The 69127-nt window shown below is 42.0% G+C and overlaps 2 protein-coding genes across 4 annotated transcripts; one reads left to right on the forward strand and one right to left on the reverse strand.

The window, feature by feature from the left end:
* The first annotated feature begins 19805 nt into the window (after positions 1 to 19805).
* On the forward strand, positions 19806 to 27725 carry RFXAP (regulatory factor X associated protein). Its single transcript, XM_054393003.1, has 3 exons — positions 19806 to 20441; positions 22941 to 23048; positions 26156 to 27725. Exons 1-3 carry the CDS (start codon positions 19806 to 19808, stop codon positions 26264 to 26266), a joined length of 855 nt encoding a protein of 284 aa, XP_054248978.1. The 3' UTR covers positions 26267 to 27725.
* An 8270-nt stretch (positions 27726 to 35995) lies between these two features.
* On the reverse strand, positions 35996 to 57944 carry SMAD9 (SMAD family member 9). Of its 3 annotated transcripts, none has more exons than XM_054391628.1 (6): positions 57533 to 57944; positions 50993 to 51250; positions 47154 to 47264; positions 45193 to 45414; positions 40338 to 40594; positions 35996 to 36139 (listed from the first exon to the last, which is right to left on the reverse strand). In XM_054391628.1, exons 1-6 carry the CDS (start codon positions 57942 to 57944, stop codon positions 35996 to 35998), a joined length of 1404 nt encoding a protein of 467 aa, XP_054247603.1. The 3 variants fall into 3 exon arrangements, with proteins under 3 accessions (XP_054247603.1, XP_054247594.1, XP_054247611.1); XM_054391619.1 differs by having other exon boundaries at positions 47127 to 47264; XM_054391636.1 differs by lacking the exon at positions 47154 to 47264.
* Between the last annotated feature and the right edge of the window lie 11183 nt (positions 57945 to 69127).

A 69127-nucleotide genomic window follows, 5' to 3' on the forward strand; every position in this document is an offset into this window, starting at 1 on the left:
TTATTTGCCATGTGGTTTGCTTTAAGTTGTTCAGGTGACACAGCACTGACCATATTGGAAAATCTTTTGCATACTGCGGACACAGCTGGACTTGACTTCACATAAATTCCTCAGGTCTTAAGGTAACCCATGTGGAATTTGACATTTGTGTCTGAGTACTGCCTATGTGTCGGCTGTGCAGTTCTCTGTAGACTTTCCTGTAACACTAAGAACCTGTCCTTCAAACTGTTTCAATAAAGGAAACTCTTCCCATACTATAGTTGACAACCACAGCAGACTTCGAGCCCAGAAGACAACGGAGGGCACATTTTCCATTTCTAAAATCTTTCATCTTAGATATGGCATCCAAACAATAGTGACCCCACCAGGTAGTTACTTGTCCATTTTATATTACAAGGAATTTCACAGACTGGTAGACAGAGATCACATTTGTTCCTGATCGAGCAAGCAACCATCTACAAAAAGGGATGGCCAAGTATTAAAATGCTGTGACAATGTGTCCAGCATCTGCTATGGTATGGTGTCATGCATTTCTTATTGAGTATAGAAATAAGTGTGACCTACTGTTTCAGTATTTTGTTGGTATGTTTACTTCCTGGAGATATTTGCCTGAGAAATCTGCATTAAACAGTTCCATAGGGTCTTTCACATAACTGAATGAGAAAAAGTGGACACATACTGCTATTTCCTTTGTTACCTTGTTTTTCCACTGAATCTTTCAAAATCATTTCTTCAGGGAAGGCCAAGTGGAAGACTTCTGTGGTCTTATCCTAGCAGAGAATTTGGCCCCAGTTTTTTATTTTATATGTGATGAAATGACAGCCTTGTACCTGTAGCCAAAGGGAGCAGAAGGAAGACGTTCTAGTGACAATTTTCTTAGAGTTGTATGCTTCATCAAAACACAAAGTATGGCAAGGAAGTATTTTTTCCTGTATTTTTATATATCAAATGAGAGATGAGGAAGCCAGAAGTGCTTATCTCTGCAAGCCACCACAGCACAATTTCTCAGTACCACTTTCATAAGATATACAATAAGATATTAGCTTCTGACATTCTGCCACGTTTTTGTTAGAGCTACAGTGACTAATGTGATTGTGGCTAGTGTAAGACCCTGGGGTTCATTCAAGACTCCTGTGGTGTACCTGAAGCTGTGCACTCAAGCCTAGTTTTCAGACAGAAGTCTGGAGCCTATTCCTTGTTGATTCAATTGTAAACGGATATGGACTCATGGCCAGATAGGCTGCAAGCTGCTGCCTACAGAATTACAATGCAACTATCTTTTTCAAGATACTTGTCTCATAAACCTCATATTCACTAGGATATTAGCTATTAGTCTCAATGAAGTCTCCTACAACAGCTACTGTGAAAGACCTTAAGAAGGAACTGTAGTATGATCAGGAATAATCTTCCTCATGCTCATAAGAATATGAAATTGGCTTGACAGGGTCAGAGGAACGATCCATCTAGCCCAGAATTTGGCTTTCACAGGATCTCAGAAACACAGATATTAGGGATTGGAAGAGACCTCTGGAGATCTTTTGAGGCCAACCCCCCCTGCCAGAGCAGGACCATATAACCTAGCACAGCTCACACAAGAACATATCCAGATGGGTCTTGAAAGTCTCCAGAAAAGGAAACTCCACAACCTCTCTTGGGAGCCTCTTCCAGTGCTCTGTGACTCTTACAGTAAAGAAGTTCCTCATCATATTGAGATGAAACTTCCTGTGCTGTAGTTTACATCCCTTGCCCCTTGTCCTACCACAGGGTGCAAGTGAGAAAAGGCTGTCCCCTCCTTCTTGACACCCAACCCTCATATATTTTATATATATTTATTAGATCCCCTCTCAGTCTTCTCCTCTCCAGACTAAAAAGCCCCAGGTCTCTCAGAAGGACCTACTGTGTGGTTTGTCAGAGATAGTACTTTATGTGTGGCATATTTGGCCTCAGATGATGCAGTTTAGCTATGCTCCCCTTGGCAACGACCTTTCATTTCCTTGAAGCATGGATCATCAGTAATTGCCAGTCTCTTACATCTAATACAAGGACTGATGCTTCTGGAAATCACAGGATCAAAATACAAGGGCAACGATAGATGAGAGCCTACGAAACATCAGCACCTCTCAGGTTGTTCACTTTTCTCCCACTCATTGACAAAGGTCCCATCTAGTGGAGTGGAGTGAGGCTTTGGCCAATCCTGTGCCCATCGCAGCAGTCAAACTTCACAGCTGGATGGTAACACCTTTCTAGTTAAGGGAAAGATGTTGAAATAGTCTAGAGAGCAGTTTCTATTTGACATCTTTATGACCTCAACGAGGGGATTGAGTGCATCCTCCGTAAGTTTGCAGATGACACCAAACTGGGCAGGAGTGTTGATCTACTGGAGAAGAGGAAGGCATCCAGAGGGACCTTGACAGGCTGGAGAGGTGGGCCCATGACAACCTCATGAGGTGCAACAAGACCAAGTGCAAAGTCCTGCATCTGGGTTGAGGCAATCCCAAGTACCGATATAGGTTGGGCAGTGAGTGGCTTGAGAGCAGCCCTGAAGAAAACAACTTGGGAGTGCTGGTGGATGAGAAGCTCAACATGAGCCAGCAGTGTGCACTTGCAGCCCAGAAAGCCAATCACATCCTGGGCTGCATCAAGAGAAGCATAGCCAGCAGGTCGAGGGAGGTGATTCTCCCCCTCCACTCCACCCTGGTGAGACCCCACCTGGAGTACTGCATCCAGTTCCAGAGCCCCGTTTACAGGAAAGATAAGGATGTGCTGGAATGTTTCCAGAGAAGGGCCATGAGAATGACCAGATGACAGGCTAAGAGAACTGGGGTTGTTCAGTTTGGAGCAGAGAAGGCTCTGAGGAAACCTTATTGTGGCCTTCCAGTATCTAAAGGGGGCCTACAAGAAAGCTGGTGAAGGAGTTTTTAGGATATTGGGTAGTGATAGGACTAGAGGGAATGGATCCAAGATAGAGGAGGGTAAATTTAGATAAGATGTCAGGAAGAAGTTCTTCACCATACGGGTGGTGAGACACTAGAAGAGGTTGCCCAGGGAAGTGGTGGGAGCCCCACCCTTGGATGTTTTTAAGGCCAGGCTGGATGTGGCTTTGGGCAACCTGATGTAGTGAAGGGTGTCCCTGGCCAGGGCAGGGGGGTTGGAATTAGATGATACTTGGGGTCCCTTCCAACCCTGACAGCTCTGTGATTTTACCCCCATGCTTGGCACCATTAAGGCTGCACCCCAATTACTGCGTTCAGTTTTGGCCTACTCACTACCAGAAGGACATTGAGGTGCTGGAGCATGTCCAGAGTAGGGCAGTTAGGCTGGTGAGGGGTTTTGAACAAATGTTATATGAAGAGAGGCTGAGGGAGCTGGGGTTGTTCATCCTGGAAAAGAGGAGGTGGAGGGGAGACCTTATTGCTCTCTGAAATTACCTGAAAGGAGGTTGTAGCCTCTTTTCCCAGGTAACTAGTTATAGGACAAGAGGAAAGTTGCACCAGGGAAGGTTTAGATTAGATATCAGGAAAACTTTCTTCACCAAAAGGGCCATTGGACATTGGAACAGGCTGCCCAGGGAAGTGATGGAGTCACCAGCCTCAAGGTGTTTAAAAGGTATTTGGATGAGGAGCTTAGAGACATGGTCTAACAGTTGTGTACAGGGATGTGTTATAGCTGGACTCAATGATCTTAAGGTCATTTCTAACCAGGCAATTCTGGCACTCAATTCAGTAAGACCAGTTTCAACTGAAGAGGAAAAAAAACCAAACCAACCCAAAACCAACCAACCAACCAACCAAAAAAAAAAAAAAACAAGAAAAAAAAAAACCACCAACCCTTTAAAAAAAAGGAAGAAAACAACAATCCCTAGGAAAACAGCAGTTTGCATGCTTGATAAAGACAAGAACAGCACACTCACAGTAATGCTTCCTCATGGCAGCCATCCAACATATAATCATTTGAGAACTTCCTGAGTCAGAGATATTCTCAGTATATTGCAACTGTATTACACAATTATTTGATACAATTGTGGTATACACAATGGATATTTGAAATATATGTTGAAATATATGCATAATGCACTATGTGGTACTATTGCACATAACACATTGCCCTCCTCCCACATCTGTGCTCTTCTGTGGCACAGCTGGAGAAGTCACGGTGCAAAGTGCTGCCATTTACAGTAGGTCTCTCTCCAACCCTGATGGAGCAGCAGTATTAAACACGAGCCAGGCAGGCTGGCAGCAAAGTCTTCTGGCTTTTTTTATTGTTATTTGTTTTTAAATCAGTTGGATGCAGAAGTGCTGAGGTAGGGACACTGCCTCAGAGTGGTTCCAAAGAATGTTTATTGATATAAATGTGGATGTATTCGTCTGCATTTTACTTTGGTTAAAGTATTCTTTCACGAATTTGTCCTGTCACTTTTTGAATTATGTAACCTTGTAGCATCCATAACTTTCTGCAGTGGAAATTTCCACAGCTTGACTGAATATTGTATGAAAACTGACCTTTTTTGTTTGCTTTTATCTAGTCATCTGCTGGTTTCATTTGAAGTTCTCTTGCTTTTGTACTGGATGAGACAGCTTATAATAACAACTCTAACTGTCCTTTCTAGCCACTGAATTTCATAGACTTTTCTACCCTCTCAGTTATCTCTCTGCCACTCTTACTCACTTGTCTATTTAACAGTTCCATACCTTTGATCATATTTATCACTCATCTCTGTACATCTAGATTTTCTATTACCCTTGAGATGGAAGAGTCAGAATCGCACAGAGCACGTCCAAGAGGCACGTTGAGCATATTATATTTCTGTTTAGTTTGCTATTGCTTTCCTCATAATTTTTAATATACTTGTTGGATATTTGAGGGTTTTTTTGCTTAAAACCAGAACAATTAAAATAGAGAAATAATAAGGAACTAACCTAGGTTATTCCTTAGCACCAATGAGTTATGAAAATGGTTCATACCTCATTGGCATACCAAATGCAAGAGCAGCAAAGATGTCAAAGATGCAAAGAAGTCACACATATGTTCATAGCTCATAGAAAGACCACTGCCTCCTATTGAACCCTAAGGAACTGTCTTAAATGAGAGCATTGGTGAAAAATAATGCTTTGATTAACTTCATGCTTTTCTTGCCAGCATGTACTGCTCTATGGAAGGGCTATGACCTTTCCAAGGGGCCAGCATTTGAACAGTATTCCTTAACTTACTGGGCCAGAAGGAGATCTAGATTAAGACCTTATGGTTCTCATATGGGGACAGCCTCCTAAGGAGTTTTAATTACCTGGCATCAAAGCTGGGGCATATGAGGGGATTGCTTCCTGCCACTGCTAGCTACCAGCCCAGAAAAGGGCTCCTCCAGTAATTCCAGGCTTTTCATTTGGGAGAAACTACTTCTATGTTTTATAAGGTCAAGAGTGATTTAATTTTGATTCAGTAGAAGGCTTTTACATAATAAAGTCATTCTCTTAGCTCAGAGTTTTTTAAACACTCGACTGGAGTCAACATGAAGACATGGCACCATTTGGAGGACAGGCACTGTGAGAAAGCTTCTTCTCAGGGTTTTCATGGCTTTGGCAAGTAATTAGTATCTGAATTTTGAGTCATGGCAGGCAGAATTTTAACCAGGAAAACAAGAAAATTAATATGTAAATAAAAGAACAAAGACAGATTAGTATGAACTGAATAAGAATAAAACCAGAACTGACATGGTCGCATTATCAGAGCTTTGGAGAGAAATACTGAGATTTTTATGGCATAGAGAAGAAACCTTGGAAAAGAGAAGTTTGGGGAAAATATGTCTTTTGAAAATGACAATAAAGGAAAAAGAAGGCAAAGGAGTGAGGGCTAATTTTTAGAACTAGGTATGGGCGATATATAACATTTCCAGTACCAGGTTCAACATGATTCAGAGTCACTGGTGCTGAAAGAAACACTTGCCATCTACAAAACAGATTTGTAGTGTAGAAAATGGGGGGGGAGGGAAATGAAGTTTTGAAAGTATATAACTTATTTACATGTTGTTCTATATTTAGGCTCATTAAACTAACCTGTCACAGCTCCACCAGGGTCCTCCAGTGCTAACAGTTTCAGGCATCCTTTTCTGAGGAAATCTGGAACATTTCCATATAAATACTGGAGAATCCCATGGAATTGTTTGAAGACAAATCTAACTCCCTTATCTTTGAATCAAGAAGATAAGTTCATTTCAAACCATGACTACAGTTTGCTATTTCAGTAAAGGCAATTATTTGCAAGAATAAGATGGGAAAGAAAGGAAATTAATCCTCCTGAATGAAATCAGCATTAGTGGAGTTTGTGGTCTTCCTTTCTCACTGCACTGTGGTTTACTTCCTGACCCCACAATTTCTGGGAGAAGCATACACAGTAGGAGCAGGACAGCAATGGTCCCTCGTTATTCTCACATTTCCATATTTTCATTATTCTAATTGAGTATTTTATTATTGTGTTTTGAGAAGGGTGTGATGGATTGATTTATTTAGCCTGTTTAACACCTTTTAGCTTATTTAGATAATTTTGTTTTCTTATGACGATTCCTGGCAATGTCAGTTGATGATTTTGGAACTCTTGTTAGGTGTAGTATTGCAAATGAGAGAGGCAATCTCTGTGCCACAAGAATTTCTGGGTAAGTATGAGACAGAAAACAAGTGAGTAAAACACACCTCACCCACAAGAGAATAAGTGAGAATTTCACACATTTTCTTTTCAAGAAAATTTTCATGATGGCTCATACTTCGTTGCTCTCCTCCTCTCCCCGTTCTACAAATAACCTCTAATATTCACTGATAGAGCTGTAGAAATACTTTTTCTCAAGCTAGGAGCTTTTCTGAAAAACAATTTTGTCTAATTTCTTTCTTCTGGATGAGAAGTCAGGGGATGGCTTTGAAAGCTAGAAATGACAGGGGGCAGGGGACACAGAATTGCACTAATCTATGTTACGGCTTCCTGTTTCCCACCAGCTATAAACTCCTCATCCAAGCTTTTCTGTTGGGAAGCCTTTCTGTTGGCATACACATGGAATGAGCAAGATGAAATGCTGCTTTTAAGAAGAAATGGAACTTGAAGTATAAAAAGCTTCAGAAAGTGACCTTTGCTCTGAGATTGCTTTGTCTCTCCATGGCTAGGGCTGCCATAACTAGCAGGGTCATGGGGCTGCCCTGCTTGCAATGCTGAAACTTTTAGGAAAGGTAGAAACCGAAAATGTTTCCTGATTTTTCTGTTCTCCCCACATGATCTGCAAAACATGTCCCTTACTCTAACTGTACAGCTGTGGTCTCAGTCTCCTGGACAGTCACTGCAGTGGCAACCTGTCCACAAGAAAGCCCTCCTCTTTGTAAGACTGTTCACGTTGTAGCATTGCTGGCACTGTTTCAAATATATAACTGCTTGTATATGAAGCTACCAGGCCTTTCTTTTCTGAGCCTCTCTTTTGCAGCATAAAGTGCAACTTTGCTGGACCTCTGCTTTGCTCCAGTTGATACAACCACAGGTACAAATTCCCAAACTGCTGTTCCTTGCAAACCATAGAATGGTTTGGGTTGGAAGGTCATCTATTCCAACCCCCTGCAGTGAGCAGACATCCTTCACTAGATCAAGTTACCAAGACCCTTTTTGAGCCTGACCTTGAATATCTCCAGGGACGGGGCCTCAACTATCTCCTTGTGCATCCTGTTCCAGTGTTCACCACCCTCATGGTAAAGAACTTTTTCCTAACATCCAGTCTAAATCTACTCTGCTCTAATTTCAAACCATTGCCCCTTGTCCTATCACTACAGGCCTTTGTAAACAGTCTCTCTCCAGCCTTCTTGTAGGCCCCCTTCAGGTACTGGAAGGTCACTATTAGGTCTCCATGGAGCCTTTTCTTCTCCAGGCCAAATAACCCCAGCTCCCTCAGCCTGTCCTCATAGGATAGGTTCTTCATGGCCCTCCTCTGCTCTACTAGGTCCATCTCTGTTGAGGGCTCCAGAGCTGGATGCAATATTCCAGGTGAGGTCTTAACAGAGCACAGCAAAGTGTCAGAATCACCTCTCTGGATCTGCTGGCAACACATCTTTCGATGCAGCCCAGGATGCAATTTGCCTTCCGGGCTGCAAGCGTACCCTGCCTGTTCTTGTCCAGCTTCTCATCCACCAGAACTCCCAAGTCTTTTTCTGCAGGGCTGCTTTCTATCACCTCATTCCCCAGTTTGTATTGATAATAAGGACTGTTCTGGCCCAGGTGCAAGACCCTGCACTTGCTCTTGTTGAACATCATGAGGCTGACCAGGGCCCACCTCTTCAGCTTGTCCAGGCCTTTCTGGAAGACATCTAATCCTTCTAGCACATTCTAACACTCACCTTGGTATCATCTGCAAACCTGCTCATGGTGGACTTGATCCCACTGTCGAAATCTTTGATAAAAATATTGAACAGTACTGGTCCTGGTACGGACCCCTGAGGGACACCACTTGTCAACATCTGACCACTACTCTTTGGATGCCACCATCCAGCCAACTCCTTATCCAGCGAAGAGTCCACCCATCAAATCCATGTATATCTAGCTTGGCGAGTAGGATGTCGTGGGGGACCTACATCCCTTGTCCAGGGATGTAGTTACTCCATCACAGAAGGCTACTAGCTTGGTCAGGTAGGATTTGCCCTTAGTGAAGCCATGTGAGCTGTCTTCAATCACCCCCCTGGCCTCCATGTGCCTTATGAGAGCTTCTAGGAGAATCTGATCCATGATCTTCCCAGGCATAGAGGTGAAGCTGACAGGTTGATAGTCCCCAGGGTCCTCCTCCTTTCTGCCCTTTTTAAAACTGGGTGTAATGAGTCCCTACTTCCAATCACCAGGAACTTCGCCTGACTGACAGGACTTTACAAATACAACAGAGAGTGGCCTGGCAACTACATCAGGCAATTCTCTCAGAACTCTGGGATGCGCCTCATCAGGTCCCACAGACTTATGTATGTTTGGGCTCCTCAGGTGGTGATGAACCTGATCTTCACATACAGTGGGAGGAACTTTGATGCCCTTATCCCCACTTTGTGTTTTTTTAACTTGGGAAGTGAAGAAAACCCTGTGGAAAGTCCCAGTAACTGCACAGAAGAGCATGACTGCTACAACAGCTTTGAGCCTGTCTCCACAAATAAGGAGACACTAGATTATCAGTAATTCAGCTCTGAGATAAAAGCAACACCATGGATAGCAGTGATGACCATCATCTGGCTGAAGGAAACTCAAGTGTGTCAGAAGTTTTAAGCGAATAATGGAAAAGAAGATGAGCTTTTCCATTGCCACAGTGAGGAAAATGTGACCCTGCATTACCGAGGAGTGATCCTTCCCCAGAATACAGGGAAAGGGCAAAAATACCTGCAGAACATCTTCCCATTAGATTTGGTTTGCCCAGAATATTTAAGCAATAAACAGTTATGCAAACTACTCTAGCTGAGATGACTGAGCTCTATGTTTGTTGATATTCATAACCTGACTACTATCAAAAATAAGATTTATGGTACAGATAGGTGGCTTACAGAGTTAAAAATGAGGAGTTATTAAATAATCTGATTTAAATCTCTAGTATTTCACAGACCATTTCACAGATGTTTCACCCAGCTCACCTGTTATTGTGCTATCTTGTGTTTGGCTAAACACATTTTCCAGCAATTTAGCTAGGCATAAATCCAAGAAACAGAAAGATGGAGAATCCACCACAGCTTTATTACCTTAATCCAATGGTTAACTAGCTTCACTGTTAAAAATTTTTGCCTAATGTCCCATTCAAATCCACATGACTTTAAGTTTCCAGAAACTGTTTGGGATTTTTGATGTTTTTGTTGGGCTTTTTTTTTGTGGTTTGGGGTTTTGGGCTTTTTTTTTTTTTTTTGGCAGCTGGGGGGGTGGTGTTTGGGGTTTGTTTTTTTTATTTTTTTTTTTATTTGGTTTGGTTTTTACCTGTGGTTTTCTGTATTTAAATCAATGTAACTTAAGTCTTTTACTATTATTTTATCTTCAAAAGGTACTTATAATGATGTCATGTCTCAGGTCTTTTTTGTGAGCGAACTCATGTTTCAGTCTAAAGCCATTCCTGCTCTTTTCTTAAAGCTCTGTTGTGAAGGGTTTCTTTTTCCATATACTCAATTTTCTATATGTCTGTTTAAAAATAGAAAAGCTAGAATTGCTAATAGTGTTTCAGAATCAGGTTTCACCAGTGTTCTTTAGAAAAATGAACTTATCTCCCTGACTGTGAGTACTGAAAGTGACATTTTTACCTGAACACCACAGTGGGAGTTTTTGGTGAGATGCGTGCACATTGTAACCTTTAAATCATTTTCAGAATCATGTTATTGCAGTAAAAGTTCACCATTTTGTAAGCTTGGCTTGAATTTCACATTCTTAGCTTTGCATTGTGGTAAACCATATTTTTTGAGGGTGCCAGGGACACAGACAGAGCCTCACTGTAATTTACCATACCATGTATCTTCATATAGTCTGTAAATTTCATCAGCTCTTTGCATTTACTTCCACATCATTAATTCAACTATCAGGAAAAAATATCAGGATTAGTACAACTGCACATAAAATTCTACCACAGACATTCATATTCAATTACGACTCTGTGGACAATTCATCACTGGCGTCTGTTTAAAAAATCACTTCCCAGACTCTTTTCTTACTGTGCCTTTACTATTCATATACAGTACTAGTCTTTATCAGAATGCACTTGCAAACTGCAATATTTCATAACAAAACCTAAATAAATTACATTATGTACTTTCCTCAGACATATACTATCTTAAAAATATAATTCAAAAACCCCAAACCAAACCTAAAATCAGACTCACTTTAAAAGGCCTATTTCCTATTAAAATGAATCTTCATTGGCACTTACTCCATATTTGTTATCCAACTCTTTAATAGTTATAATTTGTGTCTAGCCTTTACTGCTGAAGATTTATATACCTGTGACTTACATCAGGATAATCAGTGCATATTACTTTGAGTTATTATCCCCTGTCTCTGGAATATTGCTACAGCATTAAGAGTCTTCCTGTCTCTTGGAACAGCTGTGGTGTTCTAAGATTTATTAAAATTAAATTTCAACAGACAAGAGGTCTACCTAGCCAGCTCTCAGGTCTCTGGGTAAAAACTATATAAGCCTGTAGGCTTAACAAGATTTTTCTTTTGCAGATGTTTAATATCCTCCTTAGTTGCTATAGAAATAGAAAATACTTTTAATTTCCTCTTATGATGGGAAAAAAGCATGGCACACTTTCTAATGAACTAACAGAAATATTTATTAAACTTCTATTTTTTTCCCTTAATAATAACTTTATCATCTCCATTCAGTAGCAGACCTAAAAAGAATTTCTTTTCCAATACCCTTCAGCTTCTCATTTTTCTTATGTGATCATAACACTCTTTAGCAATTTTTCTACACTTCATGATTGTATATGGCTTCTTAACTATTTTTCATTTGCCACTTTCTATTCACAAATCTTCTGTCTTCATTACCGCACTAACACTGGTTGTAAGCCAAAGCGGTCCCTTCTGATAGCTTAGAACTGTTTTTTCCAACCGTCTAACAAATTCTTCTTTCAAAGCAATTATTTAATTTTTTTCTACACAATTTTGCTCACAATTTTTTCTGTTTTACAAATTTACCCTTATACACACACTGTGAATGTTTATGTGTAGTACATAGTCTTATATATTTAGTGTAATCTTTTTTTTCCACAGTAGCAGCAATTGGTCTTGGTTACCGGTCCACCAATCTTCCACTCTGTGATTAATTCTTCTTTATCACAATCTGGCACTAAGCAGTGCAGCATCTCTCATGTAAAGAAAATTGCTGTCTCAAATGTTTAGAAATCTTAACAGTCTTAGCACTGGCAGTGTGAGACCTCCGTCCTTGGAAGGAAGGGAAGATGTATTTGTTACAAATTGTTAAAAGTTCAAAAGTTTTGTTGACCTGTCTGGCTAGGACATGCTTGAAAGACCATTACTTTAAGTACAGTCACTGTATTATGTGGGAGTAAAGAAGCAGATAAGACTAACAAGGCTAAACATGAGTTAAAGAACAACTCTCATAGATTATGTTAATACACTAAGTAGTGCTGGCTGTCATGCCTGTCAGCAAGGTATCAAGAATTTACGAATATTCTAGGCAAGCTCCCCATCTGATGCCAGTGGAATTAGGCCAAACACAGCTGCATGTCATTCCAAACATATGACACCCTTGTAACAAGAGATGCAGGTCATGGGCAAACTAGGAGGACTAAACACAGGAAAACGAATTATTAATCTTCAGTGATATCAATGCAGTCAGTAGTGCTGAATGATTTTTGTGTTAATGTTTCTTTTTCATTTTTTTTTCTACAAGCAAAATAGATCTTCCAGACTCTGACTGAATAAATAAAGGCATTGTGATTTCCTGGACAGTTACTGAAGAAGCTGTAAATAAATTAATGGCTCACAGGTCTAAATTCTGCTGAGTGGTGTTTGCACAGATAGCTATGTGGAAGGATTGACTTTATTCTTAGCTATTTCATTGTAGCCACTCAGGCTTTAAATAAAAGCTGAATTTGGCAATTAGCAGTCCTTCATACTATATAGTAAAGAGATATATATATATATATGTATAAAACCATAAGTTCACATTATTAATATTGTTTTAAAAACAAGCACACCAGTAGTGCCTATTTAAAATAGATGAGAGGAAAGAATGCAACATCTAGATTCTCTGCACCTAACATTCTTTTGTAATATAGGCAGTTTCAGAGGAGCACAACGATTTAAGTGTCCAGCTTGTGTTTATTATCCAAAAAAAATACCATTTGCATTTTTATCATCACTAATTAAGTTCGAAATCTGCACCTGTGTACTCCTTACACTGCAGACTGCCAATGAGCTTATCCTTAAAGCACTGGCCTGGAGCTACTGGCCCTCCTACTTTCAGGATAAAGAGGAGTGGAGAAACCTCTTGGTGGATTGGCAGTGTCAAAGAGAAACAAAGAGGAATGGATTTATATTTTTTTGGAGTTTTACATGATTCTAAACACAAGTTATAATTCTTTATTGAGAAAAAGTAGCCAAGCAAGGATTACTTGGTCCCTAGTCAACTTTCACACATTACTTGGAATAAAATTATCTTCACTAATCCCCTTTATGTGAAAAATAATTTATAATAAGAAAATAACACCTTGGGAACCACTTTCTTTGTTTTATAGCATTGTATAACAGCTGCAATATGAGAAGGAACATTTAGAAGTAGTGAGAATTTTTATTTATACAAACTATTCTGTTGAAGAGAGGATAAGTCAAAGTTATCCTTATGTTAATACACGGGGAGCTAAACAAAATTCCTCAATGGTTTGAGCACATTAAAAAGTATTTTAAGCTCCTTCCAAAGAATGGCCAGCTCTTTTTAGGATGAACACAATGGTCAAGAAAACAAAGTAGAGGGCCCAAAAGTCTAGGTTGCACATTTTTCCCACCTCTTCCAAACACAACCCAACGGATGATCAGGAGAGTCTGACCGTGTGGTGCAGACTGCTTAAAAAACAGCACAAAAAAAAAGGATGCTGCTAACAATTCACTGTCATGGTAGGGCCAAACAGGCCCAGCACAAAACCCAGACAGGCCCTAAGGTGTCCAGACATGGTCCCCCTCTCCTCCTCCTTCCTGCAGAAAGTCAGGGCAACGTGGGAAGAGGAACAAAGGGGACAGGACCATGCATGTCTGGTAAACAAGTTTGTTACTGGGGAAAGAGCACATCATAGAATCACAGAATCAGTCAGGGTTGGAAGGGACCACAAGGATCATCTAGTTCCAACCCCCCTGCCATGGGCAGGGACACCTCACACTACATCAGGCTGGCCAGAGCCTCATCCAGCCTGGCCTTAGACACCTCCAGGGATGGGGCCCCAACCACCTCCTGGACAACCCATTCCAGGCTCTTACCACTCTTATGGGGAAGAACTTCTTCCTCATGTCCAGCCTGAATCTCCCCCCTTCCAGCTTCATTCCATTCCCCCTAGTCCTATCACTACCTGATATCCTAAAAAGTCCCTCCCCAGCCTTCTTGTAGGGCCCTTTCAGATACTGGAAGGCCACAATAAGGTCACCTCAGAGCCTTCTCTTCTCCAGACTGAACAGCCCCAACTCTTTCAGTCTGTCCTCATAGGAGAGGAGCTCCAGCCCTCTGATCATCCTGGTGGCCCTTCTCTGGACACGTTCTAGCATGTCCATATCCCTCTTGTAATAGGGGCTCCAGAACTGGATGCAGTACTCCAGGTGGGGTCTCACCAGAGCTGAGTAGAGGGGGAGAATCACCTCCCTTGACCTGCAGGCCACACTTCTCTTGATGCAGCCCAGGATCTGGTTGGCTTTCTGGGCTGCAAGTCCACACTGACAGCTCATGTTGAGCTTCTCGTCCACCAGCACCCCCAAGTCCCTCTCCTCAGGGCTGCTTTCCAGCCAGTCACTGCCCAGCCTGTATTTGTGCTTGGGATTGCCTCGACCCAGACGCAGGACCCTGCACTTGGTCTTGTTGAACCTCATGAGGTTGGCTTCTGCCCACCTCTCCAGCCTGTCAAGGTCTCTCTGGACATGTACTGGCCACTGCTCCCCCAGACCAAGCTTTTGTTTCTGCCTCATATGGCTATAGCCTGGCTGAACCATTTTTAATGGGTAACTGTGTGCTGCCTTCAGTTGCCCTATTGGCCCAATTAGATCTCAGGCAAGATATATATACAGGCTGACTTGTAGTTGCCTTTTCCTTGCTTTTTAGACTCGCCCTTAAACCTTGTTTTAAGCCTTGCTCAAATCTTGCTTGAATTACCTTGAAGCTATTGTGCTTGAACTTGCCCATGAGTTGCCCTGCCCTGCCTCGAGTTGCATGGTCCAGAGCCTGGGATAGAGCCATGAAACTACACACACCACAAGCTGGAGAAGCCATGAGCTTAGGATCCGGAGCCAAGCCTGCTTCCCCTTGCAACTGGAATTGTGCCGTGCCTCAGTTTACCCAGGACGAAGCAAGTGCCGTCACAAGAAGCGTCATAAACTGCCCACCGTCCGCTGAACCCAGACCAGCCCTGGAACTGCATGGCACCTTCTTGCCAGCAATCTGGCATGCCAGTGCCGTAGGAGAGTGCCCCAAAGCCTAAACAGCTCATACACAGCAGCAGCACTCCCCGTGTGGGTAGAATCAGCTGTGAGTAATTAATTCATTGCCTCTTTGGCTTAACAGTTCTTATAAATTCTACCCCCCCCCCCCCCCCCGCTGTGGTCGAGTGCCATTTTCGCTCCCAGGGTTCCTCTCTTTCCATGTTACTTCCTCCCAGTTTGCATTGAATTATTGTTGCATTTGCCTGAAGACTGTACATTCCCATTGTAAATATATATTCCATCCATACAAAGAACCTATTTAATGAGTTTTTGGCAATTTTCCATATTAATAAAAAGTTATTAATATTTTTATTAATATCCATTTGCCAATACCGTTTATTAGATACAATTCCTTAGCATGCACCAAGCCTACAGAATGCTGTCTGTGTCAAACACAAGAGAAACTTCATCATTACATATACAAAGTCCTTAGGAGGGCCTTGTCCTCACTTCTCTCAGCATTTAATATACCAAGATCCCTCAGCACTTTTCCCATGTTTCCCATATAGCTATCTATGAATCCCTCTACCTTGTAAGATAGACCTGCAGACTTAACATCCCACCTTCTCCTCTAGGACAGCATCTACAGCCTTTGGGAATGAGGAATCCTACTTGTTTTTGCAAACAACTTACTCTGTACCATTCATAACGTTTATTACCTATCGTCAGCTCATAAAGAACATTACACAGCACTCCATCACTACAGTCCAAACTGCTTGATATTTCTGTACTGAACAGAGTTACTGAAAATCTGCAGTATTTACGGTGGCATTGTACTTTGCTTCTTTAAGTCCCTCTGTTGCTGTATTTGCCAAGCATTTCAAAGAGGAGTAAGTTGTTGAACCAATACAACAAAAGAATTAAAAAGCCAAGAATTCTGTAAGAACAAACAAACAAACAAAAACACCCATGATTTGAAATGACTTGCAAAACTTATTTATGAGAACTACACAGGAAATATTTCACTGCATGGTTAAAGTGGAAAAGATCACTCAGAACACAACCTATGTGAGTAACTCTATGGTAGGAAGTAACCCCAGGACCCCTTACACCCCTAATGTCAGCACAAAGGTTGAAAAACATAAGCAATGTAACCAATTGCTATAAAAAGGAAGGAGGAAGTGCTGACATTCAGACACAGGCATGGGTTGCTTATATTGGCAGTCACAGATGTTAGCAGCTCGTTTGACATCTTTCCCTGCCAACAGAGGATTGCTTCCCTTATCTAGAGCTTTGCTTCCACCTAGTTTTAACTCTCTTAATAAGCGAGGCTCTCCCTATTTCTACTGGAAGAGAGTATTTCATAGTCTAAAACTGAGCTCATTACATTTTTTTTAAATGTTTGCAAATATATCCCATTATTTATGTCTACTGCTTCATTAAGCAGAGTGAGTATGCCTACTTTGCTATGGTAAGCTACAGTAAGCCTACTTTTGCTATGGTACCTTTTCTACAGTAAGTTATTCACACTTTCTTTGCTATAAAGAGAGAGATGTTATTTTAAAGTAGGCCTGAACTGAGTGATTTAGATTGACAAGGAATCAATCTGTGAAAGAGTGATAACTAGAATTAGTAGATACTAACGTCTGCCAAAGTGACAACTGTTCCATACCACAGACATATATCATGACTCACACAGAATAGACATCTCAGGACATGTTCAAGGATTCTGGCTCTGCACAGAAGGGGGTGGGGGGCAGGGTGCAGCGGAGACAACATCCACAATGACACTGCTCCTGCTCAGGAGCTAAAAGCAACCATCCATTTATTCACTGTGATTGAAAATCACCAAACAAACAAAATGAGTTCCAGATAAGGTCTACTTCAGCAACTGAAAAGCACATGGAAGAAACTCTATTCTGAGATTTAGAAGTTCTAGTAATTAAAAGTATTGGGAGCTCAGGGGCTAGCATGTCTAGTGTGAGGTTCAAGGCAAATGCTAACTCCTGTCCTACACACTTTTATTCAGCTTTATTTTTGATTGCTTTTATTACATCATGGATGCTATTTTTATTTATAAGCTGATTTATTTATGTCTAATTAAATGTAAATAGATGAAAGGGAAGACTTACTTTCAGCAGCCTTATTTAATTTATCTGTTGTCATGGGACTAAAGTAATGATGTGAAATATGAAGGGCTTGGGGAGAGAAACCCATTTCTGATGGCCATTTTATCTCCTATATGCAAAACCAGAACATATCCATAATACAAACCAAAGTTCTGCTTATTTAAAGGTTGTTTCCCATGATTTAAAAAAAATAAACTTGTCTGAAATTCATGAAGCCTAATAAATTTTTGACTTCCTAGTATTGTTGGGGGAAAGAAATGAATAATGTAAAAAAGGAATGTTTATAGGATTTGATAAAATTGGCATAAAATTTTTGCACACTTATTTGAAAAGCAGGTTTAACAAACTGACTACAGTAGTTTAAAGACATTTGATATGATACTCATGGTAAGACTTCAGCACTCACTGTCACCTGGACATTTGTATCAGTAAGCACACTGATCACCCTTTGTTTCACCTTCATGTCTGTTTTGAGGCCACTGAGCTTCTGAACCTTTCCATGACTGTATCACTGTGCCATTTGACTTGAACCCCAAGAGCAGGTAGGAGAAATAAATGGGGAGATTGCTAAGCAGCAAGGGGTACAATAAAATAGGAAAATCTCACTTGACTATATACTTGTATTTTGATTCCCTCATCAGATTATGTGTTTCTAAAGAGACGTGCTTCAAAAATTAGTTCTCAGCTTCTTCCAGCAGTCTTCATTCTCTTTCAAGCACCTTTGGGGTTTTAAAACCACAAATGCTCTCCTTGTCTTGACTTTTTAATTTTATAACACAGCAACAAGATTAGAAGATAATTTCCATTTAGATTGTATTTTCTTTGTAGGGTTATCACAACACTAGATGTATGCATTTCATAGTCTCACTTCTCAAAGTTCTTTGTATGTGCTCTTAAAACACATGATACAGGCAAATGCACTTCTGCATAAATGACAGACAGACGGATGTATTGAATGAATTCATATCATCACTCATAGGAAAATGCTGAAATAATTTCTACAATTTGAAAATATGACTGCAGCTATAATCATTAGTACCATCTTGGTCTTTAAGTAGACAGTTCAGCCTCTCCAATAATAATCTTCCTGAATCTTATCCTGTATCTGGTTTTATTAATATATGTTCTTTCCCAAGACAATTAAGAACTGGATATTAAGAATCAGCATAGAAATCTTGAACATTAAAATGAACTATTCTGCAAACACAAATTAAAGAGACAGCAGAAAATTACAGAATCTATTTAAACAGTCAGCCTAAAGACAAATGAACTTATTAGATTTCAAAAATCAGGCTTGGCATCTCCTCTTAACTGCACCTGGGAAGGCAAACTGTAATGTAGCTGCTGCTGGTTGGATGGCAATGATGTACAGACTCATGACAAAATTTTCCAAGGATTACTTTCCTTTCCCAAGAGATGGATTGCCAGAAGTGCAGCCCAAGGAAACTAATACTTTGCTTGATTTCTTTTCCATCACAGTGTTTCTCTTTTCTGAGCAAACCAGGCAGAAAACAAGGTATCAATGGCCACTTTTTTAGAAGGGCATAATTTGTTCAGAGTTACTTCTTTAATTTGCCTATATACTTCTGTGCCCTCAAGCAAGCAGATGATAAGGTTCTGGCGTAAAAAGTATCGGATAATACTTCACATTGCAGTCCAGTTAATAGCCTTGTTAAATATCCAATTGATTTGCTTCCCTCAATATCTTTGTAACGTATTGTTAATTTTCAGGAAGGGAGGTGGATTTATTAATCTTTTTTTCCCCTCAGATGAGGAAAATGAGACTAAGGAGTTGAAACACTTCCAGGCACACTCTTCAGTGAAATCCCTATGTGTTACGAGGATGTCTGAGGTAGAATCCAACTGATTCCAAAAGAGAGGGAGTTCTCAGCAGAGCATTTGCTTGAAAACCTTCACTCCAGAAATAATTTTCTCATTTAGCCTGGAACTGCTTTAATCTACCGGTCTGACTGCACAGGCAGTGTGACTGAAGAAAAATGCTGTTGTTTTCAATTCACTATGACTTTGGATTCTATTTTAATGAATGTCAGGAAAATTTTTACATATGCATTGTTTCAAGATGCATTTAAAGCAAAGGAAATAAACTGAAAGTATTTCCATGGAATTGTAATGTGAAAGAAACCCTAAACATCTACGGACAACCTCTGCCTCAAGGAGCACACATCTAAGGAGCTGTTGCAAGAAGAACAGTGCTACATGTAAATGTTACGTGTTGACTAATGGCACAGATGCAAGGCTGTATCATAAAAGAGGGTCTTGTAAGTCATTCCAGCACGGCTGTAGCATAGATGAAAAAGACACTGAAGTACCTTTGGGGAAAGCAAATCAACAATAACAAAAAAGAAATGCTGGAAAGCAAGACACAAACGCAGCCACTAACACAGCGAGCGTAGCCAGGGGCGCTGCAAACAAGGCCAGGATTGTGACCCCGCCTCCCCCGCCTCGCACCCCGGCGCGCTCCTCTCGCGCGTGCGCAGTCGTGACTTCTGACTGCCAAGATGGCGCTCGCGGCCTCTCCCGCTGTCGGCCGCTAACGCGCGTGCGCGGCGCATGCGCGCGCGCGTCGAGGGCGGTGGCGCGCGGGACGAGGTGCCGGGCAGCGGGGGGAGCTCCGTTACCGCCGCCCTGCGGGCTAGCCCCGCCGCCGCTTCCTCTTCCTCCTCCGCCTCCTCTTCCGCCTCTTCCTCCTCGCCGCCGCAGCTGGCGCTGCTCGTGATGCAGCCATGCGGCGGCGAGGAGGTGGCGGCGGCTGCGGCGGCGGGGGGGGTGCTGCCTCTCCCGGTCGCCGACCCGCCTCTGCCGCCCTCCGGTAGCGGAGGCCTCATGTTGTTCTACGAGCTAGGGGGGGGCGGCGACGGCGAGGCGGAGGCGGGGGAGGAGGCCGAGGCGGCGGGCGGCGAAAGCACGGCTAGCCCGGAGGAGCTGGAGGAGGAGGAGGCGACGGCGGCAGCGGCGGCGGCGGCAGCATCTTCGAGCGGTGAAACGACCGCGGTGGGTGGCGGCTGCAAGAGCTGCACGTACCAGGGCTGTAGCGAGACCACCACACAGGTGGTGAAGCAGCGCAAGCCCTGGATGTGTAAGCGCCACCGCAACAAGATTTACAAGGACAAGTACAAGCGCAAGAAGAACGACCAGGCTCTGGGGGGCGGCGGGGCGGCCGCCGCGGTGGCTGGCCCGCGGGCCGAGGTAAGGCACCGTCGGGCAGGAGGTTGTGGTGTGGACCTCAGGTGGGGCCTCGCTGGGTGGGGAGGGCCGTGGGCAGCGCAGCTGCCTTCTAGTCTCCTGAGAGCATGGGCTTCCCGTGGAAAATCGATTTCTGTCAGGTGGAATGCGACCTTTCTGTCCAGAGGAAAGGGGAAAGTTCGAGAGCAGGCTCTTCTTGTGGTGCCAGAGCAAGTCGCGTTTCTTTTTTTTTCCTCATATAAATTTTAGCAACTTACAACTGTATCAGAAGATTCCAGGAAGAAAAAAAATGGTAGAAAGGAAGAATGATGAGTCTAGATCTAAGAGAGATGTCAGTCTTCTTGACGAGTTGGTACTGAAACATAGTGTTTTAATGTTAAGAGGCCATTTGGTATCAGATTACATTGTATATAAAAAAGAGTTGTGTATATTCAGTTGGTTATTATTTTTCTAATATTCAGCAGCAGTAAAATACTTAGACCACTAATAGTTGACACTTTCATAAATCTCGGTATCATTTAGAGACAGAAGTACTGTCAGGGGGAGAACTGATGCTAACAGCTGTTTAGTTTTGTTTGAGGCTGAGCCAGGATAACACAGTTTGTGATGGTCACTTGTACTTGAGTTAACACTTAAGATTTTTTTATTTAGTTGAGCTAGAAAGAGGGAAATGGTTTTACTTTTGAAGCTGGTAGTAGTTTGTTCTTCAAGGATTAAGTATAAAATAGTTAAAGCCAGAAGAAGAAGAAAAAAATTTTACTTGCCATTCTGCTAAAAGCAATTCCTTTTTTGTCAGCACAGCCATTTCTGAAGTTATGTGACTAGAAACTGATCTAACTGCAAATTACTAACCTTCAAAAAATTTTTCATACTTTTCCATCGTATAAACGTAATGGTAACATATAAATGTACCATCACACCAGTGAATCTTTTTGGTCTGAAAAAGCTGCCACAAACGAGATGCATATGCAAAAGGCAAGTGGAGTGATGCTGCTAGGGAATTTTCTCCAGTTTCTGATGCATTTTATAACTCTTAAGTGATGTCTTTTCTGTGTACTTTTCTTATTTTTGTTGAGCCCTGGTAAACTCTCAGCATCCTTTACATTCTGATAGTTTCTTCAGACCTGCTGCCTGTTTTGAACACTCTCCTCCTTGGTTTTGAACTTGGCTGTTGTTGAGCTTAATTTGCCAGTTAGTGTTTACATTAGAAGATAACAGTAAACAGATAATTCCTGTTCACTTTGTGACATTTACTTGGTGGCCTAGCCTCTAAGTTGTTTGCTTTTCACAGCGAAAAGGCTAGCGTGCTTGTTTGAAAGTAAAAAGTTACATGCTTCTGTGATCTTTGTTACCGTTCTTTGAACCTTGCCTAGTTACAGTAGCTACTTCTCTTTCAGCTATGGGAACAGAAATGGCTCACAGTATTCAAGAGCTGGGTGAATTCTAGATTTCTGTACTGGCCTGTTTTCACCTATATGGTGTGTCTGCAGAAATAGTTGTCTTATTTCAGAAAAGGGAACAATATGGGAGAAGAGTTTTGCTGCATTTCGTGTAGTGATGGGTTGAAACTTCTCAATCCTGAAGTCGTGGTGAGTGCATGTTGGAAGGATGGGCTTGCTTATCCCATTTTCTGCAAGTTACAGGTTGCTTTGAATGTCATGAAATTAAGGCCTGAACTTGCAGGAGAAAGCATAATATTCCGTTCTAAAGTTAGCATGCTTTCTTTTAGTGGTGTCTATCAAGGCTCCACAAAATACTGTTGTTTTGTGGGGTCAGAGTTAGATTCCTAATACAGTTTTGGTTTCACTTTTGTTGACAGGATTGAAGTGAACAATACTGGGATATTTTGTTGCTGTTGCTCTTGGTTGAACCCTTTCAGATAAATGGAGGTGTTAGTAAGTTGTGAATTTAATACACAGGATGCAGCATTGTTTGGAGAGTATTTTCTCCCCAGCGGATTGCAGAGCCCTGTTGTTTAAAAAAACAGTCTAATTCATATGGCTGGTGATTGTACAAGGAACAGTATAAACTTAGAAAAAAAAATGCGTATTTGACTGTCGCTTCCTTGTGACTTTGACAAATTTGTAGTAGTGTTCTGAAGTATTTTTTGTTTTGCCATTAGAAGTATTATTGTTATTCCTACCTGATTGCAAATGTTAGATACCATTCACTTTCACAAGCAGGAGATTTTGCTGTTGTGAATGTCTTAATTTTTCAGCAATGCAATCAAACAGGCTCAACCTATTAACTAGCCAATGTAACCTGGTTAGTTTTGTGATTTAGAGAAAGCTCGGCCGCATTGCTTCACTGTGACTGATGAGAAATAGTGAAGATAATGCGGAAAGAAGAGGCCAGTTCTTGAATAGATACTTTTTCATACATGTGCTGCTGTTTTAGTCTGTGGATTAGAGGCAAACTCTTTGGATTTTTAGGGGCAAAAAGGAAAGGTGTTATTTTTTCTGGCTTTATAGTTTAACTTGTCTTTTTAATTTTCTCATGCAGGATAGTGTTGAAGGCTCAATTTCTGTTACAAAACAGAGAACAGGATCCATTGGAGATCGCCCAGCAAGACCTACTCTCTTAGAGCAAGTATTGAATAAAAAGAGGCTGGTAAGTTTTGTTTTCTTCCAGGTTTTGAACTTGGATAAATAAAGGCAGTGTGACAATGTTTGTCGTCCTTCTGAAAGATAAAGATCAGGCTAATGTTCATGTGCATGTTTTCAAATTTGAAGTATACTGCAGAACAGCGAAGAAAACTGGAAGACTAAATTTAACACTCAGTGCCACATTAACTTGAGTATTTCGGTAGTACTAAATAATTTTTCTTTAGGGTAAATAGTGCTCTTGGTGTAACTGAGATTTTTGGTTTTTTTAACTCTTTAAGCTATCTTTTCTCTAAAGATTTTGATAGAAAATGCATGGTCTGATGCAAACTTTAATTACTGCCATGGTTCAAAAGTTGTAGACCTATCATAGCACACGTAACACTGCGTATGTATTTGTTGATAAAGCAAAATGTGTAAGTAATATTATAGTATTTCTAGACTGCATGAATTTTATGCGTTATAAATTTTTAAACACCTCTGTTGCTCCATTAAGTATGTTTAAAGAATTAAGACCAGTGAAAGGAAACCATTAAGTACTTGTTGTTCCTTTGACTTCTTCGTTACAACTTAGAATAATAGAATTCTGAGGGTTGTAAGGGACCCTCAAAGGTTATTTTGTCCAACCCCCTTGTAACACCTGCAGTGAGAAGGACACTTCCAACTGGATCAGATTGCTCAGGGCCCCATCAAGTCTGACCTTGAATGTCTCCAGGGGTGGGGCCTCCACCAAGTTTCTGGGCAATCTGTTCCAGTATTTCAGCACTCTCATTGTAAAGAACTTCCTTCTTATGTCACCTAAATCTTCCCTGTTCTAGTTTAAGGCCATTGCCCCTCGTCCTATTGCTACATGCCCTTCTAAACAGGCCTTCCTCAGGCTTCCTGTATGTCCCCTTCAGACACTGAAACAATATCATTTCTTCAGCAACTAATGGGACTGTTTGCCTGTTCTCTCTGTTAACTAGGCAAAGCAATCCACAACAGTTTAATGAGAAATGTTAGTTCTTGTTAAGAACTTTGAAAATCTTAAAAGAAGCGTTGTATTAGTCTTAAGTATACATCTGTGTAGATTTGTTTTCTTCAGCTCTCAGTAAGAGCATCAATTTAATGATTGTGTCTAAAACTCAGAGGAGTATCTAGTTCTTCAGTTTTTCCAAGAAAAATGAGCTGTGGAATTTATGGTTCACATTATCTGTTGTTCTTCATATTTCAGTTATTGTTGTCCCCTTTCATGGATGTTTCTAGTTAATTTGGCTTTTAATAAAATTTGAAAGATATCTTATTAATAAAACATTTTTTTTCTAGCAATACAGCAACGAGAAGCTCTTCAAAAAATGTTGAGAGCTTTTGCACAGAGCTATGTCAAGGCTCTTCAAAAACTGAGGTTTCCTTGCGGTATTCTGGTGAAGTGAGATTCAGATTCTCCTTGATAACAGTTCTTGCTTCTCTCTCTCTGCTCTGACTTGGTTTCTCTCATTCGGTATTATTCTTCTAGAAATTTCTTCTTTGTTTTAAGCATATCTACACAACACGAAGCCTGAGGGTTCCTTGGTGACTCAGAAAAGATCTCTCACGGCCTGTTGCATCCAAGGCTGTTCCATACCTCATGTTCCTGCACATGCAAGTTACTGCATATCACTGGTAGCTGCCTGCAGATTTATTGCTTAGATATGCCAAGTCCTTCATGCTTGCTCATAAGTTTCTTGCATGGGGTTAATCTCTGTGAAGAGAGGGGTTTTGGTGGCACACATGTGCCTGGATGTGCAGCTTGTGCTGGATAAAGAAAGAAGAGGCAAGGCATTGTGAAGCACCAAGTTGTGGATGGAGAGCCCAAAGCATCTTTCTATCATAAACCTCCAGCAAATAAAGGAACTACTTACTGCTGAGCTACCCAGTTGCAGTGAAGTATGGTATAAAAAAAAAGTGATTGTGCATCTATTCAGTTAGTACCTGCTTTCAGTGGCCAAATCACTCATATTATCTGTTTAGTGTTGCTGTAGGTATGAGTTAAGGGCAGAATGATTGTTTTCAAATACAATTTCTGCAGAATAGCCCCTAATAGCAAAAAAGCTCTAGACCCTGCCCTAGAAGTTGCTGATCCCTTTGAATGTAAATCTGGGTTACAGAGTTGGTGTACATCTTTGCTTGCATCAGTGGACTGACCATGCATAATGATCATGCACTGTAGTTTTCCTGTGCTAATTTTTGGAAGGATCCATTCCCAACCTTATTTGTTGTTTGACCTTACTAATATTAGCCCATGCAGGAATGAGACTGAACAGCCAGAGCTGGATCACAGACTGTACCAGTTCAGGCCAGGAGCCAGAAGCAAATAGTTTTAGATACTTCTGTCTTTTGTGACTGAAGGCAGAAGGTTTTTTTTAACTCATTCCTTGTAGATGGATGTTGGGAAATTACTGAACACTCATTGAACACAGAATCATAGAGTTGCTTGAGCTGCAAGGGGCGCATAAGGACCATCGAGTTAAACTCCTTGCTCCTTACAGGACTACGTGAACTTAAACCATGTGACTAAGATGTTTGAATTCTGACAGGCACGTGAGCTTTGCTGTAGAATTGGAATATTTTATTTGTTACAGTATTTTTGAGCTATCTGTAATAGAAAATGTAGAAATTGGTTCAGAACTGAAGCACAGTTGAAAAGTGTATTTTCGGTATGTTGCCATCTTTTTCTGTGATACTGTATATTCTTTTACATTCTGAGTCTCCTTTCAGGATATGTATTAATGCTGCCTCTGATTACCTGCTGAGGTCTTGAAACAGTTTGTAGTTTGTTTTTTTTTGTGGGCACGTTTTGTAATTCTTCAGCATTTAATTGAATCCACTTCTCTTCACAGTAATGTGTAAAGGGCTATGTGTTGGGTTTGCAATGAAAACAGTGTTGGTAACACAGCAATGTTTTAGTTAGCACTGAACAGTGCTTCATCCCACTGAGTGAGCAGGGAGTGAACAACATTGGCTGTGTGATGCTTAGTTGTCTACAGGGGTAACACTGCACCCAGTGATTTAATAGAAAAATATTATAAATATAATCGCTATGGTAGTTATTTAATATATGTGAGTTCCTTAAAGTCCACTTTCTCTTTCTTGCAGTCCCTACTCAGAAGTCCAGAAGTGGTACAGTTTCTACAGAAACAACAGCAACTGTTAAGTCAGCAGGCTCTGGAACAAAGGCAACAACAGTTTCAAGGAGCACCTGGGTAATCGGAACAGATCAGTAACCTGCAGATGCGTCTGGTGCTGAAGGAGGAATAGGATGTGTATTTTGTATAAATACAAACAATCTTGGCATTTAAAGGAGATCTAAAGTTGCTGCTGTTGCATGTTTTACTTGTTTGCACTTTTGAGGTTTTGAGCTGCTTGTGTGTCTGCAAACTTGTGAGCAAATCTGGAGGAGTCTATTTTTTTGATTCTTTCTAAAACTTAATTTTAACATTTAATTTTTTTAATATAATTTTTTTTATATTACTAATGTTGAGCTGTACACCCTTTTCCGACCAAAGCCTTCCTCTAAATTAACAATTTTCTATATAAGGATTTATTGTTAAACAAGTCAGTCTTTGATGACAATCATTGAAGGAAGTCAGTTACTTTCTATGGAAGTTGTGAAATGAAGTCCTGAATTTGAGCCAGGCCAGTGGCACAAACTAACAGCAATCGCTCAGGGATATGGGAAACTGATGTCCAGTAGAATCTTGCACTAAAGACAAAGATATCATGCTATCAAAAAGTTGATCCAGTGGCTCAGAAAAGTGCAAATCAGGTGATCCTCCTGATATATATATATATATAAATTATCTACACATTGAGTAGATTTGAAATGCCTCATTGTCTCTAAAACAAATATAAAAGAATTTGTTTGAAAGTTTCAAAAGAGATGAATGGGGAAAAAAGCTTTAGAGGAGAATTAGGTGGAATGTATGCAACTGAGAGTTGGACCTTGTTTTGTGGAGCTATTTTTAAGAACCAGCCTCATACGTGAAATACAACTTAACTACAGATCATTAGGTGACTAAATTAAATTGTAAAGCTTTTTATTCATAATGCTGAGTGATCCAAAATGTAAAATGTGATTGTGGTTTTTCTTTCATGTAGTTGTTTTCAAAAAAGTGTAGTTAAAATTCTACTTTCAAGACAACTGATACCTAACTGGCTCTAGTGCTAGACTTCTCAGGTTTTCAGCCAGTTCAGATGAACTTGCAATTGACTGGGTGAAGAATCCAAACACTGTATTGTGTTGAATCACACGTTTATAAAACAAAGTTTTGTACTAAAACATGTTTCAGAACAGAGGTTATCTGAATGGTGTCAGTGCTTAATAAAGTACTACTTTGATACTGCAGCAGTTTGATCCACTAAATAATATCTCTTCAGAAGTATTTGTTACTCTTATGAATTTTTACAAGTTGTGCTTTGTGTATGTATACAACTTGTTCGGTAGGGATTCATTGTACGTAGCATTGTGCAAGTTGTGGTTTAAACAAGAAATTGAAAAAAAAAAAACCCTACAACTTTGTATCAGTAGTCTGGACCAATAAGTGATTGAGTAAAAAAATACTTGTTTTTCTTTTAAAAACAGCCAAAGCCTGTTCTTTTTTGTTCTGTTAAGTGTGTTGGGTTTTTCTGGCTAGCCCTGACAAGGTGGCATTAGAACTATTGTGTTCCAAGGCTGCTTTTATAGAAAGTTATTTTAGCTTTAAGTAAAACCAGATTAGTCTTTTCAGTGTGTCAGGATATATGTGAAAATGTCATAGGCTGAAATTGTAGAATAAAGCATTAGCTTTTGTTTTAAATGGTCAGCTTAAAATATTTAGGTGATTAAACTTCTTTAAAACACAAGCAAGCCCTCATGGTAGAAAAGGGACACAGTGTTTTAAGAGTGTGCTGCATGAGTTAGTTACCTCAAACAAATGAAAACTGCTGAAGATATGAACAAAGATGTTCAGCACAGTGCAGCTCACCTATGCTTTATTTCTGGTGGCTTATGATATCAGTGCCTAACAGGCTGGTGCAGAGAGCAGGGGCTGTGCTGGTAACAGAGCTGTCCTGTTTGGGCAGTGTCAGATGGGATTCCCAAACCATGTGTGAACACAGCAGTGTTTGCATGCCTCCAAGATCATTGTATCTTCTACTCCCTTACTTCTGTTATTGCAGGAAAAAATAAATCTGTATTTCAGGAATTCTAAAAGTTGACTTCTGCCTCAGTGCACTCTTGCTATACCTCACTTAAGCAATTGGAGACCTGCACAGCTGCAAGTCTGTCTTGCTGCTAATGTGGGTCTAGTACAGAGTTTCTGTCATGGGGCAGTATCACTGCTCATTTAACTGCCTGTCAGATCAGGGCTGTCTCCTTCGAAAGCAAGCTGAAGCATCCTCTTGAATCTTTAAATCCATGCAGGATAGTCAGGGATGCATATACTCTATAAGATGCAGGTTTTATGTTGTATTAATTTTTAATCAATTTTGTTGTCTAGCATCCCACTCTGCTTTAAATGTTGCTTCATTCTGCTACTCAGTGAAATTACCCATTTCTGCCTAAGACTGAGCTGTATGAATGAGTACTACTACTAAATGCTCTGGTTCCCAAAGTCACTGCCCATCAGGATGGGACCTACAGCTTTCCATGGCCAATCTTTCAAAGAGAATAATGGGAGAGAACAAAGGAAAGAGGTCTTAAATCAGAAATATCTTTATTAACAGTAAAACACAATGTGAATAATCCCTTTTACAATTGAATAATTCCAGCCAAAGAAAATGGAGTGTGTTAAAAAGTGTATTGTTCAAACATCAGACTATGTTCACTTCAGAATGCCTCAAATCAAATGCAGCAAGAGGAATGCTTATGAAAACGTCCACTTGATTAGCAAGTTGTATCTTTCTTGGTATGACAGGGCATGGACTGGAGGATTCTGAGCTGCCCTGATCCCTCAGGCCCCTGAAACTAATTGCACCTAAGATTTGTCATTCTCAAAGAGGCAGGTGTCCAAGTAGTGTTCTTTATAAAGTGGTCTTTATAGTGTTTTACAGTATATAATTTCTTCTGGATGGTGCAGATGTTTTCCTTTGATTCTGATGGAAAAGAGAGGGCAGAATTGTTCATAGATGGAAGTGACACTATTAAATTTGTGTAGGATTTGTGGTTCTTTTGTGCACCACCACAGCAATAGCTCATACTTAACACAAAACCCCACACCCTGCTCAAATCCCCTTTTTGGCCCCTTGACTGCATAGAACTTTGCAACCTTAGGGTGTCACTGATCCATACAAAAAGGTCTGTTTCTTCACTTGTCTCACTTTAGCCCCATTTACATCTTAAAGGTGGTACTGAAATGAGGGATTAAATTGCTAACACTGACTTACCTGCAGAAAGTATGCTGTGGTATATTTAACATGCAGTTTGAAAGTATTATACATAATTAAAAACTTAATTGGGAAATTGAAGAAAATGTATCAATGTGCATGATGTCTGCTCATCATAATGCTTGTTCCCTTGCTCTCGTTTGGAAATCTTCTCATGGACATAACTGAGTAGGATTTAACACACACTTCAGCATCAAAAAAATACTTTGAAATGTGATGTGCTCACTACTGTGAAAGTGCAAGGGGTCAGACTTTATTTCTAGCTTTTCTTTGCTGATGAGGTCTGTATTTAAAATTATTAACTGGTTGGTCTATTTTGTCCTATGCTATTCATATGCAATATTATTTGAATACTAACACAGGATATAAAATAGCAGCATCCATGGATAATAAAAACACTATGACTGAAGATCTAAAAACTGTTCACAAATAGCTGCAAATGTTCACATTGGCTATAGTGGAAGAGTAGCTGACTCTGGAGGACATAGTGGTTATGTCTACCTTGACTAAGAGACATGGCCTTCAAAGTAGGTTCATGATCTGTACAGGCACCAAATTTGCAAGCATGGCCCAGGTACAAGTGGAAGTGTCCTCTTAATAGGACTTTCATATACCTCACCTCCCTGGCAGAAAAGTGCAGCATCAATATGGCAATATAATGTAAGGCACGCCTGGGCAAGCTGTTTGGAAAACCCAGGGATGAACAGGGAACAGGATTCTGGCTGCTACTGGCCACTCTGGAGATTCATATGAGCAAATGATCAGTACAAAAAGGCTGTGTTTTGTGCTAGTGCACAACATGCAGAAGTGTCTGCACTAGAGACACAAAGCCAAAATGCCCACTCAGGCTTTCTGTACCTTGCAGAAAGGTAACTCTCAGAGCTGCCATTATGAAGAAACCCTGTTTCAGTGACTGCAATGAAGCCTCCAGGTTGAGAAGCTTTTTATTCATGGATCTGAAGTCTCACATAATCTCTCTCCTCGCCACAAGATGGAACCAACGTTATCAGGTCTATTTTGATGGTGACCTGACCTCTTAGTTGCTCTCAGGGAAGCACATTTGTCATTCTTAGTTTCTGCTATAAACGTGATTTCATAGTCGAGAGTCTCCATGAAGACTCCTGCTGATTCCATCTTCCTTCAGGCATTGCAATTTCCCATCTTGCAGAAAGTGAGTTGCTTTTTTGCAATTCTCAGGTAGATCGCTGTATCATCAGTGTCTTCCACTCACACAGTTTCTCTTCAGACTGCAGTTTTCTTTGAGGAGCACACACTATATGTAGTTACAGTGTCTTTGCTGTTGCTCCAAAGCTGAACTTCTCATTAGTGTAATCTTGCAAGTGCAGTTCCCAGATGTAACCACAGCCTACTCCCTGGGATCACATTGGACGCCCATTTGTCCCAATATACCTAATGGCTTAATCAGGAGGTTGGCACACTCAGCCAGGTTGTGTGTATAGGAAGGATCAAGGATTGTGACACTCCAAGTTGCTCCTAAAGCAGGTCTTGATTATTAGTTTAGATGTGAATGTAAAAAGCTGTAGTGAACACAACGGCTGCCCAAGCATGTACTTCCTTGATACCTTCAGTGATGACCACTGAGTATATCTGGTCATACGCTCCTTCCTCCCCAGTCCCTTCATCCTCTGGCTACTGAAGCCAACCATGAACTGTAAGTCCTTCAAAAATCTCAGCCCTTCAGTGGGGTTTCCATGCACTCAGAAGAGCTTGGGTTCAGTTTTTCAAGAGACAGCCTCTTCTACAGCCTTCTATAGAGCAACGTGCTCTCACCTTTGGCTTGGAGAGCCCATAGGACATGTTACTTTCGGTACATTTCTGAGAATATAAATCTATATTCCAGGCAGCAATTCTCAACTTTGAAAAACAGTATTTAATTACTTTACCCTATAACCCATTAATCTTTATTTTGTTTCATTTTGGTTTTACTAACTTAGGTTATAGGAAGCGAATGGAAGAGGTGAATAGCATAGAGGATGTAATGGTTCTTTCCCATGCTGAGCACCTCATAGTGCTCCAATATTTCTGAAAGCTGCAGCTACACCACAGAAGTTCTAATTTGCCATGAAAATCTGCCTTATACTTGAGACCACTTCAAAGTTACTAAATTGGATCAAGCTTTTTAAAAATCATTTCCATCCAGCCTGAGCCACCTCTGTAAATCAGCTGTTTGTGCAACTCCTCAGTTACTTTCCAATTTATAGACCTTACAGGCAAAGGTGTGTTGCAAGCCAGGAAGAACAAGGGTAGATTTGTAGGTAAAGTTAGTCACAAATGCCTCATTTTCTCCATTTTAAGAGTAGTGCAGTGGAGATGATGTTTACACTGAAAGAGGTTTGCAGTGTTGATTTTTATGCCGAAGAAACGTTAATACTTCATAACTTTGTCCTCTACTGAACTCACACAGAAATAGCTGAGGATAAACATGCTTTATCATGAAACTGTCTCTACTAACAGAGCTCCTGCCTGTCACAAACAGTTACCACTGAATCATTGCACAGACCCACACAATAATGTAAAGTGGAAGGGATCTCTGCAGGGCATCAAGTCTGACACCCTGAGGAAGCTGCTCAGGATGGTGAAAGTCTTGACATAGTACCTGCTGGAGACACAGAAGGGATCTCCTCTACTTTAGCTGGGGGCCACAGTTCTCCTTTGCGTTGCTAATACATTATCCTCCTGACTAAGCACAGCAAAACATGACATTTTCATGAGTAAAGAAAGAGGCTTGTGGCATAGCCTCTGATAGGAAGTGCTGCACTTCTGAATGCCACAGCCACTGCTATACTGTACCTGATCAGCTGTTACATTACAGAGCTACAGGACTAAGCCATCAGAGCAGCAGTGCCACAGAATGGCTCCATGCAGTCAGTGTGCTAGATTTGCTTGTGGCCCCTGGAAGCAAATGGCCTATTAATACTGGGGCTGCTGCAGCAGAAATTAAGCAGTCTCGATCACTTAATACGAAAACAAGCAGTCTGCCTACCATGATGAATGTGCTTTGTGCCTCTGCTTGATCAAAATCCCACGGATGCATGCTAGTACTCATCCACAGAAGCTTTCAAAAGGATCTGAACTCTTGATGCCTCTAAAAGAATTAGGAAAAATCTGCCTTTGACCAAGTAGTAGCCCCTTAAGAGGTTTTAAGTCTCCCAGGAAGCCTACCTCCAAAGCTTGAGTATTAATGAGTATATTTAAAGGTTTTAAACTGACTGCAGGTTGAAGACCTTTCCACAGAAAATACCTCCTTCCAGAACAGGGAAAAGTTAGTGTGAGATGCAAAGTTACATTGCTGTAAATGATGAAAAATCTGAATTTTTAGCTAAGCTCAATTTGCATATATTAGGGAAGCTTGTAAAACAGACTTTGTTCAGAAAGTAAATAAATGGTTTATCAGCCTTACTTTTTATCACTGCATCTGGGCAGGGGTCATCTTCCTATTGTTTGCCTCATTCACTCTTTCCACTTCTTCCTTGTGATGTGAGCTCTTCCCTTCTCTCGGGAAGGAGCAGTCAGGTGCTGTGCATTTACAGCTGTGCATTTGCACAGCATCTCATACAGCCGAGTAAACCCCTAAGAGGCCACCAAGATAGGAAATAGTTCACACAGTGATACCAGCCTTCCCAAAGGCTAGCAACTCAGTAATGGCTGTTGGCTTTGGTTGCCCAGAATCAGGTGCTTTGATCCATTATATTTTCTAAAATTCACTTCATCCTAAAGCAGATATTTTAAAGAAGACATAAGAATTATGCTCCACATTGCCTCTTCACCTGCTACTAAAGGAATATAAGGTGAGTACCTTTAATGAGATGCAGGTGTGGACTGTATTAAAGCCAAACAGGAAAAACTGCTCTGAATTCACCAACTTCCATTTTAACAATATGGATACTTAATAAACAAGCATCAGTACTAGGTTGGGAAAGCCAACGACATCTTCCCTAGAGCTGACGTCACTACTTCTGAATATGTAGCAGTCCACATTTGAGCCCGAGTTTCCCTTATAGTTAATAGGAAGATGTAAGCATGTTCAGAGTGCAGTGTAATTCACCTACTCAAAATACCTGGCCTTATGATGAAACAAACAGGCTCCTGAAAGAGCCTGATTCTTTTCAATGGGCATCCAATTCTGTTCTGCAGCATTGGCATGAAACCAGGTTCTACAGATGCTCAAGAGCAGACATGCCTTGGGACATCCCCTTTTGCACTCTGTAAGATGACAATGCTGGAAACTTCTAAAAGTAACCCTTAGGCTTCTCTGTATCTTAGGAGGGTAGGTTTTACCCTAAAAGGACAGAGCTAGATCCTGGACAGGAGGTGTGATTTGCTCTGTCCTTAGCTGCTAAGAAAGCAAAGGGATGAGCAACATGAAAAGCACAGGGAAATTACTGGAGAAAGGGTGCAATAAACATTCTAAAAACTGTATTACCAGTACCTCAGTACAGTGACACTGATGACAGAAGGAGATAAGGAAAGTGTTTTTTCCCAAATGGATCTCTTTCAAGTCTGCTAAACAGCAAATGGCATGCCCAGAGTTTCTGTGTAACATTATTATGGATTTCGTTACTACAGGTGACTGTAAAGCTCATCCTATCCCACGGTGACACTGCTGACATGAAATGGTGACAGAATAAGGTTCTTTGTATTTACAAATTTCCTACACAACTTGCTATTACTGCTCAAACTTAACAGTAATTTATCATTCTGTGCCCTACATATTCTGCAAGCAGCTGAAGATGCATTCAAATGAAGTAACATTGCTAGTTTACTGATTCTTCTGCTCTGCTTATAATTACCACCCCACAGCAGGTATTACATAGCATCTAAAACACATGAAAAGTCTTCTCAGTGAATGTTATTTCCTTTTCATACATGTTGTAGATGAAGATTTCAGGCATTCTCTTCTAATTATGCTGTAAAAGGTATAACACCAGGTAGTGTGAGAAGAAAAGAAGCATTCTGTAAAACATTCCTTTTTTTTTTTTCTCTCAGGACACTTCTGGTGTATTCTAAGGAGGAATGAAATTTGGAGAAGTTATCACTCTCTCTTAAACCAAAACAATTTTCATTGTTATGCCTGGAAAGAAATGATCCTCTACAATTTCAGAAAGGTAATTTGGACTATCTAAATGTAATTTGAGTTTCACCTGCCTCCTCAGAAAAGGTTACCAAGCAAACAACATTTTGTAAGGCTTAGCAGGCAATAGGCCTGCTTATAGAAGGATCACAGACAAGAAGCTTTTAAAAAAACAAAAGGTTCTGCACACAGATTCACTCTTCTCTTCTTTGTTGCTTACTGTGCCTCACCATCCCCTGCAGGCAAGGCAAAAGCACTGCAAATGATGAAGTTCTATCTAAGATGACAAGTCACCCAGGGGCATGTACGAAATGACTGGCAGGGAAAGTCCTCTCAGTCAGACCTGAGCATTGCAGTCTGATCCTGAGGACTGGCCCAGCACAGGGGATGGATGCAGCTGACCCCACCTCCTTCTCATTGCGTCCTGTAAGCATGGGGCTTCCTCTTCCCAGTATAGATCCCAAGAATAATGATAATTACCTAGTTCTTCAACATACACTTCATTTCCTTTTTTTGAATCACAGTTCAAGTCCCTTTGAGACGTACCCTTGATATCAGCACAGTAGTCTAACTATAGACAGTCCTAACTTTAAAACAAACTACATCAATACAGTATAGTGGATAGAATTCCGTTTACATGCCAGATACATATGCAAGTATGTATGTACTTTGCAAAAAAGCACTGGAAGTTAATTAGTTTTTAAACTTATAGGCATATATTTCTTTATTTTTTTCCCTTTCCTAGGAGCTTGTGGCTTTTCAGTGCAGCAGTACCATACACTACTGTGTTAACAGCATCAGACTACTTGGATGTGTCCAGAATACTCTGATAAGGCTTCAGTGCTGAATGCATCCTAAGGGTTCTTTCCTCCTGCCAAATTCTAGGGGAGACAGGGATGCCTCAGCTCCTCAGAGGATCTGTTGTCCCATCGTGCTTTGCAGTAGGGGGACAGACTGGCATTGCAGTTTCGTCTTTCAGTTCACTGGATGAAAGTCAACTCTATGCGTAAGTCCTGCGCACCACCTAAGGTCCTGTTTTAGACCTGAAGTTAGGATGTAAAACAGATATAAATGGCGTAGAGATCCGACTTTGTTGCCTGCAGAGGGGTGAATTTCACCTACTAGGAACAGCTACAGCCAGGTTCCTGAATCCATATGACAGTGCTGAGAATTTGCATTGTTTACTGGCTTGGCTGGGGAATGAAGATGCTCACACAAAATGTTTGACACTTTTGCAGGAATTTGGCTTATTTTGTACTAGAGAACAGATATGCTATACCTGAATTTCTAATCTTATTGTACTGGCATCAGAGTAACTAGAAATCACAAAACACTGCGTGGGAAAAAAAAGGAGACGGTAGACTGTGTATAGATATATTTACATCTACATAAATCTACATATAGAAGCTTCTGTTCACTGGAAATCCTATAAGCCACTGCCTGCAATAGCATCCATCCTAAGGGAATTCTAGAGATGATTCTTAAGAGACTGAAGAGATGGGGTTATGAGGTGAGCCCATCTGAGTCAGCACCTTATCCAGCCATTGCAGTGGTCCATGCAGGTGGATCTCAATCCAGCAGGGTGTGCTTGTAACATCTTGTCGATGATACTCTGCTCCCCAGCCCTATAAAAGCATCAAAGGACCAAAAAGTGAGTTCTTAAACAAAATTTTAAAATTAAATCACAATTTCAGTGCTGAGTCTAACACAATTACAGGTTGTCCATCTCTCAAGCTTCCAGGGATAATTTTCTCTTGAAACTGCGCTCCTTTTTAAGGTCATTGTTATCACAGTTATCAGGAACTCTACACTATTAAATTAAAAATGCTCAGTCACACTTCCAGGTGCTGAGAACAATTTGCATAGAAAGGCCTCTTTCCAAGCTTGGCGGTATGTAAACGGCCCACGGTGAATGGTCCCTGGTGTTCACACCCCAGAGACATGCCCAGGAAAGTCTGCCAGACTGCTGTCTGGCACAGACGAAAAGCAGGCCAAGCCCTGTCATAACACTTTAACAGGAACTGGGAATGATCCTGGGCACTGCTTCATTTATTGGTAGAGATGCATTCTATGAGTTCGAGACTCTAGAAGTTCTAGTTCTTTATCTGAAACTGATAACTTCCATCAAGGTTCCTATGTATGATACCTAACATGTATAGATATTTTCTAGAGGTTTTCTATCCCTGAACACGTATTTTCCCACAGGAGCACTCACTGTGGGAAGTCCTGCAGTAAATTCTCCAGTTCTTTTGGAGAGATGAGGGACATGGAGCATCTGACAGAAGATGAGGATGTGGTGCTGGCAGGTGGAAAAGAGAACCAGAAGTGCCTGTACCCTGAGTGGGCACAGTGTCTGTTTGTTAAGCAGGTAACACAAGACAACCAAGTTGCAGCCCAAAGTCTCGCAGCTCCCTGGCTGTCTCACTGACAGAACTGAACTTGGACAACCCATGGACAATGTGCAAAACATGGTCTCACTGCAGAATGAGGCTCTTCATTTGTGGCTGCTGATCAGAGAAGCTGAGCTATGGCTATGCTAGTCAGACAGGTTGATACTCTTGTAATGAAAAAAAGGACACAGAGGTATATGAAGATTGGTGCCTGCCAAAGGTACCTAAACTGTAGAGCACTGAAAAACTCAGACCTCTGAAGGCTGCTAGAATCTGCTTGTCTAGATGATCAGTTGCAGAACTAGGATCAGCATGAAAACTAGATGCCATAAGAAGTCTTTTTGATAAAAGAAACATTTCCACTTAATTGAGGAAAGAGGGAAGAAAGCAGAAGAGTAAGATATGGACACACCAAAGACCAAAGAGTACTTTTAAACAGGCAGCATTTTTCTCACCTGCAAAGCATTTATCAGGATAGAAAATGTCTGCATTTGCAGGTAAAATTAATGTTCTGGGTATGTTTGCATAAAATGCCACTCTCTAACCACTGGAGTCAGACTTCTGAGTTTGTGAAGTTTTAAGCACTCAGCTGCAGTGAAGATACACAGCCAGAAGGGTAAGTGTCAGAAGAGTCAGTGCATCTCTGCTGTCTGGCAGGATGGGAAATCTGGAGGAATAGGAATGAGAAGTTGCAAGCACAACCCACTCGATTTGGAGGAGCCTGGCAGGGCACACAGGTCGCTGCCCATCTCCCTCTGCTGGCAGCTTCCATGTTGCTGCTGACGCCAGCTGCCGACTGGAGCTCTTAGCAGGGCAAATGCCAGGAGAACAGGAACCCCTGTGCCATCACTCTGGGGCCACAGGCATCCTCCGTCATCCCCAGGGAAGAAACAAACCCAGAGATAGAGGTCTCTTAACAAGGGAATAAAATGAGAAGGATTTTCAAAGCTGCAGTAGAGTTTTGTGCAGTCATCATGAAGAGGATAACTATACCCACACAGGGGGACCAGAAATGCAACTTTTGGCAGGGGAAATCAAGTTGAGGGGCCCTTCCTACCTCCTGTAGTCTCTTTCCAGTCACATCTCAGATCACTGAGATGCCTCATACACAGCAGAGCACAGACAAGTCTGCCTTAGCCCCAAGACCTAAGAAAATGTGCTGAGTTCAGGCTTCAGCCTGGAGAAACTGTCTCTCTACTCTGTGCTTCAGCTGCCTCATATGTGGAGAGGGGACAACAGGCATCCTGCATTCACTCAGTGGATGGAAACTGCTGTCTGCTCTCACTGATGACACACTCACATTTGTTTCTGGGTTGAGCTCCTCCTAGCTCTCTCTGGGCACATGAAGGGTATGAGAGGAGATGGGACCTTCAACTTCTGTCCCATGTCCTGCCTCCAGATTCTTGCAAGTCCTTGCAAGTTTCTCTCCCAGATGGTAGCTCAAGCATTGGCAGGGTAAGAGGCAAGGTCTCCAGCCCTTTTGCTCTGCTTGCTCTGTGGGCTGCAGGTGACCAGCAGCATCTGAATGCAGACTGGGAGAAAAGCTACAGGCAGCCCTGTATCTGGGAACTCTTGGTGTGTGGCTCTGACAGGCAACATGTTCCTTTGTGCAATGCATAACCAACACCCAGCGGCAATCCTGTCCCCAGACTGAACATATCACCCAGCTCACACTTTGAGAGGGAAATAATTTGAGAAGACTGAGTATAGGAAAGGATTTTTACAGGCCAGGAAGGAAGAACTTTGATGAAATTTGCATAGCCATTTTCTAAAGGTCATGGGAAAGGGTTCAAAGTAAGTCCTTGCACTGGTCTTCTGGTGCCTGGGGCATTATAGTGGTTGCTATTGTTTCAACAAAGCAAGATGATAATATGGCAGCAGCATTATTTAGTGCATCAACACCACCATTTCTGCTACCATGCTGGGCATGAAGGCAGATAACACATCAAAGAGACTGCCCATGAGTTGCTGAGATAATGAAAATATTATGTAACTGGCTACACTGCCTTTACAAACAACATGGCTATTCATGTCTTCCATTAAAGAAAATGCTGTTTGTTGGATTTCTTGCTTTCTTTTTTTTTCCCCTAATGCTTCCGTGTGAACAAGATGCCAGTTCCTTTTCAAGAACAAAGCAACAGTGTGGTCATGGGCAGGTCATGGCCGGGAGATTTTGTCTTGGACAAAGTCACAGGGCACTCTTAATACTCTTAGAGAATTCAGGAGATGAGTCCCCAGGGATGGCTGGAAAGAGTCTAGACCAGAAAGCTGCATGGGACTCAACTCATATGCTTTGCAGAACATAGGGGAACTGGACTTGAGCCTCCAGCAGCTTCGTAGTATCTTACATACGAATTCTATCAACTTGATTCAGTCATTTGTATAGAACCAAATTTGCAAAACAAAGCGACATACTCAAGTCACTTCTTATAGTACCTAGCAGGACCAACTGGCTCCCTATGGTACAACTTCTCTAGTCTACAGGCTGAACATTGCTGCTACTCTCCCCAGCAACACTATAGGAAGCCAATCTAGCACATCTGTAAATGGTTTCAAAACACTCACCATTCTCTGGGATTTAGAGGCTACAATAGGCACCTAAGCAAATCTTAAGTGCTAAAAGGAGTCAAGAGACCTCATTTTGGTGAGAAGACCTTTCAGAAGATTTAAGAAAATTTCACAGACTGATATATCACAAACAGATCAGTCAGACTTCGAAGTTCAGATATGAAAGACATGGAAGCAATAATGGCTTTGGTGGCCACCTCTCCCAAATAACAGAGGAAGGTCATATGTTCTTTCGAGTTTTGTATTCTGCCTGCTCTTTGGGTCATGTGGGTGGCTAGAGTGAATGCCATCATGTCTTTCCAAGGATGACAAATGTGGAAAACAGCAACAATTCACAGCAGGTTCATTGGGGGATGAAGGAGGACCCAGTATTTCTTGATTGGGATTATATATACCAGTCTATAGTAGCGGTGAGACTGTAAATAAGTCTGGAGACACAAGGACATTATTTTCAGATCTATGGGTCTACCAAGATCTGTTGCAAAGCAATAATGATAGAAGATATTACAACTGCCAAAGATATGTGCTGCAACTTTTACATGTTGTTAAGTCCCTCTAAATTGAGCTCTTTGCAATCAGTGGGGGAGTATCACCATGCAAACTCTGCTTATTTTCCTCAAAAAGCCTACAGAATACCTAATTTTTGGAACCTCAGAATTTCCATGTTGACCACCAAAGCTAATGGTTTTAAGCACTTAGAAATTTAAAGCAATACTGGAAAACATGCAATCCAGATTGCGATTTGCAAGTTGTGTGTCTAAATCACCACTTGGGAAGGATTTGATGGAATCAAGTTTTGCACCAAAGCTACACATGATGGGATTTGCTTTTTCAGAAAATGCAAGAGAAAACAAAGAATCCTTACTTTAACAAAGCTCATTCGAATAGTACACATCTTGGTAAGCTCATACACCACTTCAAAACCATGATTGACTGACTGGGCAAGCAGCTGGGCGAAGAGCTGGTTGTTGAAGATCTTGAGGCTGCAGCCGCTGGGGATCTTGCAGACAGTGGCTGGGTGGAAACCATGCTGGTAGTTACAGTTGCGGCTTTGCACAAAAATACTGCTGTCACTGACACATTCAGCATAAACTTCCCCACCAACATAGTAAAGATGAACACCTTGACAAAGAAAAAAATAACATGGATTATTTCTCCATTGTTCACAACACATTTTGTACCACTGATTCTTTATCTATTTCATTAGAGTGGGCAATACTAGCCCAGGATCACTCCACTGCATTTTAAAAGACAGTAAGCTGTGTGCATATCCATGTATCTATACAATGGAAGCACCAACATTAAAAACAAATTGTCATAAACAGATTCAAGGTACTGCTCTAGGAGAAAAAAAAAAAAGTCTTGGCACATAGTGTTTTTATTGTGTAGGCTAGTTTACTTCTTTAACCCAATAATCACAGAATCACAGAATCAACCAGGTTGGAAAAGACCTCAGAGATCATCAAGTCCAACGTATCACCCAGCACCTCATGACTAACTAAAGCATGGCTTCAAGTGCCATCTCCAATCCTTTTTTGAACACCTCCAGGGACAGTGACTCCACCACCTCCCTGGGCAGCACATTCCAATGGCAGATCACTCTTTCTGTGAAGAACTTTCTTCTCACCTCAAGCCTAAACTTCCCCTGGGGCAGCTTGAGTCAATATAGTACTTCAGGACAAAACACACATAAGTATCAAACATATGTCAGCCACATAGAAAAAAAAAATCACAACTGTCAAATTGACAAATCTGCTATGCATTACAAATCTAAATGTATTTTCACAGTTGTGAACATAGATGCTGACCAAGATCCACTTTACTCCATGCTGGATTTTTTACTACAGGATCCTATCATCTCATGAAGTTAAAACACAGCATGGTCTGTACTTAGCTCTTCTGTATTTTGCTTTATCCACCACATCAGAACCATGTATTTGTATCTACATGATGTGACTTACTCATCAGATCCTGCCCAAAGTGACCTTTAGCAAGGAAATTACTGATTTCCTTCTGGACTTTTTGGTGCCTAAGTGACTTACCAACACTAGCTCTAAAATTTTTATAGTGCCTTGAGAAAATGAAGATAGAAGTATTTCTATCCATTCAAAGACTGTGGTCCCCTCAGGATGTCTGCTTGCATGAAAATATACCAAAACTGGTGGAATAATGTATCTTAGCCCAATTCAGCAAACTTAAAGTAAGGAATCTTGTGTAAGCTAACTGTGTAGGTGCCTCCTCTAGTTCCTGAAAATGAGAGGCACTGTAACCAGATGACTCTCTCTCCATTTGCTATGGACTGCAGGGTCACGGAGTGCTTAAACTGAATGAAATCTGTGCAGGTGTGAAAAGGCTCTCTCATTCCCTGCCCCTGATGCTTCTTCCCACACCTGATTTCATGTTGGCAGAAATGGCTGGAGATACAGCCAGACTAGGGAACTGAACCAGCTAATAAACTTAAAACAAACCAATACACATTTGCAGTGAGATCTTCATTAGCGCAAGTGTTGCAGTGAGGACCCAGACTGCTTAAATGTGAGTGTGAAACCACAACCTGAAGGGGGATAAGTCATCCTGTGGAGATGCCTCAACACTCACCTTTCCCATGGCTAGATTAGGTGAGACAAATCCCTCCCATGGCCAGAAGAGGTGGAAGAACTCAATTTTTTGTTCTCATAAAAACCACTACTAAATAAAAATAAAATTCTCCTCTCTGCCCCTGGGTACATCATTCAAACTCTTGCATACAAATATTTGTTCACAGTCTCAGTGGATTGTCTACAAAGCTAGTGACAACCGTGCTTTAATAATTCTGTTGCAATTAGTTTTATTCCTCTTGTCTTTGATACAAAAAAGATTGTTTACATATTCCCAGTCTGTTCATCACTCTGTGGTCATGACAGCAAGGGGCAGCGGCACATCCTTAGGACAAAACAGCCTCTAAATAGAAGTGGGAAAAACCTGGGGAAAAGCAGGTTGAGTGGGAAAGGAATCTGGGAAAAACACTCTCCCATAGACTTCCCACAGGGTGACTCAGAGAGGAACCTTAAAGTCTGTCTTCAAACCATCACTTGACTTTTACTTCTATGCACCCACGAAATCTCAAATTAGATGTGAGTGGTGGGGGGTGTGGCTCAAAGCACATGCTTGTATTGCACTGGGAACACAAGTGAGATGACAGCTCCATTAGACCAGTCATCAACTCCAGTTCAACCACACCAGACATTATGGAGTGTTGCACACTGGGAGTGCCATTACTTGACCTATGTCTCCTTTCCCTTCTGCGGATGATGGATAAAATGGAAGGACTGAAAACAAAAGGGTCCCAGCAGACCTTGATGGAGTCCTTACAACTTTCTGAAACGAAGATAGAGTAAGAATACAGGGTGGGGATAGAAGGACAAAACAGTTCCACCACATTCCAAATCTACAGGTGCAGCCACTAATTTAGGGTGACCACACTTACGGGTGCTAAGTTGAAAAACTCCAAACCCTGGGATTTTGAGCATATTGAGTAACTCAGTTTATGAAAAAAATGAATGCTTTCAAAGGCATTGCCCAAACTATGTACTATAATAACAAAAGCACCAAAGTCACTTCAGAAAGAAGAGGCTACAATTTGCTTTTTCCTTCTGGACATTTAAAAGTAATAAATACAGCAGTAATGAAATGTCAGTGTGTAATGCCATTCTTCTGTTTTTTGTTCAATGAAGATAAGCACCCTTAAGAAAGCCAAGCAGCTTTCTTACATATCTGTAGAAGACCAAACCAAGGGTCCTTATGTTTCAGTGGGATTTCATTGCTCTCTGCAGAAACTGGAAATTCATTAGTCTCCAAGGATCCATATCTTTTTGACAAAGTCCCCTTTTTGTCCTTGAAGTCTGACTGCTGAAACAGGTCCAATTGCTAGTAGATGCTGCATTGTGTTCTGGATTGTTTTTAGCTTTGATGTGGTATTTCCTGGAAACCGTTTCACGCTGATACACTAGATGACAATTCAATCACATATCCTTATCCTACACAGCTAATCTTGTTTACTCACTCTTTTTTATTCCCTGTTAACATGTGACAATTGTATCCATTTCAGTAGCTTTCATCTGTCCAGCATGCCTTTGAACTACACACTTTTGGAACAGTTCTGTGCTCTTCTGCAGGCCTGTACTGGTGCCACTTCTACTCCACTTGAAGATGTTGTTTTAAAGATTTGCATAAACAGGGAAGAGCAGTAAAATTAAGGCTCTCTGATATACTAAACTCCTCTCTGGGCAACCTGCTCCCTTCCTTTAGGCAGATTCCTAGGGCAAGACTTTAAAGGACTTTTAAGCAATGAAGACAGATCTTCAGACTTGAATGGACGAGGACCATTAACATTTACCTCATTTTATTTCTATTCTGTATCTTCCTTTTTTGGGGGCAGAAAACCACAGGATGTAACATCCTCAGATGACAGCTCTGGGATCTTTTGTTATTCTTCTGTTAAAGCCATGCTCAGCTTTGATCTACACTCCTCTGACACCTTAGTGCTGACAGAGAAGCTTTGCTCTATTTTCTCACTAAGTTAGAACTAGATGTACAACACGCTTCCACCCCTCAAAACAAACTACTACAACAAAGCACTTGTAGCATCACACTGATTTCACACAGTGCATCTGCAACACCAGCACTTTCCCTTCCAGAGACAAGTACAAGAGATAAGTGTATCTTCTGTGCCAGCTGCAGGTTCACTGTTGTTTGTAAAAACTATGTCACATTTGTCTCAGAGCTTCCTCATACTCAATCATTCAACACTAGCCTATCAAGAGACAATTAAAATACTGCTCTAGGCCTGGGAAATGAGATGAAGTTGACAAAATAATAGGAGTGAAACAATTAAGAGTTAATTAGCCCAGTGGGAAATCCATTCCCAAGCAGCTACTGGTAAGAGGCTGGGTTGGCAAGATAATGAGTCTAGACTGGATATACCAGAACAAGCAAAGCTTCATCTGCACAGAGAAGTGGCCAGTACAGGGCTCTGACTCACTGGCACAAAACAACAGCAAATTCTGGGACAATATCAGGCCCAACACAGCCCTACTAAGCTTGGAGGGAGCATGTGTGGCCATATATGTCCAGGTGCGGTCTCCTCATACTTGTCACCAGTAGGATATGATCCTGCACACACAGGGGATACGTATCCCAGAATTGAAGTATACAAGAACTGCTGGAGGGAGAATCCAAGACTTAATTTTTCTGGTGAGAAGTTGACAAGGCAGGGAATCAGACTTGTAGGAGGGAAAAGCTACAAAAGCAACTCTGGTAAGAGTTCTTCAGCCAAGTAACTTAACTACTAAGTGTTTCATCCATCTCCCTTTGTTATTTGGTGGGAGGAGAACCAGCCCTGAGGCACCAGCAATTATCCTTTTAGTGGCATTTCAGTGGCAATATTCCCAGTTGCCAGAAGCTCTAATAAATAAAATGAAAATACATACTGCTAAATTAGAGCACACCACTATAAACATCATTTTTCTCTTCACTGGCCAAGAAAATAGCTTTTGTAAGGAGCTACTCTGCTGATTGTTATCCAGTCAGAAAAGAATCAGATGCTTTTCTTGTATTTCACAAGTAATCTCTGAGCTTTGGTTTTAAGATAAGCACATCTGACAAATCAGCTAGGTTTGTTAATGCAATGCACTGTTCTTTCAAGCTCTGAATATTCCCAAGGAAAAGGGATTTCCTCTTACCTTTTCCTATGTGTCTCCTGGTGTTTTCTATAGTAGAGTTGCGGTTTACATTTGAGAGCAGTCCGAGGCAGAATCTGTTTTTGTTATTTGAGGGATCTGTAAATCCATCTATAAGAATACTTCGAGAGGAAGCCTGGAAAGTCTCCCCTACCCGGTTATTTAGTTCATAGTAGGCAACTGAGCACCAGTGTTGGGGTTCCTCATAGCAAACCGGCCGAAAGTCTGTAGGAAACAAAATTAATCACCTGTTCAGGTCTCAGTAACATATTTTAAATAATTTTCTGTTCTCTTTCCTTCTCTCCCTCCTACTCCTAAACCTTTTCTGGCTCTTCATCTAAACAGTCACTTATGCTATGCTTTATCCCAATAGCAGCTTCTGTTTCTTAACTTTATGACTGAAGCCTCAAACATGCAAAGCACTGGTACACCAGCTTAACTCTAAGCCTCCGAGGAGTCCCACTTGTTCTTTTAAGTGATAACTCCACTGCATTAAATTAAGCACATGCTGACATTCCTTACTGAACCCGGGCCCAATCTCTGCACTGAAAATAGTAAGGGATACATCTCCTGTGCACACTAGCAGGAGCTAGGGATGACAGATGGGCTCAAAGGAAGTCAAAACTAAGCCAAGCCTTCAGCCTGATACCAAACTCTGAAGTTCAGAAGTAATCAATTACTCCCCTCAATTTGTTGCATGCTTTGGGGTTTTTCACTTCCACACGGGACTATAAGTAGAAATGTCAGCAAGGTCATTTCATTTGGATCTACCCCTGCCAGGTTTTCTAACTCAGAGACAGAGAAAGACTTAAAGTGTAACAGAATCTCTAAGCCTCATTTGTCCTAGAGGAATTAGTAAGAAACCTTACCCTGCCTGCTCACCACAGGCATGTGAACCCCTCTGTCCCCAGAGCACCTCTGTGCATAACCTCTAATAAACTTCCAACTAATATTCAATAGGGCAGTGATCAGGAATGGTAAACCACGATAAAAAGATTAAAGTATTGTGATAATTTATTTTAAAATAGCTGGTTATTATCTGGCTATTCTGTTTACTCATCTGTAATTAGTGCTATCACCCTCATCTTCCTTCTGCTCCAGTTCTGAGACACACACGTTCCTCATTGTTTCAGAACGCTGGCATTATTTTTTTTAATGTGCACACCTGTACGCAGTGTTCAGTCCTCATGCCATATAGGACATTTGTTTAGGACTACAATATGCAAGATTAAAAGATTTCTGCAGTAGCAGGAATCCAAATGGAAACCCATCAGAGGAACGCCATTTCCCTTTGAACCATGGAGGCAGCACCTGACACTACTAGTCTGGAGGTAGCTGGAGAGGTTGTAAGCGGCTTTGAGTGGAACAAAGAGAATCCCAGACCCTTCTACTCTGACCATATGTGCCTTCTCCCACTAAAGCATTCTTACATGAGGTCAAAGAGTTTGGCCTTCTGCAAAAATCTCTTTATACTTCTCTAGGATGTATCCTTTTCTTTTCTAGCCAGTCAGTCAAGTCACATGAATACAAAGATGGAAGTAAGAAAGGTCCCAACCACAAGGCTTTAAACTCAGAACTGCAGGTGATAAAGAACTACCCACTGATAGTGCCCTTGTGTGTTCTATTGCCTCACTATGTTTAATTTGATATCTTTCCCTTTACAATGTAGATAGCAGCATTTCCTTTCATTAACAGCTTTCTAAGTGTAATAGTCCGTGGCTGCAAATAATGCTTAAACTCTGTAACTTCACAGATAATTCACTGAATTCTTAAAGTCAACCTATTACATTAGCTAATGGATGGGTTACACAGCCTTACTGCAAAGCTGTCTGAAACCTATTATTACAGATCACTGAACCTTCTTGTTCAAATAAGTCTTTTGCTTAACAAGGTTTTGTTTTGTTTTTTTTTGAAGAATAGTACAAAGGGTTATTTACTTTCAGCTTCTCCATCGGCAGATTTACCTCCATTGGGCAAAGACAACACTAGCTGACTTTCAGCTATTGCATCCATTGACTGCCCATTGTGGGTTCCTGGAGGTTCTCTTGCATGGTAAGGTGGGGGTGGAGTTTCCACTATTTGAATGAAGGAAAGAAAGAAAAGAGAGACAAGATTTACCAATCAATACACTGATAAATGATAAATTCTCCCCAGCTTCTTGTGGTGAACGCTTAACTTCTTCAGCATAGTTTAGCTAGAGTAGGGCTGGAAACAAAGCTTGGATCTGAACTGACTTCCCTTCTGCCTTCAGATTAAGACCATTACATGTTCAGGAAGGATGGGAAGGAAGGATGAATTATCATGTTAGACACACTAGACTTGAAAGACATAGGGACAGTCACAACAGTGCCCCAGGTCAGTGTCCAGTCAAGCTCTCTGGTAAGACCAGCTGTTACCTTAACAAAGTAAGAGTTTGATGTCTCTATTTCAGACTTCTCTTGCAAATTTAAAACTTCTTCCCAGGCTATAAAAAAAATAAATCTTACGGAAAGCCTTTAGGCTCAAAAATCAGACTTGGTCTTATTTGTCCTGTCCAGCTCCTGATTTGTTTTATTTATTGCTAGAAACCACGTGACTATAGTGGAGATGCTCCAGAAAGACGGGAGGCTATAAAAAACCAAAGACAAAGAGACTTCATCTTCATATTAGAAAATGTTTAAATTCACTGCATAAGCACTGAAAACATGTAGTTTGATTCATTTGAATAGAAGCTCAGTCAGTTTGTGGGCACACTAGAGCCATACACAAGCTTGCAGGACTTAAGGTCCAGGATGAACTTTCCTTTTGTGTTTGGAATCTGTTGGCTGGTCCTCAAAACAGAGCAACTTCACCCAGAGTGAATAAATGTAGAGTGTCTCATAACACAATCACTGAATCTTCCAAGTAAATACTGCACAGAAATGTAACTCTACTTAAGCATTGCCCAAGGTTTGGGAATTTCATACATTACATAACACAATGCCCCCACATAAAATGCAACAAGTAAGAATAGTAAAACAAAATTAAGAACGAATGGAAGAGAATACAAGTCAGAATATAATAGGAATATAATATGGTTATCTGGACATTTTTGATGTCTCCATCTAAGCTAGTGACCCACTAAAGAAAAATAGGCACCTGCAGACATGGTGTATCTCAGCTACTTTAGACATATACCTTCAAGGTGCAATGAATCTTGTTCTAGGAGTGTCCATTTCTCTCCATGAACTAGAGAGAGAGTATAGAAAATTGTATGATAGGTAGAAATTTGCATTGCTGACATCTGTATTTGGTCACACCAAACCCACTCCAGGTTCTTGATGTAACTCAAGTTTGCTTTAGATAGCCTTCCAGCCGTGATTGTTACACAGGCAAATTATGCTTATCAGCATGACGTATGCTGTGATATACTGAAGATCAAGTTAAGCCACATCCATTTTTAAGTAGCTTTGCAAGGTCCCAAGTGCAGTTAAATGCATGAGTAAGAGTCATTGCATAGTTGGAATGGGCCTGATTTACCTGTTGGGACCAGCACCACCATATTGACTTTGGTTACACAGAGGTGAAAGAAGAAGATGGAAGAGGACAAACAAGTCCTACTACTTGCTAAACGTTTCAGTGTTGTTGAATATGATTTAATCTGAAGTGCAGATCTACAGGAGAAATGAATGAAGGTCGATTCAGTGAATGCAAGGGGAAAGAAAAACATCACACTTGTTGGAAGTGTCCAGTTTAAAATACAACAAATACCTTGCAAAAATAAACGCTTTTCTTGCACTTAAAATAAAAAAAGCTATGTCATTAAGGACATGAATTTAAATGCTTTGTAGCTGAGACATTGGAGCATTGCATTACAGCATTTGGACATGAATTAATCTTTGTGAAAAAGCTGAGATCATTGAAACCATTTGAACAAAGTGCAGAAGTGATTCTGAAGCATGTTTTGCTGTTACACAACATCTTCTTGGTATATTTGACAGCAAAAGCATAGTTAAATTCCCAGGTGATTAGAGGAGTAGTAAGCAGGTTCACAAAGAAAACAATCAGAGTGACATAACCCTGACGACCTCAGAACCGCAGAGCTGATGAAACATGTTCCAAAGTCACAGGAATTTGCCTAGTGGCTTCACCAAATTTTGGGACAGTTTGTTAAACAAACACCTTAATTGCCTGAAATTTATACAGTCAGTGGGATCACCATACATAGAATCATAGAATCAGTTAGGGTTGGAAGGATCATCTAGTTCCAACCCCCCTGCCATGGGCAGGGACACCTCACACTACATCAGGCTGGCCAGAGCCTCATCCAGCCTGGCCTTAAACTCCTCCAGGGATGGGGCCTCAACCACCTCCCTGGGCAGCCCATTCCAGGCTCTCACGACTCTCATGGGGAAGAACTTCTTCCTCACTTCCAGCCTGAATCTCCCCACTTCCAGCTTTATTCCATTCCCCCTAGTCCTATCACTCCCTGATAGCCTAAAAAGTCCCTCCCCAGCTTTCTTGTAGGCCCTCTTCAGATATTGAAAGGCCACAATAAGGTCACCTCGGAGCCTTCTCTTCTCCAGACTCAACAGCCCCAACTCTTTCAGTCTGTCTTCATAGGAGAGGTGCCCCAGCCCTCTGATCATCCTGGTGGCCCTTCTCTGGACACCTTCCAGCATGTCCATATCCCTCTTGTAGTAGGGGCTCCAGAACTGGACACAGTACTCCAGGTGGGGTCTCACCAGAGCTGAGTAGAGGGGGAGAATCACCTCCCTTGACCTGCTGGCCACTCTTCTCTTGATGCAGCCCAGGATCTGGTTGGCTTTCTGGGCTGCAAGTGCACATTGACAGCTCATGTTGAGCTTCTCGTCCACCAGCACCCCCAGCCAAGGAGGCCTGGTTCTACAGGAAGGTGTCACTATCCATGCAGGAGGGTTGAAAGCAGATGATCTTCAAGGTCCCTTCCAAGCCAAACCATTCTATGATTCTACAATTCTATGATTCTATGACTACAAATCTTAGTCCCTTGAGCGTCCATCAGAAGAACTGGGAGACAATACTAAGGAAGGGTCACAAGAAATCAGGGTTGTGGCAGTTGAGGCTGGGTGCCTCCTGTTACTGCCACATAAGCTACACCTTCAGTGTCCTGAGTGTCCAACCCAGCAAGGTGGACACAGGAAACGGCGTATTTCTACCCAGAAATCCTACACCCTATCAATCCATCTGCAAAGTCATTCTCTCTCTCTTTCTTCCCTCTCTGCTCCCAAGGGAGATGCTCTCTTATCGGGTAACGGTGGGGGAGTATCCCAAGGCCTCTTAGGCCTGTCTAGGCCTAATGCCAGGAGGAGAAAATGGGGGGCAGTCTCAGACCTGGCCAGTCTGAGACTAGCCTAGAAGCAGGGGGGGGGGAGGGGAGAAAGAGCCCTGGGGGTTTTGGGTATACCTTCAGGTGGGGAAAAGGGAAGTGTTGGGAGGCCTTTGGGTGCTGTGTTAGGGACTCTGTACCCTCTGGGATACCTCTGCCACTATGCTTTGCAGTTTCTGTAGTTTCACCATTTGCTTTTCCATTTAAACTTTCCATCACTCTTCAATCCGTTTGTGTGAGTGTCATTCTTTTGTCCCTCCCAGGGCAAGAGAGGATCTGTCTGGCCTCAAACCAGCACAACGTTCCAGATCCATCCTGTACCACAGTTCAGTCTGTAACTACAACCTGTGGTGAGCATGCAGCACTGGCACCTGAGCCCAGGCTGTGGCCAAGAACCTCAACTGCCTCAGCTGGGATGACAGCTCATTTTTAGCCATCTGAAAGCTCATTCTTACCTATCTGAAAGCTCATTCTTACCTGTGAGCTGATAGGGACTTCCTGGTCCAGAAGAGCTTCCTGGTGAGTTGGGATAGCTGATGCTGTTAGGTGACTGGGAAAACATGTGGCTGGGTGATGACGAAAAAGGGGTGCATGGAGGATGCTGAAAAGAATCAGGATAGGTAGCATTGTGTGGCATCAGAGGCTCGCTGTGTAGAGAAGTGTTTCGAAACTTGGCAAGGAGGCTGAGGTGAGGGTTAAACTCACTGTGTCTTGGAACAAGTACAGGAGGTAGGACTGAAAATAAAAACAAGAACAGAAAAAAAATGGTTAAAACTGCACTCTTGAAAGTTAAAGAGGCATATTCCATGCTGCCCAAATTTTGCTGCATATATACAAGGCACTGAAGAGTAACAAAACTTTTCCAAAAACAAGCATCAAAAGCTCATCCTTCAATTTCCTTTTTCCAGATTTGCAGCCAGTTACAGCAATTCCATATGTAAAATATAGACTCCGTCCTGGTGAGGAAGGTACAACACAATTCATGGGTATGACATATGCACACAAGCCTTTTACAGAAATGCAAGTCCTCCTCTCAAAATTACCTATTCCTTCCTTCCTGAAAGACTGAACACGTCAGGAGTTCACTAAATATTATCACCAGGTTTTGCCAAACACACAACTGAGTTTAATTACAATGAACATGCTCCACAATACACTGCATATTTTATTGCCAGTGTTCTCAGATGGGCAAAAAAAAGCACAGATCTGAAGCTAGACACCAGATTTAAAAGGTTTTCATGTATTTGAAAATGCTGCCAGCCAGCCAGTGGAATCTTTAAAAGGAAATGTAAACGGCAATTCAAATATTGCCACAATATTAATTTGGCTCTTGCAGTACAGTTAGAACAGATCTAGCAAGAAGAGGCAAATTGTGGCGGGTTGAAAACTACCTAAAAATACCGCATAAATGTCAGTGGTTGGGACTTAAGACATCAAAAACCCCTGAAACTAAATTCAGAAAACTGAAACTGGTCTCATAGAAGATACTGCCTCTCTTCACAAACTCTCATCACTCCTATCTCATACTTTCAGTGCTGTTAACAGCACTGCTGTATTGAGAAATCTGAAGTTGACACAAATTATTTAGGATTCTGATATGTCAAGATAGAGAGCAGAACTGGAGTCAGAATACTTCAGAAAACCCCAACTAGTGACTTATCTATGAAGATACAGTCCCCTGGCTGAATACAAAGAGGCTTGCTAAACCATTCTGGATATGAGAGCTCAACTGGAAGCTTTAGTTGGATCCCCCATAGTAGCTGGGGGGAGAACAGCACCTACAATGATTAATTCAGGTATCTCAAAATTTCTTTATTAGTTACTAGCTCAAATAGTGCCTGATTATTTTAGTTAAGGCCTGAAACACAGGTAGAGGGAAGGAATCCCCAGTAGCTATCGTGCAGATCTAAAAGCCACCAGAGAAGAAGTAGTCCTAGTTATTGTGACAAGCATGAATTGTCCCAACATGGGGAACAATTCAGCAGGTTTGTATTGATTGACCTAGCGTTCAGAGTTCCTCTGGCCTAAAACCTAGCAGCATGTAATCTTTCAGTCCATTCTTACTGGTTTAGGGAAACAAATAGCAATGTGCTTAATGAGAAGAGGCTGTAGGAACACCCTCCTTGGAACATACTCTCAGTGCAGACTGATTGCTCAGAGAACTGTGGCAACTTAAGCAGGAGGAAGAACACAAGTGTCTGGTACCAACACCATGTTTATAGCTTCATGCCTGATGTAGCTAGGGCATGGTTAAATCATGCTCCAGCCCAGTGGCATATACCATTTGGGAACTTAACCAATCATTCATGAACTGAAGAACTGAGCCCTAAAAACTTACAAAAGAATGGTTTGGTGGCAGGAGGTTCACTGAGAAAATCATCTTCTTACCAGTCTGGAAACACAAGGCCCTGGCATACCTGTTAAAAGACTACATGTAGGTGAGTCTGTGGCACAATGCATTTCTAATGAGGTTCTGGCCAGTGCAAGGATTATGTCTGGAGACTCTTTCTTTCTGCCTCTGATATGCCCCTATCTGCAGGATGAAGATTTTGTTGTCACCTTCTTAAGTCCTTTGGTAAAGAAAGTATTTCTACATCTTCACTGCTTCTTTAGCTTTTTTTATTTCCTAGACTCTCCAGTTAGGACTCATGGAAGCTATACAGGCATTCACATCTGAGATGCATTACCCAGTCCCCCAAGGATATCTTCACAGCCAGTGTAGAGAAATAAGACTCTTTCACTGCTCTATATTGGGACAAAAGCAGTACTACCGCTGCAGATGTGGCTTTGGTGAGCTGGACTCCTGTGAGAAGCTCCAGACTGAGCTGCTGCTTCTTCTGGAGTTTTCCTCTGCTGCTCCATGAATCTGGAATGCTGTCTGCCAGATCTGCTGCTGCTCAGCCAGCTCTGACCAGCAGCCTTAGGAAGCAGGGAACTGGTGATCCTCTGCTACAGCTGTGTCACTCAGCACTGGGAAGATGGCATCTCGTTGTGGGTACCACTGTGAAGGAAGCAGCTTTCTGCAGCCTTGTGAGAGCTCAACACATCTGTATATGAAAGCTGAGAATCTGGATGTGTGAACAGAACTTGCCAGGGAAAGCCTTTGACTCGCCCTGAGTGAGTCAGCAAGAGAAATTTTCAAGCCTTGAACTCCTTCCCAGCTCTGACCAGAGTATTCTTAATTTTTGCTCTGCTGTACAGTTTTTGCCACTTCACTCAGTATTTCCACTGACTTCTCTGTGGCTGCCTGGAGGGCTAAAGCTTCTGTGGTGGTAAGGAATTCAGCTATTTTCTTGTCTGTGGCTAAAAATTCCCCAGAGGGCCTTGTTCTCCTTGTTCTTCACTCTCCCGGGCTCAAGCACTCTGAAGGAAGTGTGACCAGAGGCATGAAACTGAGTAACTGAGTGCATTGGGACCTGTCTGTCTTCATTATTTACTTGCATTTTCTCACTCAGTGGAGTTCTTTCCTCCTACCTGCTGTCCCTCACTGAGAACAGGAGCGGATTGCTCCTTCTATGCATGTTCAAGTGCTGATGATCTTTGTTCAACTGAAAACAACTATGGTCATGCCTCGAGTCCTGCCACTGCCTTTCCTGCAGTAGGCTTTCTGCTGTTCCCCTTAGCCGCAACACTTCTTAGTTGAAACCTGGCCATGCCCAGAGCCTGTGACTTCAGGTGCTACAGCAAGCAAACCACCTGCCTCGTAGTTTGATTCCAGGTACCCCTTCCACACTGCAATTTCTCATACATCAGCCCACCTCTGCAGAGTTTACTACCTTTGGAGAACTACCCTCTGGTGAGATCTACTTTTTCCCTATGACCATGACCACTCACAAACACCAGACTCACAGCCAACAGCGAGATCATCAGGTGGTCTTTCAAGTGGGAGGCTACCATATCTCAGTCCCACTCACGCTTGACAATCAGTTAGTCTAAGTCAAAAGTTCACTTAGGCTTCTGCTGTCTGCGGCAACAGTGCACACTAGAGTATCCAATACCCTCACATGAATGATTTCACATAAAAATAACAGAGTATGTGTTTAAGCAGCTTCTGTACTTTTCCAAAATGACAGCTTCTCCTGGCAATAAACCATTCAGAATTCTAACCAGCTCTTTGAGGGAGAACAAAGTGAGGAGCAGAGCCTAAACACCAGACCTATCTCCTTTAGGCTAGGTGGTCTAGCCCCTCTGCATAGTGGGATGTTGCACAAATAGAGGAAATATTTGCTGCTTTTTTTCTAAATAGCACCTGTTTCTTAGCAGACCCAAGAAGAAATCTGCTGGAGACACTGGTAGCATCAATAAAAGCTACACATAATCTGTGCAGTATTGGTCAGAATAAACTAGGACGTGGCTGGATATCTGAGGACACACTGGAGGCAATGAAACCCCTGACTTTCAGGCAAGAGCTTGAAGTTGCTCTTTAATAATAGAGATCTAGTGGTCTGCCAGACCACTAAAAAAAAAAAAACAAGTGAGGCTCTCTCATCTTTGACACCACTCATTCGGTCTAAATAAATGTTAACAGATCTGGTCACAGAGTGGTTGACTCAGCAAGGGAGTCTGCAGTGATGGAAAGTGAAGCCCAGAAGGGTGGACATTTGTAGGAAAATAATACTAGCTTGTGGAGTATAAAAAAATGTGCTTCTGACTAACTTCATGGGTGGATTCTCTAGCTCCAGAAGATGAGACTCTCAGAATCTCATATAAGCCTAAGATCACCAACAGCCAAGATGCAGATTTCCTGTAGTTAAAAGAGGACTGTTGTTTAAACAGACTGGCGCCTAGATCAGTCACTCCCAGCCTTTTCTGTGGTGATCTCACTGCTACCACTTTTTCCTGGAGCTCATTTCTTCTCTTGCCTCACTACCACCTCCTTGCAGTACTGCTTTCTAACAGCCTCTCGACTGCAGCTGTGTTGCTGCCACTTGCAGCAATATAAGTTACCTCTCCTGCTGCTGCCCTAGCACACCTGAATAGGTTGCACACTGTGTCATTGCTGCACCTCATCTTTAGCAAGGAAGTGATTAATTCATGAACTTCAGTTTCTAAGTTGTCCCCGTAAGAAGAGCAGAAGGGGTGAATACAACAGCCTAAGAATAATTCTCAAGTCCTGTGGAGAACCAGCACAGCACAGCTTGTATCCTCGCAGCTGTTCTTACTTTCAGCTCTGAAATAAGGTGGTCACATCCAAAGTGCCCAAAGTCCCTCCTCTGGGCTAACCTCTGCACCCTGAGAACTGCCAATCCATGTGAGTCCACATGCATCAAAGCTGTGCCTGGGAGCACGCTACCAATTTAGGAATACTCAGACCTTCGCCTTGGCCTAGTCTAATGTACCTGTATAGACACAGCCAGTCTGCTGCACAGACAAACAATAGAGACATGTTCACAGCTGAAACCTTCCAAAGTTTCAGAGTCAGGACAAGCTTTGGCAGCCATTTATAGCAGCTGCTGGACTATCCCAGTGCTAGCATTTGGTAGCTGGTACTGAAGAGATCAGAAGATTGGGGTTGAAAACAGCACTGTGAGGTGCTGCCAGCTATCATAAGGAGATTCCTTTAACTACACTGGAGTTATACTAGAAGAAAAAATAAAAGACTCTGAAGACTGCAGCCTGAAAAGAGAAAGATATACAAAATGGGATATTTTATGAGCATCTTTTCTTAAATTCTTGAGGAGTTTACTTTAGCAAGGCAGGAATCAGCTCTTCCCACTGAAAACTGTTGACAACAAGCACTACTCACTGCAGCTGTAAAATTTTAGTTGTGACAATGTTTACACCAGTTCAGATAAAGCTTCAGAATGACAGTTCCACTGCAGTGGAAGGACCATCAGAAAAAGGAGCAGCCCTTGTTTAACAAAGTTAACAAATGCCTTTCCTTTATTTCGTCTGTGTGAAGAGAAACATCCCACAGTTCACTTATCTGATCCTAATGTCACCTCAGAGTAAAGTTCATGTCAGACAAAGAGTAATCACAGAATAATAAGTATACACTTACCAACTGTATCCATTAGTAAATTAAATTACTGTGATTTTTGGCAGCAAAAGGGAGCTAGGTTAGACATTAGAAATCATTCTGAACTGTAAGGATATCAAAGCAATAGATTCACTTGCTTGGGGAGGTTGTGGAGCCTCTATCACATGGGATTTTTCGAGCTCATTAGAAATAGAACTGTCGGGAATGTACTTGGTAATTTGTTTTGGTAGGGGCAGAGGAGAAGAGGATGACTGCTCAAGATCTCTGGCAGCTCTGCTCTTTGAGATCCCTATAGAAGTCAATGCAGAACACTGTAATTTTTTAACAGTTGTTTTATTGACACAAAGCCCAATTGAATAACCCATCTCTAAGGTTGTAAGTTTTCACTGCTAACCAAGAACAGTCTAAAGATGACTGTCAGGGGAAAATTCAAAGTTTTATGGCAACTTGGGAGACTTATGTCACATAAACTGTCCATTTAGGTAAGTTAGTGCCCCTGAAGGCAGGCCACCAAGCATTTCAGGAAGAATCAACTGACTTAAGTTTCCTATCCATAGCAAAATATGCTATCTTACTCCAACTGCAGTTGTTAAAAGAGGAAGCCAGTGACACATTTTTCCTGTGGATTAAGGAGTTGATTGTTGGGTTTCAGACATATATCTACCCAGGGTGTTATGTCTAGAATGGTGCCTAGACTTCATACAAATGGACAACAGTTTGCAAGGGGAGGGTTCACAGGTCAGCCTGCACCCATGCCCAGGGAGAGGAAGCTCCTTTTCAGCACCCTGGACAAGATCCTGCCTCCTTCAGGAGTCCGACAGGATGCAGACCCCATGGGGCAAGTCTTCCTTACTCCCTTCTTATTTCTGGTTGCTGGAGCTGTGATGCCACCGAGCAGGCAAAGACCCAGGGTCCTTCTAACAAGTGGAGCCTACCTTTTCAGATTTCAAAGCACAACTTGTTAGGATGCACCAAGCCTAGACCTGCCAGTGCAAGAGATAATAGAGATGTGAATCATTTGTAGATGGAATAATTACCTGGAGTTTCCACTCGCCGGTAATGGTAGGGGTTAATACACACTTCTTTCTGCTTTGACCCAAATGGGAACTCACAACATTCCAGTGGTTTCAATTCATGGTGAGACTGTAAATCAGGCCAGCGCCACACTCTGCAGTATATGACGTGGGGAAGTCCCTTGCGGTGAGACACCTGCAGCCGCCCATCTAAGGAACGTGGGATCGTGACACATTTACTGGGCTGACCTGGGCAGCTCAGAGCCCTTTCCAGTTCTTCCATGGCACCTTTTTTCTTCTTTAACTTCTTCACCAGGGAATCAACAGCTTTTTCCGCCCACTTTTCTTCCTCATCTCCTTGTTTCCAGCCCAGCAGCCTTTTCACTGCAGGGCTGGTGAAGGAGAACAAGGAACTGATAGGGGTGCTGGAGTGCATAGGAAGCAGAGATCACACACGAGTGTCAACAGAAGCACAAGTTGCTCTCCTGCTTTGCAAGTCTTGCACTGAATTTCCACAATATTGAGATGGATGCTTTCTTCAGGGAAAGGTTCTTTCACACATACGGTTTTGTAGTCTTAGGCACTAGTTACAAGTAGTCCAGCAGGGTGGGTCTCAGCACTCAGAAACATCAAGAAGCTGCTGATGAAGCCTGGAATAACAATACAGTACATAGTTAGGCTTCACACACTCCTTTCATTGTTCCTTCAACAAAATCTTTTGAGAGACAAATAGTTCAAAATATGTAATTAATTTTCAGTGGTTTTCTGATTGTTTTTTGGTACTTATTTCAGGTTCAAACCTCTCCTCCCCACTACTCTCCACGCTCATCTTAGAGCTCGTCCTAGAAAGCATCAAGTATCCAGTCACTTCAATTTGAGTTTGAGTTTAATGCACTAAGCCAGTTGTTGCAGGCTTGAGGTTATATTTACTACAAAAGAAAATGCAGGCATGTTTCATCCTGGAAGCTGTAGGTTCAGCATCTTCTAAGAAATTAAATCCATAATTTCAAATTTTATGGAAGTAATGAGCAGGCATTTTTCTGATTTTGACTCCCTTTCTGCCCCTCCAATCTCACTCTGCTGTCAATAGTTGAATAATATTAACTGCAAAATTCATTTAAAATTCAACTACTCACATATTTCATTTAGTGCCTTAGAAAGACCTATCACTATTCTTTAAGCTTATTTAAATTTTCTCACATACAAGAGAAAAATCTTGTTTGCCTAGCCCATGTGTTTTATACTCTCCAAGAATTTACAGGTTTTTGAATGTGGCTTGTGCTGGACAGATCCTGAGTTATTTCTGCTAGGATTTGCTATATCTGACAAAGTCCAATGAAAAGAGTTTAGTTCTTGATTTTTTGTTTGTTTGTTTGTTCATGGGGGGTTATTTGGTGTTTTTTTATTGTTGTTGGTTTGGTTGGGTCAGTTTGTTTTGGTTTGGTTTTCTTCCCTTTTTTTTTTTTAATTTATTTTAAATGTAACTGGAGACAGTCTAATTTTAGCTGAAAATGACATATTTCCACTGACTGCAACTCTGAGGAAAAAAATTCTTGCATGTCAAGCTATTTACTGCTTTAAATATACTTGAGGGACCCTCTGTGCATACCAAGTCCAAAGGTCCGAATTTCACAGATGCCACTTAAAGAAGGAGCAGGGCAGCTCCTAAATGGATGCCTCCACAGAAGCAGCTCCACGACTGCCCTACTCCACCCTTGCGGAAGAACTTGGGTCTTTCTTGCCCATCACCAGTAAAGGTCTGGACATAATCCTCAGCACTGTTTATATACAGCCACTGAGGAGACAGAGATATTTCCAGGTGGTGGGAGTATCAGGGCTCCACAAACCATATACTTCTGCAGTTTCCTTACATGTGCAGCTCTCATAAGAGTTCAAAGGGCACCTGGAGACACAAAGTACAGGCACCGGCACAACACACTGAGACACGAAGCCAATCCCAAAGACTGATTCCTTGGCATAGTTTGATACCCTTAGTACCACACAGCTCTGGAGCATGCTGCAGAGAAAGCACACATGGCCCAGGACATCAGAGCCTCTTAGGCAACTTGCAGTATTTGCTGAAGACCAGTGACTGCCTTGAGCTATTTTCCTCCAAGCCCTTCTATTTTGTTCTCATACACATTGCTCTGCTTCGCTGCTGTTACCCTTTCGGGTGCCCAGCACCATGAGAAATGAAGATACATGTAAACATAAGGCCAGGTTGGATGGGGATTTGAGCAACTTGATCTAGTTGAAGGTGTTCCTGCCCATGGTAGGGAGATTGGACTAGATGATCTTTAACGTCCCTTCCAACTTAAACTGTTCTATGACTCTATGATCTATGATAAGGATCTTTCCCCCTTCCTCCACAACAGCAGCAAAGACAAGGGCAGGGGCTCACATTTCCAAAAGCCTTCCACAGAATTAGGTAGATGGAAGCATTTGACCCTACAGAAAAGAAATCATAAAAGCAACTCTTCGGCATGTCACAATCTCCAGAAGCAGCTGCTATTCACAGAATCACAGAATTGTAGGGGTTGGAAGATCATCTAGTCCAACCCCTGCTGCCAAAGCAGGTTCACCTACGGCAAGCTAGACAGGCAGGTTTTGAAAGTCTGCAGAGAAGGATACTCCACAACTTCTCTTGGCAGCCTGTTGCAGTGCTCCATCAACCTCACAGCAAAGAAGTTTTTCCTTATGTCGAGGTGGAACTTCCTGTGTTCCTGTTTGTATCCATTGTCCCTCATCCTATCACTGGGCACCAGTGAAAAAAAGACTTATCCCTTCTTGACATCCACCCATAAGGTATTTGTAAACACTGATCAGATCACCTCTCAGCCTTCTCTTCTCCAGGAAAGACAGCCCCAGGTCTCTCAGCCTTTCCCCATACGAGAGATGCTCTATTCCCTTCATCATCCTCACAGCCCCTCTGTTGGACTTTATCCAGTAGTTCCCTGTCTCACTTGAACTAGGGAGCCCAGATCTGGACACATACTCCAGATGAGACCTCAGAAGGGCAGAGTATTCCCCCAAGAGATTTATGTTCCATGCAGCAGTGAACAGGAGGCTGCATGGAAATGTGAACAGAGGAAGTGTAAAACTGTAAGCAAAGCAAGCACCATGGCATTGAACTTCTGGCTTACAAAATTTCTACATTATCAATCTATGTGTAAGTCCAGCAGTCTTCAACTACCAAAAGAGGATCTCGACAGGGCATAGCATAAATCCCCTCAGTTGCATCATTCAACAAGCAAAGATCAGTTCCACAGAACTGCTCAAACTTGTGCCATCTTGCAAAGAGAAACTTCAGGTTCCAGATTTTTTTCCCCATTCTGTAAGTGAAAGTCCAATGACTGGATAGCTACTAACATCTTTTAGTCAAAATTGAAGTCTACTCCAAACACCTAGAGGATATATGTGAGAACAAAATAAGTTCAGAATGATTTATCACAGGAAAAACCCCTCAAGCTGTTTGCAAAACATAACGTGGATAGAATTTAGGCAGGCAGCCTCCAGGCTTTGAGGAAGCAGGCTCAGCCTACAGAATCCATTGCCAGCCCCGCTCCGGGCATGCCATGCAGTGAGATGCCTAGAGGTCTGTCCCTTGCTGCCCTGGTGAGAACCTGGAAAAGATCCACCACCACACTGCTGTCTTTGCTTGGTGGCACCAAACCCCATCCTCACTCGAGAAAACGGAAGTGTCAGGATCCCTGTTAGATCAGCCCTGAAAGCAGCAACAGGAAGCCAGGAGAGCCTGGGATGAAATCCCACAGGACCAGTAGTGGTGTAAACATCCCCCCTCCAAGCTGAGAGGGAAAATGGTTCACACCCCTTATCTGAGGGGGTCTCCTGGGTGTTAGTGTGTGTAAATAACGGCTTCTGATAAGTTAATGCAACATTACAATCATCAGATATGAAAACACACATGTTCACGTAAAGTATTGTCCTGAGATTTTCTTTTCCATTTTGACCAAGGTTTTAAATAAACACATTAATCTCCTTCAGTCAAATTAAATAACTCAACAGTGACATCACTATGAGTCTGAGCACCATTGTTGCCTGTGGGAGAGTTGCCAAGACTATGTGTATAAAAGCAAAAGCCGTGCTTTGCAGACCACGTGATGTAGTCTCAGATAAGTACATTGCACAATTTCCTACTGCTCTCCCCCTAGTTTCTTCTAAAATCTTTTTTTTTCCCCAAAATTCAACTGACATATAAAATATAAAAGGTGTTAAATAAACCAAACAGCTTTCAAATAATATTATCAGAACACCCTCATTTAATGTTATTAAGTCCTCAATAAGGCATACTGTTCAGCAGACTAAGCCATGCTGCTCGGTTTAGATACTCCATTATGAAATACCTAGGCAGCCACTCTGCTCCAGGGATGTAATGACAGAGATGTCAGTTTACGGTTGAATTTTAACAACAGTCTTTCAGGACAGCAGCTGCTTAAGTTGTAAGCCTTTTTTAACAGGCAACTTGCCTACCCAGCTGCAAACTTCCAACATTTAAGTGTTTCAAAAACATGTTTCTGTGCTGATGATCCAACATCCATCACTTCAGAGAGGTGAAGAGGAGGGAAGTTTCACAGTTCTAATCAATAACTCCACCACACATATGAAACCCTGGGCTACAGCATGATGGAAGTTCTGGTCTGATCACCTTGATCTCCCCCAGTGACAGTATAATGTGCTATCGTATCAGTCAGACATCACTCAGGGTACATCCCTAACATGATTTCCTCCTCTGGCACTACAAGGAAGGCTTTGTTCATGCCAGGTAAGTGACTGATCAACCCCAAATGGACTGATCAACCCCCGATGGTCAATCTTCCCTGCTATTCCATCACTGAGTTTAGCCTAAGGTCTAATGTTTGCTTTAGGGAAGAAGTAGAAGACATATAGCACATGAGCACAGGCCCACCCTTTAGTTTCTGGAGTCTGCAGGAGCACATGGGACTGTAAATGCTTTGGCTGAGTTCACTGGCTCTGTTATCCCTAAATGCAGGATGCCTACCCTAGCTATGGCTACACTGATGATGGGAAACATTTCTGGGCACAGGAACTTGATTATCTATGGCACAAATTTTTCCTGCAGTACGTGGAATGGCTTTGGTCTGTGCCTGTAGCACTCTCCCAAATAATTCCTATGCACAGTTTAAGAGTTAGCAGGGGAGGGGTCACTCCTAATATGAAGTGGCATAGAGTCACTCCATTTTGGAGGATGAGACAGCTGCTGCACTGAAGCAAGCCTCTCCATCCCAGATGGCCTCAAGCTCAAGAACAGTACTAGGCATATTTAATTTATTAGTATGGAAACAGCTTTGCAGTAGAATTGGGCGCATAACATCCCCAAATTGCTGACACTCATATCGGTCCTATTCACCCTCAAAACCATGAAAAACTACTTGAGAAAAACGTGTGTGCATGGCATGGACCATTCCATCTAAAAGCAAACATCTACAAAATAAATTAGCAAAATCAGGCACTATATACAGCTAATGCTGGGGAAGATGAGTCTCAGCTCAAGCCTGAATGACTCCTAGGCTGAGATTCAGCAACATGAAGTGGAAGAGACTAGGATACTTTCTCCTACTCCTAAGACTATTTTACATCTTCCACCAATTAATTTGCAGGTCCTTAGGTCAACAGGAGAAATACATTCCTGCAGCAACTTCCCTGCAGTAATTTCCACTATCTTATAGAAGAGCCTGACACAGACATCAAGAGCAGAGAAAAGCAGAGGAAAGACCATCTCTGTGGGCTTACTATTTCCTAATCAGAGCAAGAACCTCTTACTGAAGTCAGTAAGAGGGGTTCCAGAGTTCATGGAAACTGAACATGCCCTCACATGTGAGACACAGTCTCACATGGCAGCATGCTGACATCTCCACTATGGAAAGGCTTTGGGAAATTTAGATTTCATTTAATGTAAAAATGATCTGTGTGTCAGGGAAGACTCACATTACCCCTTGGACAAATGCCTGTGCAGGCCAATATACTGATGAACATCCCTCTAATTCAATTTCCATGGGCACAGCAGGGCAATTGTACCAGTCCTTGTTACATCTCACTCAAAGATGTATGCAGAAGTCAAAAAAGAAAACTGCATGAATGCTAATGAAAACAGGCTTAAAACACAGCTGTGTAAAAGCATGGAGCCCAGCCTTCCCCAAGAGTGTGCCTGTGCATGTGTGTAGGCACAGGTGCGTGCAGATGAGTGTACGCATCTGGTCTCAGACTAAAGCTCCAAGAGGCTGCCTCCACTTGAGATGCCTGCCTCTTGCCTCTGCTAACTGAACCGTGAGAGGTGTGAATGTCAGTCTCAAAAATGGATGACATCATCAGTCTTGGTGTCACTGAAACAGTAAGGCCACAGAGGGGGATCTTCTCAGAGGGTTGTCTAGACATAGGCTGTGCAGTTCTTGGAGATGCACATGGGTGGAAAACAGAGTAGTAAGACAATTACAGCTGGAAGTCTGCTGCTTGGTGACAAAATCACAACAGAATTGGAAGAGACACAATTATTTCAGCTGAACAATGTAATGGAGAATGCTGTGAACATGCACTCGGTTAGTTATTTTTATCTAGTACTGATTGACTTACTTCTACCTACTATTAAAGAGAGAAGCTTGTGAGCTTCTTCAGTGTAACTGAGTCTTGATTTGGTTTCAAATGTGTCCAGCTGACAGCAGTCAGCATGCACCCTGGGCTGGCTAAGAACTCCCTGGGTCACACTGTCACTGCCACTCGCTATAGGAATCTTTCACACCTTAGCAGGGGAAAGGGTTTGAAAATAGCCAACCAATCAAATAATATCTTGTTTACAAATAGTTGTGTCTCAAATGAGCAAGGAATCTCTAACAACCTTGCCCTGGGCCTGCTCCCACACCCTGAGCATGAAGCACCAATCCTGGCAACAGGGTTTTGCAGGCATAGCAGATCAGAGCTGGGCAGGAAAGGCTTCACATGGGCATTCACTCCAGAAGTGCAATGTGGAAGTCTGCACCTGAGCTGCACAGCTACCACTGCTGCCACTCCAGTAACCAGCTCACGGCTCAGGAATGGTGGCCACTTGTTACTCAAACTCATGTAAATCACTTGGAAAGACTCATAGCACCCACAACACCATTTGAAATCCCCCAGGGCTTCTTCTTGTGCTTGGGACCTGCTAGACATGGGTACTGTTATGGAACTATCTGAAACCACTGTCTTCTGCACCCAACAAAACACAGTAAGTGAATCATTCGTTGCAATGTTACCAAGTTCTTCCCCAACCACAGAACATACACCTAGGGTTTTAATTAAATAGGATGTAAAGAAGGTTGTTCTATTTTTTTTTTTCAAGAAATGAAAACTTCTTCCTGGTTTGACCCTGAACTGCTCCAATTGAAAACAACTGCAATGATAGGAGCTAAAGTACTTGAGTCTCAAATTCATCTGTTTCACACAGCCCTGGCATCATCTCATTTATTCCTAAAGTTTTAAAAGAATAATGCAACTTCTACAACTCATTTTCTCATTTGTTTTCAAGTGTGTTCTGAAAGACCTTCTGCCTTAAAGCTTACATGAAGCCATCAGTATCAAAGAGTAAATCTCACAGCACTTAATGACTCTCCAGCCATTCATCTGCACTCTGGAGTCTCCACTGAATTCATTGGACAAAATTTGATGCCAGTACCTAAAAATCTATGACATCCAAATAATTTCTCTGAGCTTGTGGAATCACTCAAGTATTACCTTGTCTGCTCAGCATTGTACAGCTTCTATTGACAGGCTGACAGTTGGACTTGATGATCTCAAAGGTCTTTACCACATTAATGACTCTTATGATTCTATGAATAGCATATTCACATTTGATATAAGGAAGGAAAGATTCACACATATAAGCTGCACACCTTAACAGAGACACATAAATTATCCATATCCACTTTTGGATGTGTCTAAGATTTGAAAATTCCATTGCAAAAGAAAATTAAGTACTCAGCTTACTTTTGATATGCTCATGATGCCTCACTGGAAGGGGATGTACCAGTTCCTGCAGCAGGACCACTTCAGGTGAGTTGATATGGGGAGAACAGAGGGGCATGGACATGCTAACAGTACATCAACATGCAAAAGGCTGTGGCAAGCAGAACAGGGGCAATCTGTCTTTCATGTCCTCTTTGAGAAAGAGGGAGAACATATGAACAACACAGCTATGTGTTGGGATAGTTATTTCTGCCCAAGGTCTGTGAGTGCAGATTACACAGCTTTCAAGAATGACTGTGCTGGCCTTGGAGAGGAAAAAGGGACTGGAAAACCCTTAGAGATGAGCCCTTCCAACCCTATGTCCCTTACTGTGATGATGCAAAAGAGCTCCTCTCTTCAGGCGCAGCACCAAGCTATTGTAACTACACTGGTTTTAGCCCCTGAGCTACTTGCATCCTGGTGCTCAGAGACATTCTCAATCATTTTTGCCTTTGAAAATCTCCCACAGTATTTGCAGGCACCCCATAAAACGACCACATGCAAAGCCTGTGCAAAAACATAAAGCAAGACCAATTTATCACCATGATCTCTCTTTGACTGAACTTCCTTCCTTGGTATTAATTTTTAAAGGAAACCAGCAACTGATGTTTATATGGAGCAAACTGCACTGTGTTCCCTGGCTGGGCCACACCGAAGTTTCTGAGATGCGATCCCACAGGGACACATCCTCATTTCTGCCTCACACCCAGCTCCCTACAGGCAGGAGGAAGACCCTTTCACCCAGTCCCTGCCTTACCCCTTCCTGTGGCTGCCTTGCTTAGGCTCAGAGCGGCAGCTCTGAGGAAGAGACCCTTCCTCAGCTGCCTTCCTCTCACAGAGCCAGAAGCTAATAAGCACACACGCCATGAGAGAGATCTAAGGATGTATTTGTGGGATAAGGCAGGAGGCAGTGGGATATGATGAGGAAGTGCATCAACCTGCCCTGCAAAGTCAAAATATCTTCTTGTGGCTCTGGTTATCCCCATTTTATAGACAGTTAGTCCTACATTCCATACATACCCACCATTCCCAAAGAAACTCTAGCAAAGCCCATCAGTGTTTCTAAAAATGGAACTGCTAGAAATACGCAAAAAATAGAATTCCTACTTTTAAAATAAACGCTGACTCGTCTCTAATACAAAGCATGCAGCCAAGTGCCTCCAGAACAAACACTTCACAAAGGAAGAAGAGGACTAGAAAAGAATTTCAGCTTCATTGCTGGCCTAAAGTTTATATCCACACTAATCGGATCCTGTAATCCTTGTTATCAATCACTAGGATTCTTGGAGCCATTCCCAAATACCCATTTTAGGAAAAAGATGTGCTTAGAGTTGGTCGTCAAGAATGTTGTGAATAAGGGTATGTCTAAAGAACAATTACTTCAACAAGTATGTGGCACTCAAGTCTGATGAGAACTTATCCTGAAAGTTCAGTGTCTTCAGTTGTTAGAAAGGACTGCGCTCTTGGAGCTCTGGTTGTACATTTATAGTGCACACAGGGGAAAAGGCTGAAGCAAATGTTCTCGTGATGTTTGGTAGCACACCCCATCTACCTAACAGGAGACCCAAAGGCCAGCTGTTGAGGTTCAGCACAGAGATGAATACCCTCATTTCCTGAGGGAATACACAGAACTGATGGAAGGCTGGCTCCCACTGTCAGACCTACATGGTCCAATCCTGGTGATGCAAACTCTTGGTGCCTGGTTCTCTCCACCTGAGGGCTGCATCTCAGGTTTTGAAATCTGTTGCCTAGTTGTGCCAGGTATCTAATGCCACAATGTCAGAGATAACGTGTGACACCAGGAGTTAGCTGGGGAGCCTGTTGCCTCTAAGCACCTCATGGTGACAGAGCACCACCAGCCATGCTTCTAGCTGTAGCCTGGCACAAAGGCTCCCTGCTTAACACCCAAGGTACCAGACAGAAACATCTGGGAGGTCTGCCTGAAGGTTTACTTACTCAGTTATGATGTTAACACATCAGACATCTTTCGCAGCTTGGCAAATGAAATACAGAACAAAAGATTACATAGATCATCAATAACATACTCAAAAGAAAGAACTTCCAGAAGTTCTTCCTCTCTGACTGCTGGACACCTCTCCTTCCTCCCAGATGAGAGAGCCCGGCTGAGCGCATAGAGGGGAATACGTTTCATACACAAAAAGCTTTTCCATCATGTTAGCAGTTTTCCATGGAATTACATTAGCATTTCATTGTGTTCAAACCATGTCACATTCAAATGTGTTTTTCCTAAAAGGCTTTCATTGTACATCACTGTGGGAAATTGCTAATGCAGTAAGATAGACATATAGGTTTTCCTGCATGAACATCCGCAGTAATCTGTGCTAATTGAACCCTCAAGTAGCTTGCAAAACCCTGCAGGGGGGAGGAAGGGTGGAGCATTCACAGGGCCTACATCTTGGAGAACTGTGAAAAATAACAAGTGAAGAACACAGGTAAGCACTAATATTAGTGTGGTTTATCCATGTAAAGATCTGATTCAGTAGCAAAGATTGCTTTGGACAAGGGACCAATGCTCCCAAGCACTGAGACATTTTCCATGAAAAATATCTGGATATGCTTGGACTCTCCATGGAAGTTATTTCACAACAGGACTAAGAACAAAAGGAGCAAGAACTTGTCTGTCTAGTTCCCTCCTGTGGGGGGAAAAGGAGGAGACAGCTGGCCATTCCCAGTGACTTCAGTTGAAGATGTCGATGCTCAGCTACTCTGCAAATCAGAACATTTGTCTATGAGATTACAGGATTCAAAAGCCTACATTTGACCCTGAAAGTATAAAAAATGGCTAGATTCTCTTTAACAAGTAAGATGACATGCCATGCTAACAATCAGTTTCAGAAAACACTGAGCAAAAAGCAGAAATAGGCCCCTGAGTCTTTAAAAGAAACATTATCTTCTGCAAACCCACCCCAGGAGTCTGAGGAATACTCCATCTCTCCAGGGCTGTTTTTCCCCTTCCTCTCCCCTCCTAGCACTTAGCCCTGCCCCATGCAGCTTCTCCAGCACAAGAATCCCAAGGAGGTTACCACCAAGAAGCCTTTATTCCTGCATCAGTCCTACAGGACACATAGGACACACAGGCAGGCATGGGAGCTGCAGACTGCTGCCTCACACAGGAATTTCGGTTTCTCTATTCTAGATGTCGCCGTGAAGTTCTCATGCCCTGTGTGAAGTAATTCAAGATCCGTTGATGATAAGGAGATAAATTAGCTACCTCATATGTGCTGCAGGGTAAGAAACTACATGTTGGCATCGGAGTCAGAGTAATTTGACAGAGACAAGTTGGATTAGATAGGCCAGGCCAGTAAGTAACCATAAGGAGTCTTGAAAAGCCACATGAACTGCTTGTGCCTTCAGTCAGCTTTGCACGTACTGGGTAGCATGTAGGAGGACCTCATCCTGCCACAGGTCCCTTGGTATATGGCTTTCCCTCAGGTGCCTCAGTTTCTGTATCTATCATACAGGTATGCTGATAGGAAAAGCACTATGAACTCTCTTAGATGAGAAATACTGCACAGGAATGCTTAAAAAAAAAAGCAGATTTTTTTTTTTTTTTTGTTAAGGAAAGGCAAGGCAAGAAAACGTGCA

This window comes from Indicator indicator, chromosome 1 (assembly GCF_027791375.1).
Source record: "Indicator indicator isolate 239-I01 chromosome 1, UM_Iind_1.1, whole genome shotgun sequence".
Classification (NCBI taxonomy): domain Eukaryota; kingdom Metazoa; phylum Chordata; class Aves; order Piciformes; family Indicatoridae; genus Indicator; species Indicator indicator.

What these genes read in the sequence shown, in the direction of transcription:
- RFXAP (XM_054393003.1), top strand. Translation starts at nt 19,806, where the DNA reads ATGCGCGCGCGCGTCGAGGGCGGTGGCGCGCGGGACGAGGTGCCGGGC. An exon ending in TGGCTGGCCCGCGGGCCGAG is followed by an intron (nt 20,442 to 22,940) that starts GTAAGGCACCGT and finishes TTTCTCATGCAG; the next exon opens with GATAGTGTTGAAGGCTCAAT. An exon ending in TATTGAATAAAAAGAGGCTG is followed by an intron (nt 23,049 to 26,155) that starts GTAAGTTTTGTT and finishes TCTTTCTTGCAG; the next exon opens with TCCCTACTCAGAAGTCCAGA.
- SMAD9 (XM_054391619.1), bottom strand. Translation starts at nt 57,944, where the DNA reads ATGCACTCCAGCACCCCTATCAGTTCCTTGTTCTCCTTCACCAGCCCT. An exon ending in AAGTCCCTATCAGCTCACAG is followed by an intron (nt 47,265 to 50,992) that starts GTAAGAATGAGC and finishes TCATTCAAATAG; the next exon opens with TGGAAACTCCACCCCCACCT. An exon ending in TTCGAATGAGCTTTGTTAAA is followed by an intron (nt 36,140 to 40,337) that starts GTAAGGATTCTT and finishes ATGCTTTTATAG; the next exon opens with GGCTGGGGAGCAGAGTATCA.